This window comes from Callithrix jacchus, chromosome 17 (genome assembly GCF_049354715.1).
Source record: "Callithrix jacchus isolate 240 chromosome 17, calJac240_pri, whole genome shotgun sequence".
NCBI lineage: Eukaryota > Metazoa > Chordata > Mammalia > Primates > Cebidae > Callithrix > Callithrix jacchus.
In genome coordinates, this window is record NC_133518.1 from 35,173,953 (window position 1) to 35,234,900 (window position 60,948).

At 40.1% G+C, this 60,948-nt stretch overlaps 1 long non-coding RNA gene and 1 pseudogene across 1 annotated transcript; one reads left to right on the top strand and one right to left on the bottom strand.

The window, feature by feature from the left end:
- Positions 1–15,322: 15,322 nt before the first annotated feature.
- LOC100404239 (eukaryotic translation initiation factor 3 subunit J-like) lies at positions 15,323–16,841 on the bottom strand (annotated as a pseudogene).
- LOC144579901 (uncharacterized) lies at positions 16,047–60,425 on the top strand. Its single transcript, XR_013528543.1, has 4 exons — positions 16,047–16,131; positions 22,171–22,259; positions 47,521–47,699; positions 60,081–60,425. It is a non-coding gene; the product is annotated as an uncharacterized LOC144579901 (long non-coding RNA).
- The last annotated feature ends 523 nt before the right edge of the window (positions 60,426–60,948 follow it).

The window sequence follows — 60,948 nt, forward strand, 5'->3', positions numbered from 1 at the left end:
ATACGAGATTCATTAAATACATTATAGTGCAGCCTTTAACAGACATTAAACATTATTATTTAGCTGGGATTTATTGATGTAAATAATATTCACAATATAGTATTGATTATAATGTACTAAAATGTATAAAAGGGTACATATGACATAATTTTATTCTTAAAAATATTAAAAATAACTTTTTAAGGCCAAGAAAGACATACATTAAAATATCAGTAGTAGGCCGGGCGCAGTGGCTCAAGCCTGTAATCCCAGCACTTTGGGAGGCCGAGGTGGGTGGATCACGGGGTCAAGAGATCCAGACCATCCTGGTCAACATGGTGAAACCCCGTCTCTACTAAAAATATTTTAAAAATTAGCTGGGCATGGTGGCGCGTGCCTGTAATCCCAGCTACTCTGGAGGCTGAGGCAGGAGAATTGCCTGAACCCAGGAGGTGGAGGTTGCGGTGAGCCAAGAACGCACCATTGCACTCCAGCCTGGGTAACAAGAGTGAAACTCCATCTCAAAAAAAAAAAAATATATATATATCAGCAGTAAAATTGAGGTACTGGAAAGGGAGGTAATTTTTACTTTTTCTTTATATCTTTCTTTCTAGTCTTCTTTACAAAAAAAAAAAAAATTTTAAAAACTATGTGTATATATTGTTTTCTGAGAAACATTTCCCCAAACATTTCCCTAACTGAAATCCAATGTGATTTTGAAAGAAGGAACAACAAGAATGCCACTGCCACAAATTCAACATCTCCAAGATCTATCGTCTCTTCCCATCCAACCGGCTTCTCCTTCCTGCTTGACTTATTGGGACCATTCTTGAGCCCACAAACCCAGGCATTTGTTTCCAAAACCAAGTTGCAGTGAGTTGCAATGACTATAATGACCACATGGCAAAAGTGAGGTTATATTTAGGATGGGCTGAGGGGCCATGCATTCCAGGCAGGGAGAAGAGCACGAACAAGGGCTGGCATTTAAGAAGATGCACATCATCTGTAATCCCAGCTCTTTGGGCAGATCACCTGAGGTCAGGAGTTTGAGACCAGCCTGAGCAACATGGAGGAACCTGTCTCTACTAAAAATACAAAAATTAGCCAGGCGTGATGGCGGGCACTTGTAAGCCCAGCTACTCAGGAGGCTGTGGCAGGAGAATTGTTTGAACCTGGGAGCCAGAGGTTGCAGTGAGCTGAGAACATGCCACTACACTCCAGACTAAATGATAAGAGCAAGACTTTGTCTCAAAAAAAAAAAAAAAAAATGCACATCGTCATTGAAAAACTGTGAGGAAACCCTAAGCAGATGAGTGGAGAGTTTGTGAGGCATATAGTAGGAGTAAGATAAAGTGGGCCACATCAGAGGACCTTCGGGGTCTTCAGTTTATCTAGGAAGTGATGGGGCCATTGAGATTTTGATCAGTACAATGACTAGAGGTGATTGGAATTTTTGAAAGACTCACCTGAAGTCAGAGAGCAAAAAGATCAGGTTTACTGCTGCTGTTCATATCTGGGATGAGAAGAGCCTGGATTAAAACAGCAGCAGTGGCAGAGGAAAAAGGGACAAATGAAAGACTCCCAAAGGAAATAAAATATTTACAATTTGGATTCAAGATGTCCACCTATCAGGAGTACACCTACAGGTTTGTCCCAACTCTGGGAAGAGACACTCCCTGAACTCTCAGACATACAGCTGGCACTCTATCATCCAACAGGGGTAACGACTGTGACACTGGCCATCGAGCCATCAGGGAGGTCTCCCCAGGGTTGTCATTGCCCACGGTCACAAGCACATTTGTCCAGGCACAGCTCAGAACATCCCAGTGAGCAGGTGTTATGTATTATATAATATATAATAATTATATATTATATAAATTATTTATATATATTTATTTTATATATTATATAATATATATCTATATATTAATATATATAGATATATATTAATACATAATATAATATGTAATATGTTTTATATATTATATATAATATATATTATATAAAATATATATTAATATATCATATTATATATAATATATAGCGATATATATTAATATATTATATTATATATAATGTATTATAATATATTATAATATACTACATAATATATATTAAGTAACATGATATATAATAAATCATATATTATGTATTATAATACCTGCTCACTGGGATGTTCTGAGCTGTGCCTCCTACCCAATTGAAAGATGAGGAAAATCATGACCAGGAACATTGAAATGACTTGTTAAAAGTCTCACAGCTACTAAGTGGCAAAGCTAGAAGCAGGGAGGGAAGTGACTATCGAGCACCCATGGTGGAATAGGCAATGGGCCAGGTACTTATATACTTTAGTGGGATTAATCCTCACAGTAACCCGATGTGCCGTTATTATCCCCATTTTATAGATGAAGAAACTGAGGCTTACAGAGGTTAAGTATCTTTCCCAATGTAGGCAAAGAGGTTCAGGATTGGAATTCATGTCTGTCTGATCCCGAAGCCCTGTGCTGTAGTTCACTGCTATACAACAAGTCACACAAGGACAGAGGAAAATGTTAAAGACCACCCAGGGCAATGATCCAGCCCCAGTCTGAATTAGAGGAGTAAATGAGCTGAGAAATTTCAATTCACTCGGCAATATGTATAAGGCTAGAGTCTGTTTTCCTGCTAATCAGCCTTGCAGTTTGGTCCAGACCTGTCTCCTGGCAGCTTTCTCTCCCCAACACCACATACAGGCCTGCAAACAAATACTCAGTGGTGCTTGGAGTCACAGAAGGGCTCAACTTTTTTGATTGCGACAGAGAGGAACTCAGTGTTAGCAAACTAAAAGCAGAAATCCCAACTGCCAGAGAGATCTTTACACTTTGTACGGTGCCTATTTCCTTAAAAGCCAAGCACTCCTAACTAACCGTCTGTTGTGACTCATCAGCAGAATGTTCTTTGGACAGACAGAGCTCAGAAGCTTCCAACAAAAAGTAAGATCGGCCCTTTGGAACTGCTTTGCTCCCTTACGGGTTGAAACTTCTGAACAGAATGCTTTAGGGTCAAGTTTCACTGGGACCTTAAATATATTTCTTCACTGTGGAGAGATCAGTGGATGAAGAATAAACAGAGGCCTGGAAAACGCCCTGGGGGTTCCGCTCATCCTTTTGCTGGTTTCACTCCTTTGCTACCTTTCAGGGAAGGGACAAAAACCTAAAAACGTAAAAAGTGTGTTAGGATCCTATTGTTTAGGTTTACACTGAAGTAAGACATTTGTTGCATACCTGGTTTCCTGAAAATTCCTTTCATGATCTCATGGTCTAGCCATCCAAAAAATAAAAAACTAACCTCAGGTAAAATGTATGTGAATGAAACGGACCTGGCCAACCTTAGCGAAAGGTATTCCGTCACAGCCTGTGGGGGTGTTGTATTCCTGATACACCCAGCCACGTATACACCCAGCCACGTATACACATCCACATTTGTCTACACTTCTTCCATAACCCTCACAAGGAATGATCTGTAACCTCCACAAAGAAATACCATTTTTTCACAATATGCTACCCCTGATTTGGCACTCATATCCACACGGACACATGGAGAGACCAGAGGACGTTAAAACAAAAGTGTGACTTTAAGAGAGCGTTGTTGGTGCTTAATATTGATGTGTATATTCCTCTCTCTCTCCAGCTGGTTTGTCAAGTCCCTGAGGACAGGGACCATGCCCTGTGCATCTTAGAGCCCCCACACAGAGCCTAGTTTGTGGTGGGTATTCAATGAGCAGGTTAGAAGATACAGGCTGGGGGAGAGAGCAGGTCAGGAAGACAGCCAGAAGAAAACACAGAGGAACATCTCAAACCGGAGAGTAGGCCACTTCTGCAGTGCCCATGATAACGCTGAGTTGGATGTGATTTTGCCACTGAGTTCCAGTGGTACAGGCATAAAGCCCAAAGTGGTGTCAGGTGGCTGCCACAGGGAGATGAGGCAGCAGCCGGTTGGCAGCGTCTGAACTGGCCAGAGTGAAAGGGGAGATGATTCAAAGGGAATCTCACCTGTCGCTCCAAGCCCTGATATGCCTTGGAAACAATTGGTGAAGCTTCAACAATTACCAGAGTTCCTCAGCCCTTTGGTTGTAGGTGGCACTGATCTATGACACAGCCTCTAAGTCCTGGCAGGCTTTGAGAGGGCAGAAAGGACGCTGCCTGCGCAGAGATTTCTATATTTAAGACGGATGTCTCAGCCTCTGATTTGGAAACTGTCATAACTAAGCCACGAGGGCTTCTCTATGGCGCTGTTTCTTTGCAGTTGACACCCTACATTGAAAAGTCACTTTTTGTTCTTTGTTTCAAGGGGTAGTCCTTCTGAATATTATCCATGTTTGTAGTAATGATTATAAAACAGAAAAACTGTTTAATTTATAGTTAAGCAAAGAAGCCGGAGTCACTGATCCTGGCTTCAAAATAAAGATTACTTATTTTGAAGATTATTTACATGCTTGTTGCAAAAACATGCAGCATCTTATATGATGGTTAGTGGTAAGAGAAATCCAGAATTTCTATACTGGAGGGGTTTAAGGTACCCATATGTTTGGAACTAGAGAAGGAGGCTGGAAGCTGCATTTACCTGGCAACTTTCACAGTATTGGGAAAAATCTCAATTTTCTATACCAAGAGTGGAGTGAGGACTAAAGTCCCTCTAACTACAATCATCATCCCTCCTAACCCTGAGTTGTCACTGCTTTTAGCTTAATCCTGCATTTCATCATGATTCTCAATCTTTTCCCACTCCATCAAAGGAAAGCCTTGTTCAGTTTAGCATTTTACTCTGAAATATTCATTTCAACCTATGATTTAGGTAACAATATGGGTTATTCTTGACTCCTCTCTTCTGAACCCACCCTCTGTGGGTTCTCCCATAGTCACAGCCTAAAATCACGACCCCATCATCTCTCTCCCAGACTATTGTAAAGACCTCTGCCCTCCTCATTCATCCTATTGCCTAAATGGACTTTCTTAACGCATATTTGAGTATCACTCTCCTTCTTCAACAGCTCTCTGCAGTATCCCATCTGACTTCCTTAGCATTACATCTCCAGGCTTTTATGACCTGACCCTTGCCTACCATTCTTATAAAAATGAAAATAGTTCTTTCTGTTGTTGCACAGGTTAATAATGTAATGAAGGCCTTAGTAACGGGTCACCATGATTAGGGATTACTGAACCCTCTGCAGCACTTTGTAGCTGTCCCCCAATGACTTCTGCTTCCAGGGAGCAATCTCTGGTGAAAAAATAATGACCACCATTGGAATCTGGTTAAAAAGGAACTCTCTTAGGCTTTTCCCAAGAGATTTCCAAGTTGTATGAGGGAGGGTGAGTTCAAATCAGGGCCGGTTACATATGGCATTCTTTCCCAGGTAAATATCTTTACCTTGGCAGCAGACAAACCTTCACAAATATTTCTTTGCATTCTAAAAGTTTTGAAAAACTAAGATGGAAATAGCCATTCTAATTACCAACAGTATTCAGAAGCTATTGATTCAAGGACAAGCCTATTAAATGACAAGAGAAAGAACTCCTTGTGGGCCCAATTGAGCCCAGAACTGCTGGGCTGTTAATTTGTGCTAAAAGATTACTGGTGTACTTTACTTTGTACTTTGCAACTGAAGCCTTCTGGGGGATGTTTACTCTTTGGGCTTTGATATCTATATTAATTTATTATTTAAAGATGAGTGAGTTTGTTAGCAGGCAAACTCTGACACTGAGGGAGAGACCCTCAAACTGGAAGAAGCCAGCCTTGCAAACAGGCTCAAGAAGATGAGATTTGCCTCCTGGGCCCCAGCCTCCCCTTTTGGGGTCATCCATGGCACCTCACCTGAGTGAGATAGAGACAGGGTTAACATTATAAAGTTATAAGGCCTGGGTTCAAATCCCTTAAGATAAATGGCTTAAAGTAGGGGGTGTCAAACTAAGGCCTGAGAGCAAAAGCCAGCCTGCCACCTGATTTTATAAATAAAAGTTTTATTGGAACACAGGCATGCTTACTCACTGAGGTGTTGCCTATGACTGCTTTTGTGCCCCAGCAGTAGTCAAGCAGCCACAAGAGAAATCAGACAGCTCTCAACGATTAAAACATGTTTCACATGATGTTTTACAGAAAGAGTTTGTAGATCCCTGACTTAGAGCTAGTGACTTAATCCCAATTTCTTTATCCATAGAATCCTGATAATAATACTACAAAGGTTTTATAATAATGCTAGTAGGTGTTAAACAAAAATAAATAAATATACTTGGAAAACTCTAGGTTAAACAAGGATGTGTGCCTTTACTACAGGCTCCCTCAGTTTTTTTTTTTTTTTTTTTTTTTTTGAGACAGGGTCTCACTCTGTCACCCAGGCTAAGTGCAATCTCTGGACTCAAGCAATCCTCCCACCTCCACTGAGTAGCTGGAACTGCAGGTATGTGCCAGCAAGCTCAGCTAGATGGGGTCTTGCTATGTTGCCCAGTCTTGTTTCAAATTCCTGGTACTGGTTTGTGACACATATTCAAGCAGTCCTCCCACCTTAGCCTCCCAAAGTGCTGGGATTACAGAGGGGTGAGCCACCACATCGGCCCCTCTCAGAGTCTTTAAGAAGCCAGTTGGGGAATCTGGCATGCATTTCCCAAATAAATTTAAACTTGGAGCCCTACTGTCATGGAAGAATATACAAGAGTTGTCTTCATACATACATACATGTGCTTCAGGGATACACAAAATCTTCCAAGAGATAGAGGGTCAAATGAACCAGTTTCCAGATCTTAATTCTATATGGATTCTTTTCATAAAAACTGACTCACCTAAGAATCAGCCTGCCTTCCCAATACCGTGGTCTTATCCCCCTTATAAGAGAGAGTTGGGCCCCAACCTTATTCCACGTCTTATCATGGGGACATGAACCGAGATCTGATTACTCTGGATTTCGCACTTCTTTAATGATAAATCATGAAGTCCCTAGGGCCCACTGTCTTACAGATTTTTGTTAAGCCTGAAGCTTTGCATTAATGAGGTGTTTGGGGCCTGCACAGATGCTCTGAATTCAGAATAGCTAAAGTGGTACAGGTTTGTGACACATATTCTTTAGCCTATAGCTGGAATGTTTTCTGAGACTACCAAATTTTTCAAAATACATAAAAGAAAATCCTTGGATAAAAATTCTACATCACTTCTTTTAAATTTGGGGCTCTATATTCAACAAGCTAGTTAAAACATTTTATCAAGTGATATTACGAAATATTTATATCAATTTTGATCCATCCCCACCTGATTTCAAGTTATCATTTGAATGTTTGAACTTTTCTACTCCTATTATTAAAAAAAGAATCTTTAGACTTATAATGAAAGATCTTAGATGTTAACTGTGCAAAAGGGTGTGTGACTCCTCAAAATTCTTTTATGAGGTAACTGAGCAAAAATGTCTGGAGACTTGTCCCTTGCAAGACTAGTTTGGTCAGCACTCTCTTTAAGGAAACGCCAAATCAGTCAGGTATTTGAAGAGTCTGTGAAGAGGCCCGACCCGACACACAGAACTACTTAATAACTATCTGTTATCTCCTCCTGGTCTCCTTGCCCAGCCAGTCTGATCAATATATTCATGCTCTTTCTCCTCTCTCCAAAACACCAACCTTGCTCCCAGCAGAGGGTTGATAAATTAATTTATACTAACAGACAATTTAATTAAGGGTGCTTGCTCATAGATCACCCAGCACCAGCATGTTCACATTAGAGAGAATACAAGCCAATGGAAGAGGCAAGGCAGTACTGGGGAATTTCCCTGCTCTTGATGTCAGGCTGCTGAAAGGGACCGCCTATTTGTACAGCCTTTTTTTTTTTTCCACTGGGATGCTTATGCGCTGTTTGAACCCCAAACAGAAAGTTTTACAAGAGCAGCCTTGGCCGGGCGCAGTGGCTCAAGCCTGTAACCCCAGCACTTTGGGAGGCTGAGGCGGGTGGATCACGAGGTCAAGAGATCGAGACCATCCTGGTCAACATGGTGAAACCCCGTCTCTACTAAAAATACAAAAATTAGCTGGGCATGATGGCACGTGCCTGTAATCCCAGCTACTCAGGAGGCTGAGGCAGGAGAATTGCCTGAACCCAGGAGGCGGAGGTTGCCCTGAGCCGAGATCAGGTAACAAGAGCAAAACTCCACCTCAAAAAAAAAAAAAAAAAGAGCAGCCTCATGGCTGGGCTCCCCCTCCATGGACTGTGAGGTTGAGGCTGACAGTGACTTCCAGGCCCCAGGAGTACATTCCCTCTGAAAGGTCCCATGAGGGCTGTGTACCAGCAACACTTCTGTGCCTTCTCCCAGCACCACCCACACTCTGCCAGCTTGTGGTATTTGGGCTGTCTTACTTTCTCAGAAGTTAGAGAACAATCTGGAAGGCCCAATTTTGTGAGTTTTCTCTAACTTCAGAGAGGAGATCAGTAAAACGATTAGCAGAGCACAAGAAAATCTGACCCATCTACCCTTTTAGGAAAGCCCTGAACAAAAATCAACCCAATTCTACAACATTCTCACCATTTACCTTCTGAACATCTTTACTGGCTTTGCACTGCCCCATGTCTAGCTTCTGGTAGGAGCTGCTGCTTTCAAAAAGAAGCCCCCATCCAGGAGGACTGCACTCAGGTAACATTCCAAACCGTCATCCCCAAAAAAGCCAGGAGGAGTTATTTTCTAAAAGTCTGACTCCTGAACTCAGAGGCCTTGTATACCATTATTACTCCTCCTTTAGGCTTTGTTCCTTTCACTCTAAGACTCTGTGTTAAAAAAAACAGCAGGTAAAGCTCCATGTTGAAGAAACAAAAAAAAGAAAATACCTATTATTATTATTCTTACTTGGCTCAAGTGTCTGAAACACAGAGGTAATAGGTACATCAAGTCGGGTTTGATCCAGCAGCTCAGATAATCCACTAAAGACCTCCCTCCTCCTTGCCACAACAAAGGATCCATCCTCAGCTCCACATGATGTGGGGCTGCAGCTCACCCTGCCCCATGCCTTCCACCCCATGACTACAGGAACTGTGCACCTCACACATTCACACTCCACTGCCAGAGGAAAAGAGGCTTATCAAATGGAAAGGAAAAGTTTCTTTCCTAGAAGCCCTAGCCAGCATGTTGTTTCTTATTGTCTCAGATTGGTTTATGTCAGTAGATTAAGTCAACAGGGTTCACCCCTATTGTGAGGATAGAATAAACCCCACTCAAACCATGCATAGACCCATTCCTTCCCCACTTTGAGACCAACTCCATGCTAAATAGAATGCACGTCGACACAAGCATTATGCTGACTGACCTGAATTCTTGACTTTTGCCTTGCCATGTCTTTAAGATGGAGCCCCATCTTTGCATCTCCTGACAGATGCCCTGCCTTCTAAACATCTAAACATCTCCCGACAGATCCCCTGTCTTCTGTATTGTGTCTTGAACTGTTTTCAAGCAACTACAGAGCATGTATCAAGTCGCACAACTAAGTTTGGGAAAACTTTAAGACACTTTCTATTTTGTTTGATAGCATCAACTTGCACAGCAGGTTATTCTGAAGAGTGCAAATGAGAGTTAAAATGCTGTTTGTATAAGTCTTTATCACCGTAACCATCTTTGTGTCTCCTGACAGATGACTTGCCTTCTAAACATCTGCTTCTTCCAGAGCCAGTACAAGTCGTTGATCTCAGACTATTGCCTTGATTGCCAGCCCCTTTGGGTTGGAAATTAGTTTTAAGGTGAACAGTACCTAGTTCTCTCCTCTTATTTCTCCCATGAGATAAATTTTCCCCTGTAACAAAGCCTCAGCATTGGCAATCTTTAGTACAGCAATGGTTGGGTGGGTAATGGGTCCATAGCCTCAGTTACTCTGACAACTCGGCATGAACACAAACCATCCCAGTCTGTTCTGCGGCAGGTCTGCTGGAGTTTGCTGGAGGTCCACTCCAGACCCTGCTTGCCTGGGAATCACCAGTGGAGGCTGCAGAACAGCAAAGATTGCTGCCTCTTCCTTCCTCTGGTAGCTTTGTCCCAAAGGGGTACCCACCAGATGCAGCCAGAGCTCTCCTGTATGAGGTGTCCCCAGTCTGTTCTGAAGCAACTCCCTTTGATCCCTTCCAGTTAGTTAGCTGCCTGCTTCTAGATCCAGCCCTACGATGAAGTGAAACATTGATGAGAAACATTATCCCCACTATTATATTAAGGGCTTCTCCAATCAAGCTAGCTGTTCACTTTTCTCTCTAGGCAGCCCAATCAGAGATTAGCTCTAACCAGGGTAGAATGGGAATCAGCCCAAAGTATGACAAAGATCTGATTTACTGTTCAAGCTCCTCTGGAGGCTTAGGTAGACTCCCTTTCTTTCTTGTAGGCATTTGGATTCAGGAGCCTCTGCTTTCTTCCCTGCCCCCCCCACACCTGAGTCTACATGGTGCACCCTAGTCTGGACACCACTTCACCCTGACTTCACTCCTTGGCCACATCAGAGCTCAGCATGCCGTGCTCACATTTAAGGCTTCCTCTGGCCTTGACAATGGCTCAGCCAGCCCTAGGAACAGCTTGCTTTGTTTGTGCAGCTTCTTTGAGCCACATGACTGATTTGTCATTCAAGGTGCAGGCACTCTGCTTACCAGCCTTAAAATCTGCCTAACCTTCTCAGCCCTGACCACTGGAAATCTATGTTAAAATAGCTGAGTCCTTTCCTAACTGAGCTCCATGCCTGTCCCTTGACTTTGAAAGACACCTGCCCTCCTCTGGCACCCCAGGATTCTGGCAGCTGAAATGCCCTAAACCAGCCCTCTGTCTCTTCTGATTCTACACACTTCTCTTAGTTGAACCTCCAGCCCCAGTCAGCATATTCTGCTTTCCTCCCAGGCCTCTTGTTTTCCCTCTTAAAAACCACAACATCTCATTAAAACCTCATGGTCTACTTTCTTTTCCCATACTGCTATCCTGAAGCTGCCAGTAGCATGTTAAAGAAAAACATTTCACCCCTTCCACTTTATATCTGATGTCCAAGTAGTGTTCTTTCCTTTTGCCATTAACATATTTTAAAATCCAGTTTTATGCTTTTCATATGCAACCCACTATTCAAGGATGCCCGAGCAGTCTAGAGAGTGCAAGCTGCAGTCATGAAAGTGGGCTCTTGAGATAGAATTCCTGGGGATAGGCTAGCAGGAAGGGTGGCAGGAACACATTATAAAGGACTGAGGCACTGGGGCAGGAGGGGAAGGGCCCATGGAGGACATTGTCTGCACATCCGGGTAGTCACAAATTGTGCCCTGTCCTGTCCTGTGCCTAATGCCTGTGACCAGGGCCAGGATTAGAATCAGCCGACTAGACCAGTGACCCCACTCCTGACCCTTCTCCACCTGGTGCTCTCTGGGTAGACTGGAAATATTCTCGGACTTGTCTGACCATCTTCTGGTGTCCCACCTCCCTTCTCCCATAGTAGCCAAGATGTAAGAATCAAGGCAGAAAGTTACAGTAGCCTTGACAATAGCCGCCGCCCCCAAAGGCTGCGAACCCCAAATGACAACCATCTTCCAACATGGTTGTCAGTCAGCATTTACATAGCACCCCACACTCACAGGTTGAGGGGCTGAGAGCAGTTAGTCATTTATAACAGGACAGAGAACAAGACGAGGGCTGGGGATCCTGTTTTCAATTTTTCTTAAGATCCTGATTCACTGCTTGAATGAAGAAACCCCAGCCCCATCTCCTTCAGGTATAGGCCTCTTGCCCAAGTGCAGGCTGAACCCCAAACTTGACACTAGCCTCTCCTGAGCTGTCATCCCATAGCCAACAGCTTTCCCTTCACAGAACACTCTAGGTTCCCTCTCCTGTTACGAGCCCTAGCAACAAATCAAACCCTAAACGGGTGAAGATGCCAAGCTCGCTTGAACATTGGCAGGTCAATGCAATTATGAGCATCTTTGTACTTCCAACTGACTGCTTCATTATTAATGTGAAATTCAACCCATTCTGAGCACTTACAATCTGGTAAGTTTTCTACAATTGTATTTACTGATATTGCCCTGATATTGAACACCTGGGAACAGATCTAATAAATAAAGGAGGTTCCAAATCTTAGACACGATTACTTTCAAGTTGGAAAAGCGTGGCTCTGAATGTGGCTTTGCCACGTGCTTGAGCCACTTAAATTCTCTCAGCCTCAACTTTTGCATCAGCAAAACAGGGATAATTATGCCTTCCATCTAGGGTTGTTGTAAAGACAGTAAGATTTGTAAAAGGCCTAACATAACATATGAAAATATAGTACATCTTCAATAAATAGTAGTTAGTATTAACGTGCTACATTACAGTGGAAGAATAATCAGAAGGTACAGATAAACAGAGCAACTCTTAAAAGCTTTCTTTTTCTTCTTTATGCATTTAACAGTATTCATGGAGCACCTACACTGTACCAGACACCATTCTAAAAGCAGAAAATACAATAGAGAACAAGACAGGTAAAGCCCCAGCTCTCCTGAAGGTTACCTGTGCATGGCAGAAAGATAATAGAGAAATACTAGTTAATTAAGATGATAATTTCAGATCTCCATAAGGGATGAGAAGAAAATTAAACAGGGTGATATGATAGACAGTGACTGGTGGGTTTTAGAAAGAACCTCTATAAAGGATCATAATTGAGGAAACACCTGACAGGAGGAGCCATAGGAGCACAGAGGGGACGGGGAGAGGAAACAAGTGCCCAGGCCTGAGGTGGGTTCAAGCCTGGCCTGTCAGGAGAACTGAATGAGAACAATGGTTTCTGGGGTGTGGTGAGATAGAGAGGGATGAGATGAAGTTGAAGGCTAGGCAGGGGATCTGAGTCACTATCCCAGCTCTGCTACTAGCAAGCTGTTTGGCTTTGAATAAAGATTTTAAACTCTTGACTGAGCGTGGTGGCTCATACCTGTAATCCCAGGACTTTGGGAGGCTGAGGTGGGCGGATCACCTGAGGTCGAGAGTTCAAGACCAGCCTGACCAACATGGCAAAACCCTGTCTCTACTAAAAATACAAAATTAGCTGGGCATGGTGGTGCATGCCTGTGGTCCCAGCTACTTGGGAGGCTGAGCCAGGAGAACCACTTGCACCCAGTTGGCAGAGGTTACGGTGAGCCGAGATCGAACAATTGCACAAGGCTTGGCAACAAGAGTGAAACTCCGTTAAAAAAAAAAAAAAAGATTTTAAACTCTTGAAGTCTCAATTTTGCCATCCGAAAAATGAGGGGAAGGGGTTACCTTTGATCATTGTTAAGGTCCTTTCAACTCTGATTTTAATGTAGACCAAAAGCACTCTTATTCTTCCTGTGATGGCAATACTGCAGTCAAATATGACTCTCTTACAGATTGTCTAGTCTTGCTTGTGTCTTAGGAGTTACCTGTAAAAGCAATCAGACCCCAAGACGTAAAATGCTTTATTCTGCTTATCTTGAAGTATCTTTTGGATTAGTTATGGCCAAAAGATCAGCTGGCCATAGTTCTTTTTTGGTTCCTGGTGGCAAAACACTAGCTCACAGATGGTCCCAGGAACCTAGTTTTTAAAGTTTATTTTAATTGTTCTGTATTTCATCTTGACCTTTTTTCAAGCAACTACAGAGCATGTATCAAGTCATACAACTGACTTTGGGAAAACTTTAAGACACTTTCTATTTTGTTTGATAGCATCAACTTGCACAGCAGGTTATTCTGAAGAGTCAAAATGAGTATTAAAATGCTGTTTGTAAATCTTTATCATTTTTTAAGTCCTCACAATAGTGATTTGATTAAATTAGTTGCTTTGTAAAACATTAGAGATCTCATAATTGTTAACAATTTACCAAACTGTAGTTAACTGGTGCGGTTTGCTGAACATGTTTTTTAAAGGAAAGGAAATGCCAAAACCTTGGTAAAGTCGTTCCATTGCTGCCTAAGAGAACAAAGATTTGTTCTTCAGACACTTTAAATCAGGCAAATAAAAATAGGTAGAGTTTCCCTTTCCCATCTGAAGCACTTCATCAGTAGAAATAGCCTGATAAATAACTAGTGAGTCTTTGCATTCAAGAGATTCCACAATATGTAATGCAATAATGGAAAGGTTTACCCTCTTTTTTTTTTTTTGAGATGGAGTCTTGCTCTGTTGCCAGGCTGGAGTACAATGGCGCGATCTCCCCTCACTGCAATCTCTGCCTCTCGGATTCAAGTGATTCCCCTGCCTCATCCTCCTGAGTAGCTGGGACTACAGGCATGTTCTACCATGCCCGGCTAATTTTTTTGTATTTTGGTAGAGACAGGGTTTCACCATGTTGACCAGGATAGTCTCAATCTCCTGACCTCATGATCTGCTCGCTTTGGCCTCCCAAAGTGCTGGGACTACAGGTGTGAGCCACCGCGCCTGGCCAGATTTGCGTTTTTTAGCTTCAAAGTTGGAGGATTTTGGTCATTTTAATTTTGTATGAAACTAGTGCTTTCTAGCCACAGTATCTTCATTCTGAGATAAGCAGTCTTCTTTACAATGTGTTTTTAATATCCTAATGCTCAATTTTAAGACAAAGCGATTTTAATACTAGGTGCACACTGCTACAAACTGCTTTTCTTGACAAGTTTTGAAGTAGTTCAAGGAGGTAGGTTAAGGCTGTATTACTGAATGGGGCTGGTAAACACCACACAATTTTTTTTCCTTATTTTTTTATTACATTTTAGGTTTTGGGGTACATGTGCAGAGCATGCAATACAGTTGCATAGGTACACACATGGCAGTGTGTTCTGTTTGCTTTCACCCCTTCACCCACATTTGGCGTTTCTCCCCAGGCTATCCCTCCCCACCTCCCCCTCCCACTGGCCCTCCCCTTTTCCCCCCAATAGACCCCAGTGTTTAGTACTCCCCTTTCTGTGTCCATGTGTTCTCATTTTTCATCACCCGCCTATGAGTGAGAATATGCGGTGTTTCATTTTCTGTTCTTGTGTCAGTTTGCTGAGAATGATGTTCTCCAGATTCATCCATGTCCCTACAAACGACACGAACTCATCATTTCTGATAACACCACACAATTTTTTTTGTCATGTTTCAGTCTTTTGTTTTCGATTTAGTGACTGATGCTATGAAATCAGATAGCAACAATGACAACATAATTAGGTTTGTTTTGAACTACAATTTAGCAGCAACTGAGGTTCCCAATTTTAACCCCTTGGCAGCAAGATCCAAGTTCCCTCATTTGCACATGAGCACCTAAGTGTTAAATAACAGCACAAAAGATACTGCACTTTGCGTTGTAGCATTTGGCAGAACTGAAAGGAAAGGAAGTTGTACTACCTGTTCAAGGGATTGTGAGCAATATAAAGATGACACCAGGAAAAGATAAAATGTCACATGAAGTCTTCATAGTCTTGTACATATCCTCTATCATAAGCACTGTAGTCTGCCAGATCATCTTTCATGGTGGCTTTTAATCCCCCCCAGGAATCACAGCTCTCTTCTTTTTCGCTTTGCTTTGCTTGCTTCTGTTTTTCACTGCAAAGCACAGCCACTGAACTGGTCATCTTTTTCAAGTCATCAATTTCCAATGCAATACATACCTCGTGAACTGAGACTTCCAAAAAAAAAAATGGCGTAATATAGTGACTTTTCATATTGTGTAATTTTATCTTTTAGTAACTTTCCAAACTCTGTGAAGTCATCTCTTGAAAATGGGTTCATAGCATCTATTCCATAAACAGTATTATTAACACCAGAAGTTTCCTTTGCTAATTTGAGGCCTGACCCGTCCTCTAATTTCTTCAGCTGAGGTTTATCTATTGATTGTTTTGCTGGTGTTAGCACTTTAGGGTCTTCAGGTTCTTCTAACCTCTTTTAAATTTCTTCTTGCCTTTCTTCGTTCTCTTTTATCTTCTCTGCTTTTTTTCTTTTCTGAAATTTTTACCTCTGGTTTTACTTCTGCTTCCTCTTTTTCTTCATCATCATCATCATCCCAGTTATCCTTGAGGTCCTCGTCCTCATCATCGCCCTCCCAGCGGCCCCACCGGCAGTGCCGCCGCCCCACACCTTCCGCACTGGGCCTTCCACAGAGAACGCGTCCGTGTCTAAGGAGTCAAGAGTCCGGCCGCACAGCCGCCATCTTGAGCCGGGTGTGAGCGTGTGTGAGGAGGAGAGCTAGCGAGGAGTTAGTGTGGCCAAGGTGAGTCACTGGGTTTGCTCAATCTTTACCACCTTAAATGTTCAAGCAACTCTGACTGTAGTGCATGCCTCTTCTCCAGGGATTTAATATGCAGTAGTTGACCCCCAAAACAAATGCACATTTAGGAAAATGACAATTATCCACGATGATCACCAGTGACATAGATAATTTAAAGTCACCCAGTGTGATAACTGAGTGAAATTCTAAGCCATCAGGTCAAGAATAACAGATCTGCACCAAAACTATTCTGGTCGAATGAGTAACTCTCCTGCTTTATTTTTTAAGCACTTATATATTCTTGGATAGAACTTTCCAGAACTTAACTCTCCAGTTCTTTCCTGTTTCTAGCCTAAGTCTGTTATATTGCTTTCTAGGTTATTTCCTCTAATTCTGCATATGTGGAGAAGGGTAAACTGGTGGTTACCGTCAGCACATTACACTTTTTAATATGGTTTGGCTCTGTACTCCCACCCAAATCTCATGTTCAGTTGTAATCCCCAGTGTTAGAGTTGGGGTGGTTTCCAGTGGTTTACCACCATCGCTTAGTGCTATCTCATGATAGAATTTTCAGGAGATCTGGCTGTTTAAAAGTGTGTAGTGCCTCCCACTTCGTTTTCTTCCTACTTCTCTGGCCATTTAAGACATGCCTGCCTCTGCTTCCTCTTTACCTTCCTCCATGATTGTGAGTCTTCTGAGGCTCCCCCAGCCATGCTTCCTAAACACAGCTTGTGGAACTGTGAGTCAATTAAACCTCTTACCTTTATAAACTACCCAGTCTTAGGTAGTTCTTTAAAGCAATGAGAGAACAGACTACTACACTTTTAAAATAAATAACAATGACAAGCAACACACGTAGTGTTTACTAATCTAGGTTCTTTGCAGATTACCATTCGATTCTCACAACAACTCCATCAGATAGATAACTGTTTTAAATCCCACTTTACAGATGGGAAAACTGAGTCACAGAAACTAATCACCAGCTAGTCAGAGAGAGAGCTGGGATCTGAACCATGGCTCCAGGGTCTGTGCTTTAGTCACTGCACCATTTTGCCCCTCCCAGAAGCAAATTCTCCATCTGGGTTGCTATTCACAAATCTGCCTCTTTTCTTTTTTATTGTTTAGTAATTCATGAAGAGACACCAAAAACCTTTTTCTTCTTTCATTATTTTATGAATAATTGTAATTCTTTTCCTTTTTTCTGAAAATAAAAACCTATGACCAAAGTTTTATCTGAAAAAGAGTCTTTGACAGGTTATTATAAAAAGGGTCTTCGATTTATTCATGCTGTCCTCATTAAAGGAGAAAAAGTCTTGCTTGGCCAAATTAAATCAATGTGTTTGTTCCCCACTCATCGTCTAATTATTTTAAAAAGCACAATCCAACACCAGAATTAAAGCAGGAATTCTCCCCATGTATTGTGAGAGCACAAGAGGCCACAAGATGAACCACATAACTAAGACTGGTGAAGTGGACTGGAGAACCTGGGAGATACATTACTCAGGTTTATGTAGAGGCTTTCGTGGCACTCTGGTTTTTCTGCACCAGGAAAACAACTGCTCTCGGCAGAGAGATGGCAGCTCCATATCTATCTACATACCTGTGCATCTACATATCTATCTATTCACATATATGTACCCATACACACTCACACAATTTCTGTTCATTTTCCTTATTTTAACCACTAAAATACTAAGTTTTTGTGTACCCTTTCAAGTCTACATCACAGATAGCAAAGAAAAACCTACCCTTCTTACTGTCCACTTCCCAAGCAAATTCCCTAAAACCAGAAACATAAAATAGAAGATGCACGTAACTAAAATATATACAACATAGGTATAAATAAAAAAATTATATATACTTACAGGTATAAGTAGAAATTATATATATGGACATTGTGTATGTGTGTGTATATAGAGTATTTCAGACCACGAACTTAGTGGTGTAAAATATATCACGTTATTTAGTCTCAAGAGAACAAACTTTAATACATCTTATGAGGAAACAATCTCAGTCAAGAAGAGGTTCTTCTTCTAAGTTGCTGGGGAAGAGTTGTGTGCTCAGGTAATGGGTGAAAGCGGGTAACTGGGCTGGGTCATAATCCAATCAAGCCAGTGAAGACTGAGGCATCCTTATTGCTGCCTGGTCTTTGTTCACACAGAGAGGCGGCAAGGCTCCAGGGGTTCCACACTCTCAGAGCTGCAGCCCAGGGCACAAGCAGCTCCATGAGGCTGTCTGGGGCCCTGAACCCTGCGGCTCCAGCATGTACATAGAGATTCCAGAGGACCCTGGTTCTGGTCGCCACCCCTTTTAGGTTGGAGTAGAGAAACAGAAGAGTACAGAGGCTCACCAGGCTCAGATCCTCTCCTTCTATCTGGTATTTTTCTTACCCTGCACCTTACCTTTTTCCCAGGTGTTTCTGTGCTTCTGTTTAGCCTGGGGGATGGAGCAGCACGTGGGAAGTGTTTCTCAGGTCACACCAGAGTTTAGTTAACCTCCCTTTGCCTCCCCTCTAATTCACTTCCTTTCCCTATCTCTCTAACCTGTGAATCTTTGGAGGAATTAAGGGTCAAAGGGAAGACTCTCTCCTTTTCATTAGGTCTTCTTTATGCCCTGAGCCCCTGAGCCCCTGAGCACCTATGCTTTTAAAAGGCACAGCCTTTTTTTCTGCTGTAATAACTTGAAGCAAAGAGGTTGCATGCCTAAGTGATACAGTGGAGCAAAGGAAAATGCAGTGCAGAGAGACAACGGTCTTTTCATCCAATCACGTGTACCCACTTGGCATTACGTAATACATGACAACTGTGTGTATCTTAACATGATATATACATATATGTGTTTAATACACAAGAATCCTATTTACACATATAGGCATTACTCATGTGGTTTGGGACCATGGGTTGTGGCTTTTTTTGTGGTGAAAAAATCTATGGATGCTTACTTCTATCCGGTTCTTAAATATTTAATTCATAAGCATGTGTTCTTAATTTATGGATCATAAAAGAAAAAGTGGAGAAATAGAATATGGAAGAATTATAGATTACTATGTAGATAGATAATGATATATCAGATTATAGATAGATTTCTCATCACCAATTGCAGAGAGAGAAAAGGGAGCGAGAATTTCTGACTCAGGCACTCTGTAACAATCAACTTACTATACCCCAGCCATGTCATTTAGCTTCATTAACAATCTCATTTTCATTATTAATAAGGATGAAAATGTGCTCAAAATACATTGCAAGTATAAGATCACAGATTTCAGATAATAAAATTGAGTTGGAGATTGAAAATATTGGCTTATTCATGAATAAGACATCTTAGACCATTATGCAGACAATAAAGAATTCTTAATCCTTGCACCAGATGCCACAATTCAGGTTGTTTTTCTTTAGTATGAAATTACTTTCAATGTAAACTCAGACACACTTGGAAAAAGAATAGATTCTATAAGAACTTTTCATATAAAATATAGGTAAAATAACTTGAAAAATAAGTAAATCAATCTTAGGCTATATTGGTTACATCTTTAACTTACTGCTGCCTAGTTTAAGGCAAGAACTTAATTTTAATTTATATCTAAACATGCAAAGGGAAATATCCCTTTGCTTCATGGTGAGGTGATGTGACAAAGCAGTTTTTTTATTACTTGTGGTTGAGGAAATAGCTGTTTAAGAAAAGATACTTCCATTTATGTGGCTGCCTGAATCTTGAGAGGACAATCCCTCTCTTCCAGTTTTTGGGCAGGCTGTTTTTGCTCCTTGATGGAGACATATTTTCACTATTACCCCTAGGTGATAAGATTCAGGGAAAACAGTGTCTCAGGGATTACTTAGGAGGTACAATAGGCAGAGGCAGAATCCTGGAGGGAAAGCCCTCATGTAAAGGGTTGTCAAATTTAGCAAGTAAAAATACAGAAAAACCTGTAAAATGTAAATTTCAGATAAAGATCATACGTCCCCTATATTGCATGGGACCACCTTACCAAGGTGGAATCATGTGAACACAGGAAATGTCCAGTGGGTGAGTGCCCAGTGGGAATATGGGCTTACCAACCAAAAGAGTAAAAACAAGTGGCCTCAGAAGGTAACTTAGAATTGTACCAACTTCTATCAACAGTAGAACCAGTTTTCAGGGAGTACTAAAATGCGTGTGGCAAACTGAAACAGTGGTGTTAGCACGAACCTACCTTGGAATTAGCCTGAGCTGCTTGGTGCAACATTCAAGTGAGACCAAAGTGGGACAGAAGAAGGAACAGGGGCCTGTGTACCCAGGGAGTGTCTGTCATGCAAATCTGTGCCTTGTCTCTAAGTTATCTTAGGACATAAATCTGTGCTCAGGAAGCTCATCTGTTTCTGTGCTTCTGTTTCTTCCCTTTTTCGGTCTTCTTGTGCTTCCCCTCATTTCTCAAGTTTCTTTTTGAAAATTTTAGCTTTTGTCTCTGAATAATTAACTTCTAGGTCTTTAGTCTTGATCACCCTTACCAACCCATTCTCTTTGTGCCAACCAGAGGGCCTCTCTCTTTCTCTGTTTTAAAATCAGATTTATTGAGATATAATTTATACATAATAAAGTTCACCAATTTTATATGTATGATCTATGAGTTTTGACAAATGTATACAGTTGTATAACCACCACCATCACCACAATCAAGAGTATAGAATATTTCTATCACACCAAAAAAAAGTTTCTCATGTTCCTTTGCAGGCAGTCTCCTCCTTAAACACCTGGCCTCTGGTAACCACTGATCTGCTTTGGAACACTTAGTTTTACTTTTCTAGAACTTCATCTAACTGAAATCATGTTGCATGAAGTCTTTGTTGTCCAACTTCTTTTATTTAGCATAATGCTTTTGAGATTCATTTGTGTTGTGTGTATCAGTTTTTCATTCCTTTTTACTGCTGACTAGTATTCCATCATATTGACATACCACAATTTGTTTACCTATTCAATAATTAATTGACATTTGGGTTGGTTCTAGTTTAAGGCTGTTATACAGAAGGCTTCTATAACATTAAAGAGTTTTTGTGAATATGTGTTCTTTTCCCTTGGGTAAATATCTACAAGTAGAATTGCTGGGTTGTTATATCATAATGATAGTTGTACATCTAACTTATTAAAAACTACCAAACTGTTTCCCAAACTGGTTCTATCATTTTGTATTCACACCAGTTTCAGTTAACTTCACGTTCTCACCACACTTGGTATTGTCAGTCATTTGTCAATTATAAATGTGTGCTAATATCTCATTGTGATTTTAATTTAAATTTCCCTAATAATTAATGATGTTGATAATCTCGTGTGCTTCTTGGTGCTTTGTATTTTTTTGATTTATTCAAATCTTTTGTACAATTTTTAATCAGGTAGTTTGATTAGCATTTAGTTGTATATGTTCTTCATAGATTATGTATACAGACCTTTATCATATATATTTTGTAGATATTTTCTTCCACGCCGCAGCTTATCTTTTCACTTTTCTTTTAAAGAGTTTTTAATTTTGATGAAATTCAATTTATTGTTTTCACAGTTCATGCCTTTTTGTATTCTATCAAAGAAGACTGCTTAATACAAGGCCATGAATATCTTCTCCCATAATTTCTTCCAGAACTTTTGTAGTTTTAACTCTAACATTTTGGTCCATAATCCATTTCAAGTTAATGTTTTTTTAAAATGTGAAGTAAAGGTCAAGGTACTTTTTTTTGCATGCAACTACCTAGCTGATCTAGCACCATTATTGAAAAGGCCACCCTTTCCCATATTCATGTGCTTTGGCTCATTCATTGAGACCAGTTGGCTATTTATATGTGAGTCTACTTCTGGACTATCTATTTTGCTTAATTGATCTGTATGTCTGTCCTTAGGACAATACTCCACTTTCTTGATTATTTTAGCTTTGTAGTAAATCTTGAAGTCAGGTGATGTTAGTTTTTAGTTTTGTTTTGGCTGTTCTAGGTCCTTTGCATTTCTATATAAACTTGAGGATCAACTTGTCAATTTATTTATTCACTTATTTATTTATTTCCTTCCTTCCTTCTTTTTCAGAGATTCAGTCTCACGATGTTGTCCAGTCTCAAACCACCTGGGCTCAAGCCATCCACCTAGCTCAGCCTCCTGAGTGACTGGGATACCAGGTACATGCCACCAAGCTTAGCTAAATTTGTCCATTTCTTTAAAAAAAAAAAAGCCTCTCAGAATTTTGATTGAGAGTGCATTGAATCTATGGATCAGTTCAAGGAGAAATGACATTGTAGCAAGAGTAAGAATTCCAAACCATGAACACAGTATATCCCTCTTTTATTAGGTCTTTGATTTTTCTAAATGTTTTGAGTTTTCAGTATACAGATCTTCCATGTGTTTTGTTATATAACTTACTCATAAGTGTCATGATTTTTTAATGTTAATGTAAATAATATTTTCATTTTAATTTCTAATTGTTCATAGCATATAGAAATAGAATTGATTTTTTCATATTGACATGTATCTTGCACAGGTGCTAATTCAGTTTTTAGTTTGAGTCACTTTTTTATAGGTGCTTTGGCATTTTTTTTTATGTAGACAATCATGACATCTATTAATAGAGACAGTTTTCTTTCTTTCCAATCTGTATGCAAGTAATTTGTTTCTTTTTTTTTTTTTTTTTTTTTTGCCTGATTGCACTAGCTAGGGTCTCTAGTACAACACTGAATAGAGGTGGTGAGAGCAGACAGCCTTGCCTTATTCCTTATCTTAGGAGGAAAGTATTCAGTCATTCACCATTAAGAATTATGGTAGCTGTAGATATGCAGGTAGATAGGTAGTTGTAGTGAATGCTCCATGTGCACTTGATAAGAATGCATGTTCTGCTGTTGGGTAGAACATTCTATAAATATCAATTAGGTCAAAAGAACCAAAATGCCCTTTATTGAGTTGATGACTTTCCCTTCTATTTCTAGTTTGCTGACAGTTTGTATTATGATCCTCTGTTGATTTTTGTCAAATGCTTTTGCTGTATTTGTTGAAATGATCTTATGCCTTTTTCTCCTTGTCTGTTGATATGGCGAATTGTATTGATTGATTTTTAAACATTGAACCAGCCTTGCATTTCTTTTATAATGGTCATAATATGTTATCTTTTTATACTACTGGATTTCATTTGCTAGCATTTTGTTGATGTTTGTATGTGGGAAAATTGGTCTGTAGGAATATTGGTCTTAATTTTCCTTTCTTGTAATGTCTTTAACCAGTTTTGGTATCAGGATAATACTCATTTTAAAAAATGAGTTGGGGAGTATCTCCTCCTCTTTTTATTTTCTGGAATCTACACTACATAGAATTAGTCTTATTTCTTTCTTTAGTGTTTGATAGAATTCAGCAGGATCGCCAATTATGGCTAGGGTATTCTTTGTTGGATGGTTTATAATCAAGAACTTAATTTATTTAATTGTTAACACTATTCAAACTATTTCAAATTGGATGAATTGTTGTAGTTTGTGCTTTTTAAGGTATTGTTCTATTTCATTTAAGTTGTCAAACTTATGTGTGTAGAGTTTTCCTAGTATTCCCTTACCCTTTTGGTGTCTGCAGGGTATGTAGTGACATCTCCTGTTACATCCTTGATATTGGTGATTTGTTTCTTCTCTTTTTTTTGGTCAGGCTTGCTGGAGGATTGTCAAATTTTATTGATTTTTTTTTTTAAAGTATTAGTTTTTGTTTCATTGATTTGCTCTATTGTTTTTCTATTTTTAATTTCATTGATTTCTGCTCTTTTCGTATGGTGTCTTCTTTCTGCTTGCTTTGGATTTAATTAACTTTTTTTCTAGTTTCTTAAGCTGAAAGTTTAGAGACATTTCTTCATTCTTAATATCAGTCTTTAATTCTATAAATCTCTCTCTAAGCATTATTTTAGCTGATGCTGTGATTTCATTTCATTAAATTGTTTTCTAATTTGTTTTATGAATTTTTCTAATTTATAAATTATTTTCTAATTTATCTTATGAATTTCTCTTCGAATCATGAATTATTTAGCACTATGTTATTTAATTTCCAAATATTTGGGAATTTTTAGGTATCTTTCTACTATACTATAAAAATTTACATTTGTAAAGGCTTGTTTTGTGTCCCAGAATAGTATCTATATTAGTGAATGCTCCATGTACATGTGACAAGAATGTGTATTTTGCTGTTGAGTGAAATGTGCTGTAAATATTAATTAAGTTTGTTGATTGTTATTTAAGCCTTCTATATGCTTTCTTTTTAAATTTTTTATTTTTATTAAATATAATTTAATATTATGCCATCCACTCATTTAATGTATACACTGCGGTGGATTATTAGTGTATTCACAGTTATGCATTCATCACCAGAACATTTTTATAACTCCAAAAAGAAATTTCATATTGTTTAGTAGTCACCCCCCATTTGCTTCAATTGTGACTGCTAAACAATACGAAATTTCTTTGGAGTTATAAAAATAGATAAGAAATATAAATTTCTACTCTTTCAATTTCTATGGCTTTGCCAATTCTGGACATTTCATACTAATGAAATCATGCAATATGTGTCATTTTGTGTCTGGCTTCTTTGGCTTTGCATAATATTTCCAAGGTTTATGTTGCAGCAATTGCTAGAACTTCATTCCTTTTTATGGTGTAATGATACTTCATCATATAGATACACAGTCCATCAGAGATTCAAAGATTCCATATTTGTGAATTTGCCTACTTGCTAAAATTTATTTGTAATCCCAAAAATCAGCACTCACAGTGCTTTCACAGTCGTTTGTGGACTTGAACAGAACAACAAAAGATTGGATTTAGCCAATGTGCATATTCTCAGCTGAGGTCAAACAAGGTGATACCCAGCTATCTTGCTTTAGCTGTCATGCTGTACACCAGTGTCCTTTTTGTGGTCTGTTTATTGCCATGTTGTCCTAGTCCACCTCGTGTTGCTATAAGGGAATACCCGAGGCTGCATAATTTATAAAGAAAAGAGATTCATTTGGATCATGTTTCTTCAGGCTGTACAAGAAGCATGGCACCAGCATCTGCTTCTAGTGAGGGCTTCAGGTTGCTTCCACTCATGGCAAAAGGCCAAAGGGAGCCAGCATGTGCAGAGATTACATGGTGAGAGAGGAAGCACGAGAGAGAAAAGGTGCCAGGTTCTTAACAACCAGCTCCCACAGGAACTAATAAGAGAAAGAACTCACTCATTACCACAAGGATGATACCAAACCATTCATGAGGGATCCATTCCCATAATCCAAATACCTTTCAAAAGGCCCTACCTCCAATATTGGGGATCACATTTCATCATGGAGTGTAAAGTAGTCAAATATCCAAGCCACAGCACTTAACTTTCCAAATCTGTTAGTGTGAGTTCAGGGGGGTCTTAGGGCTAACTTAGCCCTACTGCTAAAATAATACCCTTCTGAGGAATCTATTCAATTTCCTGTGTATTACAAAGTCTTTTTATTCTGGATAGTGAAATATAAGCTACTTTCAAGTCTAGGAATTCTTCTGCCACACCGTTTTAGTGGCTCTTTTCCTGCATCTCATGGATATACAGATAAATACTTGGCCAAAAACTTGAGGATATTCCTCTACATCTCTCTCCAGAGCACTCTTGTTGGTTCGTTCATTCTCTCTCTCTCTCTGTCTGTCTGTCTCTCTCTCACCCTCCAAGCCCCCCTTCCCTCCCTCCCTTCCTCCTTCTCCTTCTCTCTCACTCTCTCCCTTCTCTGTCTCTGGTACTGTGCTGCCTTGGCTCCACAAACTCTGATCTCTGTCTCTTCACCTCAGCATGATGGTTGGGCCATTTTGGGATCTTCTTCCCTGTGCTGCAGCTTAGAAAGAGCCTGCAGGCAGAGACTTGGGGATATCACAGAGCTCACCTCATTTGTTTCCCTTCTATCAGAGATTACAGTCCTGCAGTGCATCTTGTTTAATATGTGAAGGCCATTGTTTCATATATTTTGTTTGGTTTTCTACTGTTTAAGGCAGGAGGGTAAATCTGGTCCTAGTTCTTCCATCTTGACTGAAAGAGAATTCCTGAGAGTCCAGGGTGCTCTTTTTATGACAAATATAATCGAGTTGCCTTTCTGTTGAAAACTTTTTAATGACTTCCTTGGGCATCAATTTCAAAACAGTAAATAAATGAAGGAGAAAGGGATATGCGTGTGTATCTCTAAAGATGGAAGAAGTTAAAACAAGGTATTTAGGGAACCAGGAATAGCGATGGAGTCTAGACAATGAAAGGTGCAAACACATGATGGGGAGTTCCGGGGGTGGATTATGAATGCAGAACCAAAATCACTGGTCCAGAATCTCAGTGTCCTGGAGTCCCTCTGCTGGAATCCACATATAGCTGAAACAGTGGCCAGTGGCCCACTCTGGCCATTTCAGTTACTCAGCTTCATGTCCTCTTTGCCCATACATCCTTTATCCTATAGAGTCTTGCCAAGAATACAGATCATGTAAATCATGTTGACTATGCTGCTAGATTTTGTGGGGGAGTTATTTGAAGGAATTAGAGAACTAAAATGGAAACATCTTTTGCCTTTAAGATTGAAAATGAGAAGATGGAAAGACAGACTATAACTGATTAAAAAGGACCCAATCAATGGTTAAAAAAAAAAGTTGGACAAAACAGCAAAGTTTCAGCTGTCTGAGAACCAAATGGGTTCAGGAGGGAAGCCCGAAGGAGGGAAGCCGTATTCTGCTTCTGGGTGAGTCTTAGGGCTGGCAGAGTCATTTAAGCCATAATCAGAAAAGGAAATTGGCTCCCTGGTCTAGATGTTTTTTGCTGCAACTGTTTACGTGCCAGAAAGCACAGCTTGAGTCTGTTCTTCTCAACTTCTACCTTGGGTTTTGGGAGACACCCGGGCTTGCTTGGGTTACTGAAAGGGTACTGACTGGGTGAGTCATGAAAGATGTCAACAGTTACTGAGGGAAAATACGTGAGCTGTTGTATCAGAGCCTTAAAGACCTCATCTGGTAATCTTAACAGTAACCCACATTTTACAGAGGAGAAAATTGAGGCTCAGAAAGGTTACATGCATGCTTTCAAGTTGGGGCTCTGTGAAAGCCCACCAGGCCATAAAAATGAAAGAGATTATTAGGTTTTATGGTGAGAGCAGCTCAAGCCAAGTTAGAATCCTGGCTATAAGTAAACATAAAGATGGGTGACATACACTTATGTCATTTAATTATAAATAGAATGATTTTCTTTAGAGAGTTTAACATACTGTAAAAGTACAATTTTCAAAAAGTTAAGGACATAACTCTTGTACAAATTTAGAGTGAACACATGTCAAATACGTTATTTAATTCATTAAGGAGGGAATTTGTAAGATGGTAACTCTGGTGCAAAAATATTGGAGGAACTGGGTGTTCCTTGGCAACAAAAAATAAAAAGAGAATGAGATTACTAGATAAGATACAAAACTCGTTAATGTCTTACAGGGCAATAAAATGAAAATCTTTTAGTAACTTCTCTCTCAGACAGAAGTCATTTGCATCTCTGCCAGACAAAAATGTCTACAAGTTAGCATGTAATTTCATGAAGTCTGAGACCTGTAAACGTTAATTGAAAAGGGATCAAACAAAGATACAGCTCCCTAGATAATTGAATACTCATTGATGGATTTCTTAAACAACTCATTGCATGATATTAAAAGGTCATGGTTTCTCTCTTGGTCTTATTTCCAAATTTTGGTTGATTATTTTTCTTATCAATACACTAGGAAATCTATCATAATAGTGTCAAGTCCTTCAACAGAAAGTGATTTCAGGTTTTATGGGGCCTGGAGTGTTTTTTTTTTTACAATATTAGAGTTTCTTTGAAAAAAAATACAAAAATATTTTACTTTTGCAAATTTTATAAAAATATGTCATCATGAAAACATGTAAATTTATATCCTCCAAGGGAATTGGAAGGATTTCATTTAACCAAGTGTCTTTAGCTCTGAGTTAGTGTATAGTTAGTGTATAGTGTGAATGAACACAGTTGTGTTCATTCTTTTGCATGCTGCTGATAAAGACATATCCAAGACTGGGTAATTTATAAAGAAAAAGAGGTTTAATGGACTCAATTCCACGTGGCTGCATCACCAGTGGAGGGTGTCCAGATTCTTGGCATCTTGAACAAAGAATTGGACAAAATGCACAAAGCAAGGAAGTAATGAAGGGATTTATTGTAAATGAAATTACACTCCACAGTGTGGGAGTGGCCAGAGCATGGAGGTCAGGGCCTGGATACAGAATCTTCTCGAGTCCAAATACCCTCAACAGGTTTCCCCTTGGCCACTTGGTGGTCACCTCATGTAAATGAAGTGGTGGCCTGCAATCAGTCTGATTGGTTGCTTTTTGCAACCTACTTTTCAGGCTGAAGTGTAGTTACAAAGGTAATACTCCTGTGCAAACATCTGATTGGCTGCAAAAACCAACCAATCAGAGCTACAGAGTTGCACTTTTAGGCAAAGGAAGACTGCTGACAATCAGTCTGACTAGTTGCAGACAGTCAGTTTCCTATCTGCCCTGTAGAAAAGGTGGGAGTTTGTAAAGGGAGCAGCCTCTGGTCCTTTTGTTACTTAGGCTTGGAAAGTTAGGGTTTTCCTTTCAATTTAGTTCTCAGAAGTCGGTGTGAAATGACCTTATTTTCCCTGCCTCTAGATGCTGTTCTCCTGCCTCAGCTAGGGAGGCCTCACAATCATGACAGAAGGTGAAAGGCACATCTTACATTGCGACACACAAGGGATAACGAGAGCCAAGTGAAAAAGGTTTCCCCTTATAAAACCATCAGATCTCATGAGACTTATTCACTAACGTGGGAACAGTATGGGGAAAACTACCCCCATCATTCAATTATCTTCCACCACTGGGTCCCTCCCACAACACATGGGAATTACGGGAGCTATAATTCAAAATGAGATTTGGGTGGGGACACAGACAAATCATATCAGTAACAAACCTAACTACTTATAATTTTTTGAATTATCTAATATTCTGTATTAAGATCATTCTGCTCACTGTTCCAGAGGTGATTTGGTTGAATGAGTTCCCTACATTCTTACGAATTGTCTTCAAAATCTTATACCAGAAAATATGTGCTGGCATTAAATTTTTACTAGTTAAGAAGGTATTAAAGGCTAATGTGAACAAACTAATATGTGTTCAGTCTATATTTGACAAACTCAACTTTGTTAACAAATGTGTGTTCTTGACAGATTCTCTTCTGTCCCCACTCACTGAAGAGGCTCTGCCTTCACCAGCTCAGTTTCTTCCCAGCCCTCAACCTTCAAAGCAAGTTCTGCCTGGTATTTACCAGACTAGTTTTCCACTTTCTAGCTCCCTTTTTCCCTCCCTTTCTCCCTCCCTCCTTCCCTTCTTCCCTTCCCTTCCCTTCCCCTCTTCCTCCCTTCCTTCCTTTCTTCCTTTTTCTTGATACAGGGTCACACTGTATTGCCCAAGCTGGCCTTGAGATCCTGGGTTCACTCCTGGGCTCAAGTGACCCTCCCCCCAGCCTCTTGAGTAGCTGCGACAATAGGCATATGCACTACCACAACCTGCTTTACCTTTTTTGGATGCTGACTTGAGGTATGGGGGAAAATTAACCGAGGAAAGAAAGGAAATGCAAGCAGACTATTAGAGTGGTACAGAGCATTTATTATATGCTGGGCACTGTTCTAAGAGCTCTGAATGTATTAACCTACCAGAGGCAGGCACTGCTACTATTCTTATATTATAGAGGAGGAAACAAAATGAATAGATAACTTGCTCAGGTAGAGCCAAAACCCATGTTTCCATCTCAGAGCAAAATCACATTCAAAGAAACACGAAGAGTTTGTGTTTTTCTATGTAGGGCCTTTGAAAAATGTAGTCTAAACACAGTGTTTATATCTACTCTTATTAAAATCCTTTGGCTTTTTTAAATTCTGTAATTCCCTTTGCATTGGGTCAAATGACAAAAATCCAGCTGAAACTTTCTCAAGCTAGAAGGGGCTCTCTTGAGGCTCTTGTAACTGGGGTGTTCTCCTTTCAGGCATGGCTGGATCCAGGGCCTTTAGTGATGCCATCAGAATTCTGAGTGTTTGTCTCCCCACCTCTTGGCTCTGCTTTCCTCTGTGTAATGGCTTTGTTCTACAGGCAGTTTCTCCCATACCGCTGAGGAAATTGCTCCCAACAATCCCAGGCTCACACAATCCCTACAACTAGAAATCCCAGAGTAAAATAGCCACCTCCTCTCTCCCAGTGTCCATAGAGCATGCCATAGGTAAGGCCAGTGTTCCAGATGATGGAGACTGCTGGTTAGTCTCCAGTGTTCCAGATGATGGAGACTGCTGGTTAGTCTCCAGTGTTCCAGATGATGGGCCACAGAGCGGGTGGAGAAGGTCATGGGGGAACTTCGTTTTTCCAGGACCACATGCAGTGTGAGAAGCATAGTCCCCAATATGGAGAAAGAGCATGTTGTTACCTGCTGAAGGGGAAAGGATACCAATCAGGTGAAATCAGTAGACATCCATGACACTCTGAAACACTGCTCTCGCTCCCTGCTGATTCAAATTTTCGTCTCTTTCATGCCATTTAGAAACTATGGTCTCACGCCCCAACATCTCTGCATGAATTCTACCCAGAACTCTCAAGAGATTATATTTCTGCATTGACTCTTCTCTCCCACAGCCTCCTTCTGATTTAGACTTGCATGCCAATCATTTACATTTTAATGTGGTTTTTCTCACTAATGCATGACATAGTGCATTAACACACTAATGCAGTTTCCCCATAATATTTGAACTTGAAGCCTAATTAAAGCATTTATCCCTAGCTTAAATTAATTTTAGCATAGGCAAACAGGGAAGCTGCAACTTCCCTGCAACCTGTGAAAATCCGGCAGATGGGCAGTTTTTTCTTTGCAAGCTGTTGTCACAGAGTTCACTGACCACACACCAGTTCATCGAGGCAGAAGAACAGAATCTGCCTGCAGCCCGTACACAAAGAATTCTTTCCATAAACAGTCATAGTTTCTTTTAGACCTGGGACACATGAACAGACGCTTCTGCTCAAGGAGATTTACTAGAAGCTCAAAATGTTCTTACCTTCTCTGGTTACCCAAACCAAATAGTTGACCCAACCACATTTCATCTGACATCACCATATCTGAATAGCCCTCTTATTCTTGCACAATTCTTTTTCTTTATACTTCCTTTCTCAGTCTCAGCAAAAACACATTGTAACCCCTCACTCTTACTCGTTTTTGACCTCTTACTGCCTCTTCTTTTATCTGCTGCATAACTCTTTGGATTGAGAGCTGCCTACAGCAGTAAAGGAAGCAAGAATTATGTTGGCTGGATGATGGAGTGGCATCCCAGATGCTACAAACAGTGGGAATAAATGGAAGGCGACATTTCGTCTCCAGCACTGGGTGGAGGAGGCTATTATTAAATCAACGAACAGCTCATGCCTAGAGCAGCAGCTGTGAGATCTCCTCTGCTGGGCCAACCTTTGGTTTTTAAATACATTCTGCCCACGGGTGGCCCAATGTTTTCTCTAAATTGTTTCTCATCAACAAATGAGCTCACCCCTAGCCCCTGGGGGTGGCGGCAAAGCATTGCAAGGTCTGTCCCTACCCTGCAAGCACAAGAAAAGTGTGGTATTTCTAGTGGAGAGAAGTGCTTTTTGCGTGCCTGCGTTTCTTCCACATTCTTCTGGTTGAGTTGGCATTGATTCATATAACAAACTTCTTCTCCAAGGAAAAGGCTTTGCTAATATAAGAACACTAAATAATACACACGTCACCTGACTTTATTTTCTTCATTCTGTTGGTGACATTGGTCCCTATGGGCCAGTAATCAATAGCAGTTTGCTATTTCTGTGCTGTAAAACACTTTGCTATAAAATGCTGCTTTCCCCTCCTGTGTTCCTTAGGGCAACATTTCTCTGTCAACCAGTACCATTATATATAGCTGGGGTCTCAAGGATAACTGGGGCTGTCTTGCCAGTAAAATTCAAGCATGTCTGGGTACCTCTGGAACACTGTAGACCGATAAAAGGAGCCCATTTGGAGGTTCATTTGCATGAGTGTCCAAGAAATTTATGGGAGGAAACTCCTACAAGAAGAAAGGATTCGTGTATGTGCACAAATGTGAGTGAAGGGGTGATTTTGAGTATGATGGGGAGTGCAGGGCTCACACTGCCGCATGGATCCCCCTTCCTGCTGCCCCCACCCTTAGCTTTCCCCTGTACCTTCTTCCCACAGTTCTCTGGCTAGGGTCGGGCAGGAAGGTTGAGATACAAAAATAAAGGAGAGGTGTTTCACTAACAGCTCTGTGAGGCTGTAAAAGCAGAGAGATTCAGACTCCTATGGCCCATGTTACAGAACACAACACAAATGGAAAACAGTGTGTTATCCCCATTTTATAGCGGCCAACCTGTCAGCTCAACATTGCCATCCAGAGCAGCAGAGCACCAAAGCCACCCAGCACAGACCCAGTGCTATCTGAGTGGGGAAGGTAGCGGATCACAGGAAACATGTACAAAGCTGTGGAGACAGGTTATGCTCAGGCCTCACCAAGGCTGCCATCTCCCTGCGCTCTTTGGGAATAATTTGGTTGAGGGGCAGGGGTAACAGGAAGGATGTATAGCTAGAGTTGCTGAAATTGTGCCTACATGCTGAGTAATAAAAAATCACTTTGTTACTATTTCTGTGACATGTTTCCCCAGGTTTGATGTGTGGAGATGAAATTCAGTTATGATAAAAATGCGTTTATTCAGTTGTCGGTGCGGTTTTTTTTTCCAAAATATAATTTTGATTCTAAGTCACTCAATTTTCTAGTTCTTAAATGAACTGACATTTGGAATTAGTCTGATTTTTTATTGGTTCTGTAATATACACTGTTTTTAAGAGGCTCCTGAAAGCAAGGCAACCCAAGGAAGGCCAAGCAATTATAATATTGGATTTGAATTACAAACACACTTTCAGTGGGACAAAGAGCAGGCCATATCCTTCACCAGTCTTCTACTGGGTGTCCCTATTTTAAGACTGTAATTTGGATGACTGCAATTATTTGCATTTTTATTACTAATTGCTCTTGCCATTGGTGCAACCAGCCACTTCTGGGTGCAATTACCCCCTCATGGGAGCAATTATATATAAAAACAATTCTGCACGTGCAGCTCATTGTGACAAAACAAAAGGAGGCCGAGGAGAACAATTTGGCTCATCAAGTCCTATCTCCAACTTCATCCATAGAAACCTATGCCAGCTATAAGGTAGAACAGCAGGGATAGGAAAGTAGCACCTATCCTGGGATATGCAGGCTGGAGCAGTCCTTCTGCTGTCTACAAACATATTTTAGAGTATTAGATTGTGGGTTTATTAACTTATTAGAGAAAAGCAACTCATCTTGGCCAGTCGTTGGCCTTTTGCTAAAGTGGGTTCCAGACACCAAATCAAGCCACAGAGCCCTCTAATTAAATACCCGGACTTTCAGCAAATTTTTATGAAATTCTGTGTTTTTACTAAGAGCACTGACACATCCATTCCACTGAATTATAACATACACACCAATCTACCTCCCCTTGTCCCTACCAGACACACCAACTTAACTGCTCCAGCCCTAGGATTGGGAATGATGGTGTAAAATGAGCTGACACATGAGGTCTGAGCACCCGGAGCAGCAGCCCCAATTGCAAAATGCAGCAGGCATTCCACACAAACCATCTTAGGGTTTCCAGGCAGCCCACAGACCAAATTGTCATATTACATCTCATTACCCAATTCAAATTTTAATTAGAAATGGGAAATGGGAGTGCATCCAAGGCTACCATCAGCCTGTATATAGAGGCTGTGTACACAATAACCTCATTGTACCTCAATTTCCTACTCTGTAAAATGGGAATAATAATAGCCCCTGCCTCACAGAGTTGTGACAGTGATTAAAAGAGCCAATTCAAGGAAATACTTAGAGCAGTGCCTAGCACTCCAAAAATGTTAACTAGTTTTATCATTACCTATGCTATTTTGTTGTAATTATTTATTTCTGGATCTGTCTGCTCTTTGAGTTAAAAAAAATTATACAAAACTAGAGATAATCATACAGATTTTAGCATCATAGTCAAGCATTGTTTAATATACAGACCTAAAGGAAAAGTAACTTTGACTTACTATTTTTTTGTTAACTAGAGGCTATATTCTGAAAAGTTAGATGTTTATTTGTGGAAGATCGATAAATCACAAATGATTTTTATCTAGGAGACAGGCAAACTATTTTCTTCCAATCAAAAAGAATAAACCCAAAGACTTAGGGTCCTGGAGGAAGCACATTACCTGTTTTGTACCTAATTTTGCCACCATATTCCAGCATTTTCTTTTTTCCTATTGACTATATTTTCCTTTGCTCCAGCTTTGCCATTTTGCTGTTCCCCTCATTAAAGAATTATATAAATCTTTGACACACACTCACTATATATTTTTCTGAAATACATATTTTTATTTTTTTTAATTTTTTTTTTATGTATGTGCATTTTTTTTTTTTTTTTTTTAGAAGGAGTTTTGTTCTTGTTGCCCAGGCCTGAGTGCAATGGCGTGATCTCAGCTCACTGCCACCTCCACCTTCTGGGTTCAAACAATTCTCCTGCCTCAGCCTCCCAAGTAGCTGGGATTACAGGCACCTACCACCATGCCCAACTAATTTTGTATTTTTAGCAGAGACAGGGTTTCTCCATGTTTGTCAGGCTGATCTTGAACTCCCAACCTCAAGTGATCTGCCTACCTCAGCCTCCCAAAGTGCTGGGTTTACAGGCGTGCGCCACTGTTCCTGACCATGTTTATTTTTTTTTTAAAAAAAAGTATTTGCCAGAAGCCATGCACTCCCTGAAGGTGGAAATCTCTCACAGTTGTCTTTGTATGCTAGTTCAGTGTTTCTCACATTTTAACGTGCATCCAAATCAACTGAGTGTTACCAGCAGTGAATCCATATGGGTCTACAGCAACCTCAGTTCTTGCCTCCTAAGAAGAAAGAATTCTGCTGAGGAGGGATAAGGCAAAAGGAGAGACTGAGGCAAGTTTTAGAGCAGGAATCAAAGTTATTAATAATCAAAAAGCCTTAGAGCAGGAATGAAAGGAAGAGAGTCAAGCAGGCAACTTGAGAGGTCAAGGTCTTGCATTACCTCCCTGATTCTTCCCTTGGGGTGGACTGTCTGCATTGGCAGTGGTCTGCTAACGTTTGGGAGGGAAGCATGTGCAGTCTGTTTCCTGGAGTTGTGCGCATGCTCACTTGAAGCATTCTTCCCTTACCAGTCGAATATCCCTAGAAGGTCTTATACCATTTAAACTCTATCATTTTGCCTCTTAATGCATATGCATCAGCTCACTTGCCCAGTTCCTGAGATCTTATCAGGACGCTGCTGATTACCAGTTTCAGGCTTTTTCTATCTATTGGGAGACTGCCTTTCCCTGGCACTAGATGCGACTGACCAATTGTTATTTTGGAGAGATAGTTTAACAACTGCCTGACCATCACCTGACGGTTACCTGACATTCCTGGTGGGGGGTGGGCAGGGCCCTCTCCTGCCCTGCACGTGCCTGACTAGCTACCTACTATAACATGAGGATTCACTCAGTCTGGAGAGGCCTACAGTATGAAATTTCTAAAGATGCTGCTGCTTTAGTCCTGAGCACAAAGCCTGGACTTAGAAACTGCAGGTGCTTAGAAATGTCTGTAAACATCCAGCTGTGAGGACAAATGACATGTCTTACTCCTTATTGCTACCTCCTCCAAGATCTTTTATTTCCACAACTTTTATGAGTAATACAGGGGACCTGATTTGGGTGGGGACACAATTAGTAGGGCTTGCTTATCATAATGACTTAGTTAAATGAGAGCTTAATAAGAGAGTGGGGGAAGGTGGGAGGTAGTTCAATAATAGAAAAATACAGTTAGGATGTAAAATCTAAGCCACTTACTGTGGCTATGGTCCCCCCATTGATGTCCCCATTGCAGGACTCTCAGCAGGAAGGTGTCTGACACCAGCAGCATTGCCCAACCTCATTCCGCCAAGGCTGCATGGATCCCCTCTCAGGCAATCTTAGGCTTCAGAGAAGTGAATCATAGTTGGCCTTGTTAGAAATAAACTTTCAGTGCTGCAAAGGAAATAGCACTTGAATATAAATATTCTCAGCAAGGTAATTTACTTCTATGGAAGGATGTGTCTCATGGATGGAGCAATGGTGAGAGCACAGCTGAACAAGGGAGGGGAAGGGATTCTTATCCCTGCTGCAAGTAGCCCTTACTGCTGTGTCATTCCCCTATTGGCTAGGGTTGGACTGCACAGTCTAAGTTAATTCCCATTGGCTCTTTTAAAGAGAGCAGGGGGTACAAGCCAGAGTAGCAGGATGAGCAGTTTCGGCAGGAAAGATGGCTATGGAACAGGTGACTAAAGTTGACTCAGGTCAGAGCAGGTGACCAGGAGTGACTCAGAATGGAACAGGTGACTAGGATGAGTTAGGACTCTTAAGTATGTGAGTTAGGAGAGGGATGTGCAAGGGGAACGTGTGGTTTCAGTGAGAAATAGGTGCAGGTAACCAGGGGAACAGATGTGAACTACTGATTAGAGCTGGCAGGAAGGTTGTTTACTGAAACTAGGGGCAAGGAGATGAAGAGAATGAGGAGGTTAAACTTTAAACTGGAGAGCAAAGAACAAGGAAACTGAACATACTGACATACTGATTCTTTGAAGAGAAACTTGGGACTCACTGTATTTAACAGCCCTAAAAACACAGTAGGGACTTCTAACCTAGGCAGCAGACTTAGTTTCTGGTTTCTGTTATCTCAGGGCATCCTACCTCCATGTGCCTTCATGTATGTAATATTAACAGGCAGTTAACTCTCTACTACTAGAAAAATAAAACAGTCATATAGTCCTTATGTGACTTTAGGCAGAATTATAATTGTCTACCCCAGTGGTTCTCAAACCTGAGGGAACATTAGAATCCGGAGCTTGTATAAAAACATACATATGCCTGGGTCTCACTTCTAGAGAGTCTGCTGTAGTTAGATTGGGCAACACATGAATGATATTCCTCTAAGGCTAAAGAGGAGATTAGCTCATCAGCTGCACTGTCATTGCAGTAAGTGGTAAGTTGTTAGGTGCTGACTTCTTCCATCATTCTCCAACACATTAAGGCAAAGGTGTCTCTAGTCATCTTAGAAGCACTGCAAATTTTCAAATAAAGTAATTTTAATTTTAATTATCTGTACCTTTATAATGTGAATGCATTAGAACTGCTTCTCAGGGGGAAGTGCTAGATGCTGTGAAAAGTCTGATATGAGTGGCGTGAATCCTGGCCATGAGGTGCCACATCCCCAAGCACCTGGCAAAAGGAGGAACAATGTTCCACCTGAGGCTGAAACTAATATAATCCACACACAATGGATAAAATTAAGCAACCAAATGATTGCAAATATGTGATTATAAAGTTTTCTTTGGCTTTTAAATAGAATACTTTTATTATTGAAATAATATATTTCTAAAAATAAAATAAATTACTTTGGAAAGAGTTATACGAGGTAAGAATGTAAAGTTTCCATTTCGGTAGGCTCTCACTCTCCATCGGCCCCCTGCTCCAAGCTCCTCCTTCCTCAAAGGGAGCTTTCATTGAGTCTAGCACATTTCCTTCCAGAGCTCTGCTGCATGTGTACAAACATGTGCTCGTGTGTATGTGTGTGTGTAGCTTTGACTTCTGTTTGCATCCTGTTTCTAAGTCTTCCCTACCATTCTCACTTAAATCTACCCTCATCAGGTTTTCCTTTATCCCAGGCAACTTTATTACAGGCAACTTCAGCAAAGCTCCCATGGTGGTTAAGTCCTATGGAAAATCTCTAGTTGTCACAGTGGCTCACTCCTGACATCATGTACTTCGGTTTTCCTCCTACCTCCTAGATTTGCTTCTCAGTCTCCTCTCCTGTGTTTTCTTTAATCCTCTCTCTGATCTTCACATTTGGAAATACCTTCCCCCCACCCTCCAGTCCTCCAAGCCCTTTCCTGTTCTATCTGCACTTACTCCCTCAGTAATCTCCATCAGTCTCTTGGCTTTAAACACCATGTGTATGCTGATGACACCCAGATTTGTATTTACAGTGTGGATAACGCTCATAAACTTTATGTTTTGGTTTGGTTTTTACATGAATATTTATTTGTATTCATATATCTTTTTTGCCTTCCCAACTTTTATTTTAGGTTCAGGGATACATATGCAGGTTTGTTACATGGGTAAATTACATGTGGTAGGGATTTGGTATGCAAATAATGTTGTCACTCAGATAATGAGCACACAGCACTTGATAGGTAGTTTTTCAATCCTTACTCTCCTCCCACCCTTCACCCTCAAGCGGCTCCAGTATCTTTTGTTGTCTCCTTTGTGTACATGTGTACTTAACATTTAGCTCCCACTTATAAATGAGAACATGCAGTATTTGATTTTTGGGTTCCTGCATTAATTCTCTTAGGATAATGGCCTCCAACTCCATCCATGTTGCTGCGAAGAACATGATCGCTTTCTTTGTTATGACTGCATAGTATTCCAAAGTGTATATGTATCACATTTTCTTTATCTAGTCCACTGTCTATGGGCATCTAGGTTGATTCCATATATTTTTTTGGTGGGGGGAGGCAGGGGGAGTTGTTTTATTAATTTGTTTTTTATTTTTTGCTTTAAATAATTTTTTAAAATTTCAATAGTTTTGGAAGGAACAGGTGGTGTTTGGTTACAGTAATAAGATCTTTAGTGGTAATTTCTGAGATTTTGGTGCACCCATCACCTGAGCAGTGTACACTGTACCCAGTGTGTAGTCTTTTATCCCTTGCCACCCCCAACTGTTTCCCTTGTGTCCCCGAAGTTCAATGTATCATTCTTATACCTTTGTGTCCTCATAGCTTAGCTCCCACATAGGAGTGAGAACATGAAATGTTTGGTTTTTCATTCATGAGTTACTTCACTTAAACTAATAGTCTCCAATTCCATCCAGGTTGCTGTGAATGCCATTATTTCATTCCTTTTTATGACTAAGTAGTATTCCATGTTGTGTGTGTGTGTGTGTGTGTGTGTGTGTGTGTTTATCACATTTTCTTTATTTACTTGTTGATTGATGGACATTTGGGCTGGTTCCATATTTTTGCAATTGTAGATAGTGCTCCATAAACATGCCTGTGCACGTATCTTTTTCGCATAATGACTTATTTTCCTGTGGGAGATACCTAGTAATAGGATTGCTGTATCTAACAGATCTACTTTTAGTTCTTAAGAATCTCCACACTGTTTTCCATAGTAGTTGTACTAATTTACATTTCCACCAGCAGTGTAGAAGTGTTTCCTTTTCACCATATCCATGTCAACATCTATTTTTTTTTTTTTAATTTTTGATTATGGCCATTCTTATAGGAGTGAGGTGGTATGGCATTGTGTTTTGATTTGCATTTCCCTGATAATTAGTGATACTGAGTATTTTTCCATATGCTTATGGGCCATTTGTACATCTTCTTTTGAGAATTGCCTATTCATGTCCTTAGCCCAATTTTTGATGAGATTGTTTGTTTTTTCTTGCTGATTTGTTTGAATTCTTCATAGATTCTGGATATTAGTCTTTTGTTGGGTGTATAGATTATGAAGATTTTCTCTCACTCTTTGGGTTATCTGTTAACTCTGTTGTTTATTTCTTTTGATGTGTAGAAGCTTTTTAGTTTAATTAAGTCCCATCTATTTATCTTTGTTTTTGCTGTATTTGCTTTTGGGTTCTTAGTCTTGAAGTCTTTGCCCAAGCCAATGTCTAGAAGGGTTTTTTCAATGTTGTCTTCTAGAATCTTTATGGTTTCCGGTCTTTAAGTCCTTGATCCATCTTGAGTTGATTTTTTTATAAGGTCAGAGGTGAGGATCCAGTTTTATTCTTCTGCATGTGGCTTGCCAATTGTCCCAGCACCATTTGTTGAATAGGGTATTTATGTTTCTGTTTGCTTTGTCAAAGATCAATTAGCTGTATTAGAGTTTATTTCTGGGTTCTCTATTCTGTTCCTGTGGTCTGTGTGCCTATTTTTATACCAGTACCATGCTGTTTTGGTGATTATAGCCTGACAGCATAGTTTGAAATTAGGTAATGTGACACCTCCAGATTTGTTCTTTCTTCTTAGTCTTGCTTTTGCTATGCGGGCTCTTTTTTGATTCCATATGAATTTTAGGACCTTTTTTTTTCTAGTTCTGAGAAGAATGATGGTGCTATTTTGATGGGAATTTTATTGAATTTGTACATTGCTTTTGGCAGTATGGTCATTTTCATGGTATTGATTCTATCCATGAGCATGGGATGTGTTTCTATTTGCTTGTGTTATCTGATTTCTTTCAGCAGTGTTTTGTAGTTTTCCTTGTAGAGGTCTTTCATGTCTTTGGTTAGGTATATTCCTAAGTATTTTATTTTATTTTGTTTTTTGCAGCTATTGTGAAGGGACTGAGTTGATTTGATTCTTATCTTGGTCACTGTTGGTGTATAGTAGAGCAACTGATTTATGTACATTAATTTTGTATCCTGAAACTTTGCTGAATTCATTTACCTGTTCTAGAAGCTTTTTGGATGAGTCTTTAGGGTTTTTTAGGTATACAGTCATATCATCAGCAAACAGCAATAATTTGATTTCCTCTTTACTGATTTGGATGCCTTTTCTTTCTTTCTCTTGTCTGATTGTTCTGGCTACCACTCCTGTGTTGAATAGACGTGGGAAAAGTGGGCATATTTGTCTTGTTCCATTCCTTGGAGGAATGCTTTCAACTTTTCCCTATTTGGTATAATATTGGCTGTGAGTTTGTCATACATGGCTTTTACTATGTTAAGGTATGTCCCTTCTATGCCAATTTTGCTGAGGTTTTTAATCATAAAGGATACTGGATTTTGTCAAATATTTTTTCTGCATCTGTTAAGATGATTATGTGATTTTTGTTTTTAATTCTGTTTATGTGGTGTATCACATTCGTTGACTTACATATGTTAAACCATCCCTGTGTCCCTCACATAAAGCCCACTTGATCATGGTGGATTATCTTTTTGATATGCTGTTAGATTTAGTTCACTTGCATTTTGTTGAGGATTTTTGCATCTATGTTCATCTGGGATAGTGGTCTGTAGTTTTCTTTTTTTGTTACATCCTTCCCTTGTTTTAATATTAGGGTGATACTGGCTTCATAGAATAATTTAGGGATGAGTCCCTTTTCTCTGTCTTTTGGAATAGTGTCAATAGGATCGGTACCAATTCTTCTTTGAATGTCTGATAGAATTCAATTGTGAATCCATCTGGTCCTGGACATTTTTTGTTGGCAGTTTTTTATTACCATTTCAATCTCCCTGCTTGCTATTGGTCTGTTCAGACATTCTGTGTCTTCCTGGTTTAATCTAGGAGAGTTGTATGTTTCCAGGAATTTATCTATCTCCTCTAAGTTCTAGTTTGTTTGCATAAAGGTGTTCATAGTAGCCCTGAATAATTTTTTGTATTTCTGTGCTTTCAGTAATAATATCTCCCATTCTGTTTCTAATTGAGCTTATTTGGATCTTCTCCCTTCTTTGTTAACCTCACTAATGGTCTATCAGTTTTATCTAACTTTTCAAAGAATGAGATTTTTGTTTCATTTATCCCCCCATCCCCACCCAATTTCATTTAGTTCTGCTCTAATCTTTGTTGTTTCTTCTCTTCTGCTGGGTTTGGGTTTGAATTGTTCTTATTTCTCCAGTTCCATGAGGTTTGGCCTTATGTTGTCTATTTGTGCTCTTTCAGACTTTTTGATGTTGGCATTTAATGAACTTTTCTCTTAGCACTGCTTTTGCTGTATCCCAGAGGTTTTAATATGTTGTGTCACTATTATCATTCAGTTCAAAGAGTTTTTAAATTTCCATCTTTCATTGTTGACTGAACATTCAGCAACAGGTTATTTAATTTCCACATATTTGCATGGTTTTGAGGGTTTCTTCTGGAGTTGATTTCCAATTTTATTCCATTGTGGTCTGAGAGAGTACTTGATATAGTTTTGATTTTCTTAAATTTACTGAGACTTGTTTTGTGGCCTATTATATGATCTATCTTGGAAAATGTTCCATGTGTTGATGAATAGAATGTATATTTTAGGGCTGGGTGCAGTGGCTCATGCCTGTAATTCCAGCACTTTGGGAGGCCAAGGTGTGTGGACCACCTGAGGTCAGGAGTTCAAGACCAGCCTGGCCAACATAGTGAAACCCTATCTCCACTTGATCTTAGCTAAAAGACCGAGAAGTGATTGAAACTCCATCTCTACCAAAAAAAAAAGTTAGCCAAGAGTGGTGGCAGCACCTTTTATTCCCAGCTACTTGGGAGGCCAACGCAGGAGAATTCCTTGAACCCAGGAGGTGGAGGTTGCAGCAGTGAGCCAGAGCTGAGATCATGCCATTGCACTCCAGCCTGGGTGAAAGAAGGAGGCTCTGTCTCAAAAAAAAAAAAAAAAAGTATATTCTTCAGTTGGTAAGTAGACTGTTCTGTAAATATCTGTTAAGTCCATTTGTTGCAGGGTACAGTTTAGGTTTAGGTTCATTGTTTCTTTGTTGACTTTCTGTCTTGATGACCTGTCTATTGCAGTCAGTGAAGTATAGTCCTCCATTATTGTGCTACCATCTATCTCATTTCTTAGATATAGTAGCAATTGCTTTATAAATTTGGGAGCTCCAGTGTTTGGTGCATATATATTTAGTATTGTGATATTTGCCCATTGGGCTAGTTATTTTATCATTATATGATGTCCCACTTTGTCTTTTAAAGTTTGTTTTGTCTAAGAATAGCTCCTCCTGCTTGCTTTTGGTATCCCTTTGCATGAAATATGTTTTTCCACCCCTTTGCCTTAAGTTTATATGAGTCCTTATGTGTTAGGTGAGTCTCCTGAATATGGTAGAAACTTGGCTGGCGAATTCTTATTCATTCTGCCATTCTGTATCTTTTAAGTGGAGCATTTAGGCCATTTACATTCAATGTTAATATTGACATGTAAGTTACTATTCTATTCATTGTGCTATTTGTTGCCTGAATATTTTGGGTGTTTTTCATTGTGTTATTGTTATATAAGTCCTGTGAGATTTATGCTCTAAGGAGGTTCTATTTTGGTGTATTTCAAGGATTTGTTTCAAGATTTAGAGCTCCTTTAGTATTTCTTGTAGTGCTGTCTTGGTAGTGCCAAATTCTCTCAGCATTTGTTTATTTGGAAAAGACTGTATCTTTCCTTCATTTGTGAAGCTTAGTTTTGCTGGATACAAAATTCTTGGCTGATAATTGTTTTGTTTAAGGAGGCTAAAAATAGTTCCCCATCCCTTCTAGCTGGTAGGGTTTCTGTTAAGAAATCTGCTGCTAATGTGATAGGTTTTCCTTTACAGGTCACCTGATCCTTTTGCTTCACAGCTCGTAAGATTCTTTCCTTTGTCTTAACTTCAGATAACCTGATGATTATGTGCCCAGGCAATGATCTTTTTGTGATGAATTTTGCAGGTGTTCTTTGAGCTTCTTGTATTTGGATGTCTAGATCTCTAGCAGAGCCAGGGAAGTTTTCCTTGATTATTACCTCAAATATGTTTTCTAAACTTTTAGATTTCTCTTCTTCCTCTGGAACACCAGTTATTCTTAGGGTTGGATGTTTAACATAGTCTCAAACTTCTTGGAGACTTTGTTCATTTAAAAAAATTATTTTCTCTTTGTCTTGGATGGATTGTGTTAATTCAAAAGCCTTGTCTTGGAGCTCTGGAATTGTTTCTTCTGCTTGTTTGATTTGATTGTTGAGACTTTGCAGTGCATTTTGCATTTCACTAAATGTGTCCTTGATTTCCATAAGTTGTGATTGTTTTTTATTTATGCTATTTATTTTACTGAAGAATTTTCCTTTTGTATCCTGTATCATGTTTTTGATTTCTTTAAGTTGGATTTTACCAACTTCTGGGAAGCAGAATTTTTCTGGTGCCTCTGTTATTAGCTTAATTTTGAATTCTTTTTCTGGCAATTCAGAGATTCTGTCTTGATTTGGATCCATTGCTGGTGAGCTGGTATGACCTTTTAGGGGTGTTAAAGAACCATGTTTTGTCATTCTACCGGAAGTGTGTTTCTGGTTTCTTCTCATTTGAGTAGACTATGTCAGAGGGAAGATCTGGGATTCAAGGGCTGCTCTTCAGATTCTTTTGTCCCACGGGGTGCTCCCTTGATGTGGTGTTCTTTCCCTTTCTCTAGAAATGTAGCTTCCAGAGAGCTAAACTGTAGTGGTTGTTTTCGGTTGTTTTGCTCTTCTGAGTCTCACCACCCAGCAGAGCTACTGGGCTCCAGGCTGGTACTGCAAAGAGTCCTGTGATGTGATCTGTTTTCAGGTCTTGCAAGCATGGATACCAGCACCTGCTCCAGTGGAGGTAGCAAGAGATCGAAGTGGACTCTGTGAGGGTCTTTGATTGTGTTTTTGTTTAGTGCACTGGTTTTGTGTTAGTTAACCTCTAGCCAGGAGGTGACACTTTCAAGATTGTATCAGCTGCGGCCCTATAAGGAGGATGCAAACTTGCCCTAGGGAGACCTGGTTAAGTGTTCAGGTTTCTCTGCAGTGGGCAAGGTCATAGAGCTCTCAAGAGATTATGACCTTTGTCTTCAGTTACCAGGGCAGGTAGAGAAAGACTACCAGGTGGGGACAGGGATAGGCATGCCTCAATTCAGCCTTTCCTGGGGCGGGGTTTGCTGCAGTGGCTGTGGGGAATGGGGATGTGGCTCCCAGTCCAATGGAATTATATTCCCTGGGGGATTATGGCTGCTTCTGCTGAGTCATACAGGTTGCCAGGGAAGTGGGGGAAAACTGGCAGTCATGGGCCTCACCCTGCTCCCACTCAACCCACAGTCCTAAAGGCTGGTCTCCTTCCCACCATGCCCCACCAACAGCACCAAGTCTATTTCCAGGCAGCCAGTGACCAGGGCTGAGAACTTGCCCCAGACCACAAGCCTTCCTGCTAAGAAAACAAGCAGACTCACAGATTTTCATCATCTCAGGGAGCCTGCAGCAGTGATCCACTTTCTTCAAACTGTCTGTAGATTATCTCGGCTTTCCTGGTATGTTCCTGTGGTAGTTCTAACAGCAAAAAAGCTCATGATGTGAGTCTCCTCCACATGCCACTCTGTTTATATGAGTGGGAGCTGCAAGCTAGTCCTCCCTCCTATCCGCCATCTTAATCCTCGTTTGGGCTGATTCCATGTCTTTGTTATTAGTGAATAGCACTGTGATGAACATACATGTTCATGTGTCTTTATGGTAGAACAATTTATATTCCTTTGAGTATATAACCAATAATGGGATTGCTGGGTCAAATGGTAGTTCTGTTTAAGTTCTTTGAGAAATCTCCAGATTGCCTTCCACAGTGACTGAACTAATTTTCATTCCCACCAGCAGTGTCTAAGATTTCCTTTTCTTTGCAACCTTGCCAGCATGTTATTTTTTGACTTTTTATTAATAGCTATTGTGACTGGTGTGAGATGGTGTCTCATTGTGGGTTTGATTTGCATTTCTCTAATGATTAGTGGTATTGAGCATTTTTTTATATGCTTGGAAATGTGAATGTGTTCTTTTGAGAACAAGTATCTGCTCATGTCCTTTGCCCATTTTTTAATGGAGTTATTTGTTTTTTGTTTATTGATTTAAGTTCCTTACAGATTCTGGACATTGGATCTTTTTCAGATGCGTAGTTTGCAAATATTTTCTCCCATTCTGTAGGTTGTCTGTTTATTCTGTTGCTAGTTTCTTTTACTGTGCAGAAGCTCTTGGTTTAATTAAGTCCCACTTATCAACTTTTTTGTTTTTGTTGCAGTTGCTTTTAGAGTGTTTATCATGAAATCTTTGCCAGGGGCTATGTCCAGAATGGTATTTTCTAGGTTTTCTTCTAGTTTTTTTTTTAATAGTTTTAGGTTTTATATTTAAATCATGTGTCTTTGTCTAAGTATGTATGAGTTGTAAATTCTTAACGCGGAATTACGAATGAGAATGTGGCCAGGCATGGTGGCTCATGCCTGTAATCCCAGCACTTTGGGAGGCCAAAGCAGGCGAATCACTTGAGGTCAGGGGTTTGAGACCAGCTGGGCCAACATGGTAAAACCCATCTCTACTAAAAATGCAAAAATTAGCCAGTTGGGGTGGGTGGTGCACGTTTGTAATTCCAGCTACTCAGGAGGCTAAGGCACAAGAATTGCTTGAACCTGGGAGACAGAGGTTGCAGTGAACTGAGATCACACCACTCTGCTCCAGTCTGAGTGACAGAATGAGACTCCATCTCAAAAAAATAAAAATAAATAATAATAATGAGAATGTTCTAGAATACCCAGGACTGCAATCAAGGTGACCTAAGTTTAATTTCTGGGAAGCAGAATTGAAAGTAATTGAATTTAGTGAATGAAAACTGAATCAATTTTATCATGAGATGGTGAGAGTGATGTATAGAAAAAGAAAACCCAATGAGCAAAAAATGTACATTGTTATCCAGCACGCTCAGTCAGTCTGAAAATATTTATTGAATGTCTATGATAGAGCTGACATATGCAAAGTAATGAGACATTGCCTCAGACAAACAGGAATTCAGCCCTAGAAAGTTTCTTTCTCTGAGGAGGCACTGCTACTCCATTGCTCCTATCCATGGCCTTGATCAGATTCCATTTTCACTGAGCAACTTCAGGCTTATGCCCTGATCCTGTACATTATACATTAGTCTTTCAAGTATTTCAAAGAATGTCTCTCAATAAAACAACCACTTTCAGAATCATAATTGCAACATTAGTGTTTACTTTTCCCCTGACACCCACTAAACACTTTATAATCTAATTTAGCCTTGGCAGTTATTCTCTGTGGTACAGAGTATCTCCATGTTCTGGATGAGGAAACTGAGGCTCAGCAAGATTAGGTAAATTGTCCGAGATCACATTGCTCCACATAGTGGCAGAGTGAAGATAAGGACACAGTTCTGAGTCCAGAGCCTGTGGTCATAATCCCTGAGCTATCCTGAGTCTAGGATTCTGGCTTAGACAATTGGTTCTTCAGGGATCAGTTGAAACAAATCAGTGCTTTTCTGCTGGTCAACTTCGTGTGACCTGATAAAGCCTAATTGTTGCCTAGCAAGGCTGAATAGCGGCCTTAATGCAAGGTTACACAAATTCATGGCACCATAGTGAAAGGCTTAGCTTGGGAGCCAGTGCACATCCCAAAAGGACATCTGTCTCACTTTTGCCCTTCTAATCCCAAAAGAGATAAATAGCAACAAGGACCACAGCGTTTAGGTAACAGAAAAAATGGCCCATGTGTGAAAGACATTGTATTCTGCCTGAGAGGTTTTCTTCCATGTCACTGCTGCTCATTCTTTACCAGGAACCATGCTACTGACTTCGAAGGAATAAAGGAGAATTCATCCTGAAAACCGCTCTGCATCAGCACCTCCGTCAGTGAAGAGGATGCCTTTGGATCACACCCATTTTTATCCAGAAGATTTCTTCCAGTGTCCAAAACAGTAAAGAGGGCACAGATGAGGCGGGAAGACATTTTGCGAAGTAAGACATAACACTATGAAAAATGGCATTAAATGCCAACAAAATAATGTCAAATACATACACCAATTTGGAAAGGCGAAGGTGGAGGAGGAGAAAATAACAGAAGAATAACTAAAATACAGAAGACAAGTATAAACAAGCAATGAAAAATTAAGAGTGGTTACTATGTGTTGGTCCCAAGTGCCAGGTACTTTATTGCACTGTGTTAGATCATTCTCAAAAGGGCCCAATGAGGTGGGACTCTCAGATGAGGTCTCTCTCCTGTAGTGGCTGCTGAATCAGGATTTTTCCCCACTTGGCCAACTTTACAGAACTTCCAATTTTGATGCTGGGGAGGGGACAGGGCACCATGTACCTGAGGCTGGCTGCTACTAGAGGGATGTAGTGGACCCTGGGCCCCTTGAGGATAGCACAGCCTCAAGAAGAGGAATGAATGAGCCCAGGGAAAACAACCAGATGAGGAAACACCCACACTGGACTATGAGTAAATAAGAAATACATTTTTGTTCATTCATTTACTTATGTATTAATTCATTCAACAGCCACTTACATAGTACTGTGTTCCAGGCACTATTCTAAGGGCTTCATAAATATTAGCTCCTTAAATACACAAAACAGCAACTGGGCACAGTGGCTCACACCTGTAATCCCAGCACTTTGGGAGGCTGAGGCAGGCGGATCATGAGGTCAGGAGATCAAGACCGACCTGGCTAACACGGTGAAACCCTATCTCTACTAAAAATACAAAAAATCAGCCAGGCATGGTGGCAAGCACCTGTGATCCCAGCTACTCGGGAGGCTGAGGCAGGAGAATCGCTTGAACCTGGGAGGTGGAGGTTGCAGTTAGCTCAGATTGATCACACCACTGCACTCCAGCCTGGCAACAGAGCAAGACTCCGTCTCAAAAATAATAATAAAATAAAATAAAATACACAAAACAGCATTGCGAGGCACATGCTAATATTATCCCCACTTTACAGATTAGGAGACTGACACAAGAAAAGGCTAAATAACTTCCCAAGGCTCAAATATCTTATGAGGCTATTAATCAGGAGTTGTATTCATTATAGCAGTGAGGTTACCCTAACTAATACAATGTCACTGTGCAGATATTTTCTATTCAGACTTAAAAGACTGATTTTGCCAAGGAGTTTGCAAAGCCTGGAAGAGTAGCTTTAAAGACATTGAAAGTGAGGTTCAAACAGCCTGATGCAGTGGCTCACGCCTGTAATCCCAGCACTTTGGGAGGCGGAGGCAGGTGAATCACGAGGTCAAGAGATCAAGACTATCCTGGTCAACATGGTGAAACCCCGTCTCTACTAAAAATACAAAAAATTAGCTGGGCATGGTGGCGCCTGCCTGTAATCCCAGCTACTCAGGAGGCTGAGGCAGGAGAATTGCCTGAACCCAGGAGGCGGAGGTTGCAGTGAGCCGAGATTGTGCCATTGCACTCCAGCCTGGGTAACAAGAGTGAAACTCCATCTCAAAAAAAAAGAAAGTGAGGTTCAAAGGACATCTCATATTTTGTTGTGGCTTCATTCAAAACATTTATGGCAATGATGAGTTTATTTGGATGGTATGGGAGGGAATAATATTACATTAATGATTTTTGATGGCATCTGTACAATTTTATCTAAAAAATCTCTTGTGAAATTCACAGTCTAAATGAATAGGTTTATCATTTGGGTTCTGATGCCTGTGTTCTCATCTGCTAAATGAAGGGTAGAGATGAATGAGCTGGGAAGTACCTTATAGCATCAACATTCTAGGCTGGCTCAACGTGGGAAATTTAACTTAAAGTAGGAGTAATTGCTTTTCACAAACAGTTCAAGACTTAAGGCTAAATAGAGCCTCTCACCCATCTTAACTCTGAGGTTGGAGCAGAAGTCATGAAGTGTCTGTGTAAGAATGTGAGCAAATTTATAAACACCAGCTAATGTAAAAGGATTCTAACTACACTTTAATTTGGCTCTCATTTTTAAAAAATCATTAATATTGTATGACTCTACCATAAATAACATGATTAATTGAAGGGTTTTTTTGTTGTTGTTGTTATGTTTTGTTTTGTTTTGGATGCAAACTAGAGTACTGCTAGATCCTGGAAAGGTTTCTAAGAGAAAACACATCAGCTCAATTTGACTTCCTCTTCCTTCTGCACCCCTTTGTTCTCTGTCCTTTGAACTCCTCCTCATTAGAGCCCCTGGCTCTCTAATTTCCGCAGTCCCACAATTTGACATTGACTTCACCTTTCCTTTTGACAGGGCCTGCTGCTTTATCTTTTCTTTTTTCTAACTTTGCAAAGATAAAATCTTATTTCTCAATGAAAACTGAGACTCAGATGCAAGGTATACCCAAGGATTGACTTAATTGTTAAAGAAGAACAGTGATGGGTCAGGTTAGTGAGCTAACCCAGATCCAACTTTAAATCTGGGGTAATAATCGTCCTTTTTCAAACTCAGAACTGAATCATTACTTTTTGCAGGCTTTGTGAAACTCAATCAAGCATGCAGCAGGGTATGTGAAAGGCAGTATTTACAAAAATCAGTCGTACCAGCCTGCATTTCACTGGCTTGAACCTAACCAAGCTGGAACAACCTCAGGTGTCACTAGAAACTAAAATATAAGCAGCAAATTTTAAACTTCTGCTCCATTTAGGGTTAAAGTAGCAACTGCAATTAATTTTATCAATTAGACTGAGTAGTCTTTAAAACCAGCTTGAGAATTTGATTTTACCCTTCAGATAATTGGGTTCTTATTTATTCCATAAGCTAAAGTTAGACACTAAATCTAATATTCTCTCTCTCTCTGTTCCCTCAGCTCTGTCTCCTCACCTCCTTTACACTGGTCCTTTCCTCCTCTTTATCCCTCCCTCCCCTGTCCTCCCTCTTCTCTTTCCTTTACGTTTGGTTGATGGTGGGGGAATGTCCTCCAAGGCTCAGTCTTCTTACCATTTCTCCATTGAAGGGTCCAATCCAGTCTCATGAATTCACCTTTCTTAGCTCTGTCTATGATTTCTGTTTTGGGTCTCTAGTTCTATCGTTTTACCTAAATTCCAGGTCTACATGACACATTTGCATGAATGTTGTAGCTTGTCTCCAAGAATCACTTCCTTCTGTTAGTGGATTTGATCCCTTCAGCCCCTTGAATCTGGGCTGATGTGTGACTGTTTTAACCTGTAGGATATAGTGATGCTATGACACTTCTAAGGCTAGGTTTTTTTAAAAATTGCATTTCAGGTTTTGGGGTGCCTGTGAAGAACATGTAAGATTGTTGCATAGGTACACACATGGCAGTGTGGTTTGCTGCCTTCCTCCCCATCACCTATATCTGTCATTTCTCCCCATGTTGTCCCTTCCCAACTCCCCACCCCCTGCTATCCTTCCCCTATTTTCCCCCCAACAAACCCCAGTGTGTGATGCTCCCCTCCCTGTGTCCATGTGTTCTCATTGTTCCATACCTGTCTATGAGTGAGAACATGTGGTGTTTGATTTTCTGTTCTTGTGTCGGTTTGCTGAGAATGATGGTTTCCAGGTCCATTCATGTCCCTACAAAGGACATGAACTCATCGTTTCTTATGGCTGCATAGTATTCCATGGTGTATATGTGCCACATTTTCCCTGTCCAGTCTATCAACGATGGGCATTTGGGTTGGTTCCAAGTCTTTGCTATTATAAACAGTGCTGCAATGAACATTCATGTGCATGTGTCCTTATAATAGAACGATTTATAATCTTTGGATATATAACCAGTAATGGGATTGCTGGGTCAAATGGAATTTCTATGTCTAGGTCCTTGAGGAATCGCCACACTGTCTTCCACAATGGTTGAACTAATTACACTCCCACCAACAGTGTAAGAGTGTTCCTATTTCTCCACATCCTCTCCAGCATCTGTCTCCAGATGTTTTAATGATCGCCATTCTAACTGGCATGAGATGATATCTCGGTATAGTTTTGATTTGTATTTCTCTAATGACCAGTGATGACAAGCATTTTTTCATATGTTTGTTGGCCTCATGTATGTCTTCTTTTGTAAAGTGTCTGTTCATATCCTTCTCCCACTTTTGAATGGGGTTATTTGTTTTTTTCTTGTAAATCTGTTTTAGTTCTTTGTAGATTCCGGATATTAGCCCTTTTCAGATGGGCAGATTGCAAAAATTTTTTCCCATTCTGTTGGTTGCCACTTCACTGTAATGACTGTTTCTTTTGCTGTGCAGAAGCTGTGGAGTTTGATTCGGTCCCATTTGTCTATTTTGGCTTTTGTTACCAATGCTTTTGGTGTTTTAGGATGAAGTCTTTGCTTATGCCTATGTCCTGAATGGTTTTGCCTAGATTTTCTTCTAGGGTTTTTATGGTGTTAGGTCTTATGTTTAAGTCTTTAATCCATCTGGAGTTAATTTTAGTGTAAGGTGTCAGGAAGGGGTCCCATTTTTGCTTTCTGCACGTGACTAGCCCGTTTTCCCAACACCATTTATTAAACAGGGAATCCTTTCTCCATTGCTTGTTTTTGTGAGGTTTGTCAAAGATCAGATGGTTGTAGATGTATGGCATTGCCTCCGAGGCCTTCTGTTCTGTTCCATTGGTCTATGTCTCTGTTTTGGTACCAGTACCATGCTGTTTTGATTACTGTAGCCTTGTAGTATAGTTTGAACATGATGCCTCCAGCTTTCTTCTTTTTACTTAGAATTGACTTGGCTATGCGGGCTCTCTTATGGTTCCACATGAAGTTTAAGGTGTTTTTTTCCAGTTCTGTGAAGAAGGTCATTGGTAGCTTGATGGGGATAGCGTTGAATCTGTAAATTACTCTGGGCAGTATGGCCATTTTCATGATACTGATTCTTCCTAATCATGAGCATGGAATGTTTCTCCAACTGTTTGTGTCCTCTCTTATTTCATTGAGCAGTGGTTTGTAGCTCTCCTTGAAGAGGACCTTTATGTTCCTTGTTAGTTAATATTCCTAGGTATTTTATTCCCTTTGTAGCAATTGTGAATGGCAGTTCATTCTTGATTTGGCTCTCTCTAAGTCTGTTATTGGTATATAGGAATGCTTGTGATTTTTGCAAATTGATTTTGTATCCTGAGACAACATGATTGTATATTTAGAAGACCTCATTGTCTCAGCCCAAAATCTCCTGAAACTGATAGGCTAGGTTTTAAGAAATCTCGCAGCTTCCACCAGGGTCCCTTGGAACACTAATTGTGGGAGAAGCAATCCTGAGGAAAGCTAGCCATCATGAAAGAAATCAAACTACCCTGAGAACACTATGCTATAAGGAAGACCAAGTCACCAAGTCAGCAAACAAGAAAAACCCATGGCCGGGCCTGGTGGCTTACGCCTGTAATCCCAGTGCTTTGGGAGGCCGAGGCAGGCAGAACATGAGGTCAAGAGATTGAGACCATCCTGGCCAATATGGTGAAACCCTGTCTCTACTAAAAATACAAAAATTAGCTGGGCGGGGTGGCATGGGCGTGTAGTCCCAGCTACTCGAGAGGCTGAGGCAGGAGAATCACTTGAACCCAAAAGGCAGAGGTTACAGTGAGCTGAGATCATGCCAATGCACTCCGGCCTGGTAACAGAGTGAGGCTCTGTCAAAAAAAAAAAAAAAATGGAGACAGAGATGCCCCACCAGTACCCAAATGTCTCAGGCATCAGAGCCCAGGCATCAGACACATGAGTAAATAAACTATAAGCTAACCCCAGCCTGGGCTGTCATTTGACTGGAATCATATGAGGAACCCCAAGTGAGAACTACCTATCTGAGCTCATCAAGGCCACAGAATGGTAAGAGGTAATCATAAATGGTTGTTTCAAGCCACGAAGTTCAGGGGTAGATTGTTATACAGGAATAAATAACTAGCAGAGGTGTCTAACTTTCATTCATTTAGCAATTGTTTATTGAACACTTACTATATATGCAGCAACTTGCAAGGCACTAGGAACAAGAATGAACAAGACAGACCCAACTCTACTACTTTTATGGGGTTAACAGTCTTTTAGAAAGACATTGAAAAATTGATTGATCATTTCAACTTCTAATCCCTCTTACCCTGTGCTCACTCTAAGCAGGTGACTTTTCTCATTTTTTATTGAGACTTTAGAAATAATCAGAAAAGATCTCCATCAACCTAAAATGTAGACTCTTAACCTACTAGCATCTATGTAAAATTATTTACCTTTTCTTTTGTTTCTCTGGATGAACTGTCTCCAGAGATTGCCCCATGTACTTGAGCTCTGGATCCCATCCCCTTAACAATGACTTTTCTATCTCTTTCATCAAAAAGCAAACATGCTCCAGATGATCTCAACCAGGATCCCAGCTTGAATACCATCTTTGGGCTAATGGCCCAGGAATCCTTATCTCCAGCCTTGATCTATCTGCAGAACCACAGATTTTTATGTATTCAGCCTTTCACTTGACCCCTCAACTTAGATATCTGAGTAGGCATCTCAAACTTAGCATGACCCAAATAGAACTCTAGATGTTTCACCTGTAGCCTACCCCGCCTCACATTCTTTTCTACCCCCATAAATGGCCTCTTCACCAATTGTGTTTCTAAAATAGATAGGTTATCCTTGATTTCTTTCTTTCCCTTACCGCCACATCCAATCTAGTAGGCAGTCCTATTGACTCTGCCTTCAAAACATATCCTGAATCCACCCACTTCCCTTCAGCTTTAGCATCTCTACCCTGGTCCAAGCCACCATCCTATCACTGAATTGCTGAAATTTCAAACCTCCTAACTTGCCTGCCCCATTTCACTCTGACCCACCCAACCCGAGCCTCCTCTTCGTCTGGATGGTTTACTGGAAACATTCAAAGGGCACTGAAAAGGATCTTAAAATTCTACTAGATTTTTAAAACAGGCCTAAAGCAAGAGACACTGCATGACTCATTGCAAATTGTTCTCAAATCCTTCTCCAGCCATCCATGCCCGTCTCCACGGCAGTCACTCAGAAATCTCTCCTGGCTCCTTTCCCCACCCTTTCTTGCTAAACTCCTCCAGTGTTGGCTGTTTCCCTCTCCCCTCCCCACTTCTGCTCAGGTCTTCTCTAAGGAGACGCAATTAGCTTTTCTAGGCCTCCTTCAATTCATTTTTTATTCCAAGCAGCAACACAAAGCCAGGCTCTAAGACCTCCTTAGAAAGAAAGAGGGAGTCTGCAAACATTTGTTATACTATTCTGTTTCTTTTACCAGTCACAAATTCTCCCTAGAGAAAACTTTACTGTTCTCTGAAATGAAGACATCATACTGTCCAGGTCACCTTCCAGACACCCCAGCATACTTCCCCCAACCCTGTCCTCCTATTGGGTTCAGCCACGCTCTGCTCTGACATAGGTCTTGGGGGGTTAAGGACACTGCTGAGGTTGCTGGTGAGGACAAGGTTCTCTAGAGTTTCTCCTTGAAAAGTGACTTTCACACTTCTCTTTTATGACTTGTTGTAAGGAAAATATATTACACCTCAGCCAAGTACACATATGTGTACGCACACACATCTGAAGCAAAAGTTTAATATTACTCAACCTTCACCCTGATATTTTCTGTTCTATGTATGTCATTTCAAAATGGTACCAATCATCTTTTAGTGATACATACCAAAATATTTGCAGATGAAATGATACGAGGTCTGGAGCTTGCTTCAAAATAATTGAGACAGATAACTAGCTGAAACAAGATTGGCCATGAGTTGATCATCATATCAAACTGGGTGATAGGCATGTGGGAGTTAGTTGCACTATTCTAACATTTTATATATTTGACATCTTTAATAATAGAATATTTAAAACGAAAGAACATTATTGGTCATGCTCCACTAAATTGATTTCAGAACCCACTAATAGGCCAAGAACTAGTTTGTAAAGTACCTTCTAGAAAAATCTAGGAGCTGGGAAATTTAAAATTAGATGGCAGGGAGCACAAATCTACACTAAATTTAATCGAATGCTCTCTTTACACCCCACCCCCTAACAAAGTCTACTACTTCTTCCAAGGATGGGAGGTAGGATATTTAGTGAGTTTTCTGCCACCCTCAAAGTACAATTTCCTATCAGACGTCGTTCTTTGCCAAAACTGAAACAAAGAGGTGATCTCTACCCACCAAGATTCAAGTCAGTTTCTCATGAACTGCAATTTTCTAGACATCAGGGATTCGTCCCTGGGGGCTACAGGGGCCAGCAACCTGGTAGATTCTATCTGTGAGCAAACTAGTCATGTTGGAAGCAAACTAAGGGATACTGTCTGTGACCAAAGTCCTGGAAAGAATCTGGCAGGATCCTGGGCTGGGCATGAAAGCCTGCTCTGTCCCTCCTCCATGGCCAGGCTGTTCACCGCTTCTGGCTCATCAGCTGCTCCCTGGTGTTCTCTGAGGACCTCCATGGTCACCCCATACTCTTCTTCTCTAATTAGTTTATAGAAGGAAGAGCTCAGGTGACTATTTAGTTTGTGGCCAAATAAAAGTTTCTTTGGTATCTCTTGGTCACAAGGGTCTCCTGAATGAGCCTCAACTCTTCTTCTCCAGAACCCTTCATTGCACTGTGTTGAGCAGATGCCTCAGCCACCTCTTGTGTCTGAAAGCACACAAGGATCATTTCTCTATTTCCTTTGCTAGGTAGCTATGAACTCTACCTAGAAATCCCAGTTTGGTTTCAAACAAACAAAAAAATAGTCTTTCCATAGCTGAAGCAAATCTGTCACAAAATATTTAATGACTGGTGATGATGAGCTTTTTTTCATATGTTTGTTGGCTACATAAATGTCTTCTTTTGAAAAGTGTCTGTTCATATCCTTTGCCCACTTTTTGGTAGAGTTGTTTGTTTTTTTCTTGTAAATTTGTTTAGTTCCTTGTGAATTCTGGACATTAGCCCCTTGTCAGATGGATAGATTGCAAAAATTTTTTCCCATTATGTTGGTTGCCAGTTCACTCTAATGATAGTTTCTTTTGCTGTGCAGAAGCTCTTAAGTTTAATTAGATCCCATTTGTTTATTTTGGCTTTTGTTGCCAATCCTTTTGGTGTTTCAGTTATGAAGTCTTTGCCCATGCCTATGTCCTGAATGGTATTACCTAGGTTTTCTTCTAGAGTTTTTATGGTGTTAGGCCTCATGTTTAAATCTTTAATCCATCTAGAGTTAACTCCGCTGTCTTTTATAGGGGAACCAATCCCATCATGAGAGCTCCAGCCTAGTTATCTCTCATGACCTAGTTATCTCTCAAAAGACCCCATCTCCACATTCCATCACACTGAGGATTTAGGCTTCAACATATAAATTTTATGGGAATACAGATATTCAATATATCGTACTTACTACTGTACAAAGTAATTTTTCCTTTTATTTGTCTTAAATTTGCAACTTTCAAGCTTCACATAAGACTTTCTCCTGGCGAGTCTGTGTTTATCCAGTCCCAGCTTTCTCTGCTGTATGTATTTTAATATTTTCCCCCTCTAGGCCTTTTTTCTGGTCAAAGGGAGGTTCTCTGCTTTCTGTATATGGAAGTCACCTCTGCTCTTCGTTAAGCCCATTATGATTTTATTTCTTTAAATGCAATGACCAGAATAACACATGATGTTTCTAGGTCCAATAAACTGGCAAGATAGTGGTTATTTTCATTTATGATGTCTTTTTAATGATTCGTAGCATTTCATTGTTGTTTTAGTTCATCTTCTTGGGGCTGCAGAAGCAAAATAGGTAAATGTTTTCAGCTTACAACTTCCTGGAGTATAACTTTGCTCAGAACCAAGCATCTTGTTATATTGCTCACATTAGTTTTCTCTGAATAGTTAAAATATCATTTTTTCCTGTAGAGCTAAACGTTTTTAGTTCTCATTCTAGAGAGAACAGCACAGTACAAATTGTGTGAATGTGTGTCCCTATACTGGGAAAGGCTGACCAATGAGCCAGGAAAGACCTATATATATATATTTTAAAATAACCAGAACTTTCACATTTTCCCAAGAGTACCAGATATGATCTAATCTCTAATAGACTCTGTTCCTATGACTCATGACTCCAGATACATCTTTTAGCAATCAAGCTTTCTCTTAACAGAGATGATAGTATCTACCACCTGAGCAATGCAGATGAAGCAGATCTTTTTAAAGGCTTCTGTGTCTTCCAAAGAAGTAGAAACAGTATTTTGATTCAGATATATTTTATGCCTATCTTCTTAAATATATTTTTGAAAACATATATTTCTGACAGGTTTGTAGGCAAATTTGCATGTAAGCCTCAGGGTAATTGCCAGTTGGTGGTGGAGGTTGACCCTGACACAGCTCCTGACAGTATATATCTAGGCTCTGTAAGGTAATCAGTTTCAAAGCCTATATAATTTGAGATGATGCCATTCATCAACCTAGCTGAGAAAGCCTGTAATTCTTTCCTAGCAATTTATCTCCACAATGAAAGATTCTATTGATGAGGCTCTTTCTGGACATTCAGGCAACTTTTTCAAAGTCTTCAGTGTTTTTCATGACCTCTCTCTCCCCTCTATGATATTCATGCTTATTCTGTCTAGTCAGCTAGCTCCTTTGTACTAACTTCTCTCAGTCTCTTTTTAGAAAACCAATAAAAGTTTCACCCACTCTCACTATCTAACACATTTCCTGTCTTATATATATTTTTGTTTTATAAAATTAAGTTTAGAATCCAAGATAAATACTTCTGCGATAAGGAAAACCAAGTGTGTGGTATCCTTGTTGACTGTACTGGGCACCTTTTCTCAACCAAGGTAAACATCACACTATCCTAAGTTGTCCGAGGCTCCCAGTACCTCATGGCAGAAGGAACAATGAACCCCTCTGCTTCCTTGGAATAAGAATAAATTGTGAAGAATAAATAATTGATTAGGATATTGCTTTAGAACTTATTTTTATAACTATTATAATAAATGAATATAGTAAATCCATCTGTGAAGATAAACAAAATACAAACAGAATACATTTTATTTGCTTATCAAGAAGCCTATAGAGTAGGCCAGGTGCAGTGGCTCACGCCTGTAATCCCAGCACTTTGGGAGGCTGAGGCAGGCAGATCATGAGGTCAAGAGAGCGAGACCATCCTGGCCAACATGGTAAAACCCTGTCTCTACTAAGAAGATACAAGTTAGCTGGTCATGGTGGCACTCGCCTGTAATCCCAGCTACTCAGGAGGCTGAGGCAGGAGAATTGCTTGAACCTGGGAGGTAGAGGTTGCAGTGAGCCAAGATCATGCCATTGCACTCCTGCCTGGCAACAGAGCAAGACTGTGTCTCAAAAAAGAATCCTATAGAGTAGAATCATGTCTTATCCAGAACATTGACTCTAAAATCGATCTGTAATAAGATTACATATAATCCAATGTTCTCTTGAAAAGAATCAAACACAGTATTCCTAGCTTTGGACTTATAACTTTTTGCAATGTGTGCAGATGTCCAGAATATAATAAAGAATACACATGCCAAATATGTTTATGCTATTTTATTTCATGAGGGTAGTTGAATTGGACTCACAATATGCACATATTATGTGACTCTACTATATTTAATCTCTTCTGAATAGTGGTAGTGATGATGATGATGATGATGATCATGATGACAATGATTTTGCTAAAATTGTGCAGTGTGGCTACTGGCAGACACTGAAGCCACTGAGATCATCACAGCACTGTTCAGATCTCCTTCCATGTTGTAGGGTCAACCTTAGCCAAGGACAAAATGGTGCCAGCTAAGTTCAAAGGTAAACTAATTTAGCATATTTCAAATGTCTTAATATAATAGCCAACCCAAACTTTTGGCACCTGTAGTCTACTTATTTAAATCTTGCTCTCCATGTAAGCAAGCCTTCTCACTTAGTGATTTCCATGTCTCATCAATGGTCTGAGACAGGACTCAGCACTAGACCTGAAGAAACAACTTTCTTTGGAACTTCTTCCTGTAGCCTCTCCTTGCCATCAAACACTTCCATTGACCCATCCCCTAGGATGGGTCTCATTTGCTGACTTTAGGCTTTACTCCATAGCTTAGCCTCTCTTGTATTTTGTGAGTGGAGATTCTCTACCCACCCTACCCTATGAAATGCCTATGAGATTGACTCAGAGTCAGTCTCCATGAGACAGAGATTAACAAATGTGAGAATTATTAATTCATCCTCCTAACTCTTCATTAGATAGGACATAATAGTAATTAGGTATTAATGTTCATAATTCACATATAGAAGTCAGTTGGATTATATTATCTAGAATTCACAAACTCCAGGCTTGCTGAAAGGCTAGAGAATGTGACCATGTCACACATTCCTCAGATGGTCATAATTGCACAAAAAGGGGCTTGCTTACTGGGCTTTTTAGAACTGATACAATTTTATCAATAAAATGTCACATTTTGACAACCAATTTATTTAAACTTGGTGCAGATATTGTGTCACAGCCTCAGCCAGTAATCTCAGATGAGGATCCAAAGAACTTCTGGACAATCAGAGCTCAGGGACCTCAGTGGATCAAGTTGTCTGCAAGACCAGGTTTGCCCTAAAGCCTATGGAGCTCACTGGGAGCCCAAGGTGTAGAGTCCTGCCATTCCCAGGTTCAGAATGCTTGAAATTGAACCAAGGTTTAGTTAAAACAAGAGGAACATCAGGGTAAAGGAACCATAAGTCTGGCAGAGCTTGAAAAAGACAAAGCTTTTAGCCTATGTCAAAAATAATTATGTAATGTGACTCTCTAATCTTGTAATTATCTCTACTAAATAAAATTTTCTGGAACTGGAATTATTTCTAATTATTGCTATATCTAGAAATAACAGTCTGTGGCCATGAGCTTTCTGTGCATGCCAAATGTGCAGTGAGGTGTCCGTGAGAGGAGAGGGAAGACAAAAGCTTATAAATCTCAGGTTTGTATCTTTTATAGAAGACCGTCTTGGCCCTTTTCAAAATCGTGGAATATGAGCTATCACCTAGAGAGACTGCCCTAGATGGGGCATTTTTAATACATCAGGGACCCAAGAAACCAGGGGAAAAAATCTTACTTTAGGAGAGTAGGTTGCAGGTAGCCCTTGAAATAAAGAATTTCTACAGTCAATTTTGGACTCTCCCCATTTTATTAAAATGCACTATACATGTGACCTCTTCCCTGTTTAAAAAATTCTGAGCCACAAATATCCCAATAAAAAGATAGAAAGAAGGTAAAAATGAAGCCCTGCATTTTGTCAGATAGTCATTCTGGTTTCTACAAACAACTGGAGAAGAAACAAATTAAAAATTACCAATGCTTCTTAAACATTCCCAA